Source organism: Nicotiana sylvestris, chromosome 10 (genome assembly GCF_000393655.2).
Source record: "Nicotiana sylvestris chromosome 10, ASM39365v2, whole genome shotgun sequence".
In the NCBI taxonomy this organism is placed as follows: domain Eukaryota; kingdom Viridiplantae; phylum Streptophyta; class Magnoliopsida; order Solanales; family Solanaceae; genus Nicotiana; species Nicotiana sylvestris.
The window spans coordinates 6,073,531-6,145,619 of NC_091066.1; the positions used below are offsets into that span (position 1 = coordinate 6,073,531).

The 72,089-nt window shown below is 37.9% G+C and overlaps 4 protein-coding genes across 6 annotated transcripts; 2 read left to right on the forward strand and 2 right to left on the reverse strand.

Moving 5' to 3' along the window:
* The first annotated feature begins 18,430 nt into the window (after window positions 1–18,430).
* LOC104236368 (ubiquitin-conjugating enzyme E2 32) lies at window positions 18,431–24,562 on the forward strand. The gene is made up of 5 exons (XM_009790280.2): window positions 18,431–18,657; window positions 22,098–22,229; window positions 22,959–23,043; window positions 23,648–23,811; window positions 23,893–24,562. The coding sequence occupies exons 1-5, from the start codon at window positions 18,547–18,549 to the stop codon at window positions 24,304–24,306; spliced, it is 906 nt and encodes a 301-aa protein (XP_009788582.1). The 5' UTR covers window positions 18,431–18,546; the 3' UTR covers window positions 24,307–24,562.
* Window positions 24,563–25,212: 650 nt separating this feature from the next.
* On the reverse strand, window positions 25,213–27,000 carry LOC104236369 (UPF0481 protein At3g47200-like). 2 transcript variants are annotated; one of them, XM_009790281.2, is made up of 2 exons: window positions 26,907–27,000; window positions 25,213–26,581 (listed from the first exon to the last, which is right to left on the reverse strand). In XM_009790281.2, exon 2 carries the CDS (start codon window positions 26,563–26,565, stop codon window positions 25,240–25,242), a length of 1,326 nt encoding a protein of 441 aa, XP_009788583.1. In that variant the 5' UTR covers window positions 26,566–26,581; window positions 26,907–27,000; the 3' UTR covers window positions 25,213–25,239. The 2 variants fall into 2 exon arrangements, with proteins under 2 accessions (XP_009788583.1, XP_009788584.1); XM_009790282.2 differs by having other exon boundaries at window positions 25,213–26,630.
* Window positions 27,001–28,054: 1,054 nt separating this feature from the next.
* Window positions 28,055–35,931, forward strand: LOC104236370 (aldehyde dehydrogenase 22A1). Its single transcript, XM_009790283.2, has 14 exons — window positions 28,055–28,368; window positions 28,508–28,551; window positions 29,904–29,996; window positions 30,696–30,823; window positions 31,948–32,070; window positions 32,197–32,350; window positions 32,589–32,692; window positions 32,769–32,847; window positions 33,006–33,101; window positions 33,510–33,647; window positions 34,016–34,231; window positions 34,328–34,519; window positions 35,196–35,339; window positions 35,410–35,931. Exons 1-14 carry the CDS (start codon window positions 28,257–28,259, stop codon window positions 35,563–35,565), a joined length of 1,779 nt encoding a protein of 592 aa, XP_009788585.1. The 5' UTR covers window positions 28,055–28,256; the 3' UTR covers window positions 35,566–35,931.
* A 330-nt stretch (window positions 35,932–36,261) lies between these two features.
* LOC104236371 (FIP1[III]-like protein) lies at window positions 36,262–46,567 on the reverse strand. Of its 2 annotated transcripts, XR_713409.2 has the most exons (10): window positions 46,164–46,567; window positions 44,631–44,809; window positions 44,078–44,204; window positions 43,820–43,888; window positions 42,931–43,032; window positions 42,677–42,855; window positions 40,374–42,165; window positions 37,657–37,703; window positions 36,874–37,584; window positions 36,262–36,772 (listed from the first exon to the last, which is right to left on the reverse strand). XR_713409.2 is itself a non-coding variant. In XM_009790284.2 (9 exons), exons 1-9 carry the CDS (start codon window positions 46,518–46,520, stop codon window positions 37,164–37,166), a joined length of 3,273 nt encoding a protein of 1,090 aa, XP_009788586.1. In that variant the 5' UTR covers window positions 46,521–46,567; the 3' UTR covers window positions 36,262–37,163. The 2 variants fall into 2 exon arrangements, 1 of the variants encoding a protein (XP_009788586.1); XM_009790284.2 differs by having other exon boundaries at window positions 36,262–37,584.
* Window positions 46,568–72,089: the final 25,522 nt, after the last annotated feature.

Sequence of the window (72,089 nt, forward strand, 5' to 3'; positions counted from 1 at the left end):
CCTAGTAGGAACGTTTATTTGCATCATGTGCATTTGACTTAGGGGACTCAACACAGGGGTTGGGTCCGTCTAGGACTAGCAACCTGATATGAAAAGACCATCCTGCTGCATCCTGCTTGCTTTATGCATTTACTTGTTTCAAGGCTTGCATGCTGACCGGTTTCGGAATAACGGATAAGGAGATAATTATTTTTGAGAGGACTCTGCCAGAATTTTGAAAAAAAACAAATAAAAAAATAAAAAAAAAATAAAAAAACAAATAGTGTGTCTTATTAATTTGTTTTAGCAAGGGTCTTTGATTCATCTCTAAGAGAAAAATAGTGTGTCAATTTGTGTATTTGAGTCCAATGAGTCTGGATCTTTGCTTAATCACCCCAATAAACATGCGGAATGAGCATGAATCCAAGTTTGCCGGTAACAGTTAGAAGCAAAATCCCCCTGGAAGTGCGATTATGGTGGGAGGATTTGGAAAAGTCAGAGCAAGACAAGGTCAAACTGCACCTGGGAGGTTTGGTTGATTTGTTAAAAGTCAGGCCTCGGTGCGACATCATAAAGGCTTTGGTTACATTTTGGGATCCGGCCCACAACGTGTTCCGTTTCTCAGATTTTGAACTCACCCCAACCTTAGAAGAAATGGCGGGTTACATGGACGTCACTGAAGGTTTGAGACACAAATACCTGATCGCTCCAAGGGCTGTGAATCCACACAAATTCATGGATCTATTGAAGATAAGCAAAGGAGTCCTATACGCTGAACTGGATAGAGGTTTTTCTACCCTACAATTCATATACCAGAGGTACGGGAGCAAGGGAGGATTTAATGATCCAGAAAGTGGTATTTGTAGCAGGGGAAATCTGGTAAAATGGAATGAGCATAGGCGGTTCGCTTTTATGGTGGCATTTTTGGGCCTTGTGGTGTTTCCCCGAAAAGATAGAAATATCGATCTAAAGGTGGCTGGAATCGTCAAAATCCTGATTACCAACGATAAAAGCATCCTTGCTCCCATGATAATGTCAGAAATATACCGAGCCCTCACGGCTTGTAAGGCTGGAGCAGACTTCTTCGAAGGGTGCAACTTGTTGTTACAGATGTGGATGATCGAACACTTGTGTCACCACCCTCAGTATATGCGCTACATGTCTACAAATGGGGGCTGCATCGAGGGTTATAGCCTAAGGGTTTCAGGTTTCCGATCACCGGGAGGGTTTGAAGAATGGATATCCTATCTCCGGATCATCACCGCAGACCAAATAAACTGGACTTTGGGTTGGCTTTCTGTGGAAGAAATCATATACATGCCCGCCACTGGTCCTCACTTCCTCTTGATGGGACTCAGGGGTATTCAACCTTATGCCCCTTACAGGGTAATGAGACAGTTGGGAAGATGTCAAGTACTACACCCGGACGAAGATCTCAGCACTTATGCAGTCGAGGTCAGCAGTGACGGCCAATTTCCTGAAAAGACAGTTCGTTGCATATGGAGTGAATGCCAGTACTTGACGGCAAATACCCGGGTAAATGATGTGTCTAGGGGTGAAGTCTCGCCGGCCTATCTCACTTGGCAGAACAAGAAGAGCATCGTGAAGCGGCCAACCAAACGGCCTCACCTCCGAAGTTTTGTTGAGTCATCGCAAGAACAATGGGACTGGCTTGCGAAAGAGGAAGGTTACCTGGTTGAAATTAGGAAATTGAAGCGACAAATTGAAAGGATGGTATTCGAAAACAACGTGCAAGTCACCCAAGAGCAGGCTGAAAAAGACAAGTTAGCCCAAGAGAACCAAACCCTGAGGGCCCGCCTTCGCCAAGCCAGTAAGAATAACATCGACCAACAGAAGCGCTGCTCCGACGAAAGATTGATAGCCAGTTTGAGAAATCAGGTCATCCAGAGCCAAGATGAATTAGACCAATCAGAGGCTTGCATAGCAAGGATGAGGGTCAAATGGGCAGAAGGTACAATGGCCCGGAGGAAACGCCTACAGCAGGTCATGAGGAATTGTGAACTGAGCGTCAAAGCAGCAAAGGAAACAAATTCCGCCCTGCAAGAGCGGATCTTCAAGCAAACACAAGATGCCCAAGCCGACCGAAGACGCTATTACAATGTAATGACAAGGATGGAAAGGCAAATGGATATGTTCCAGGATCAGCTCGCCACCAATGCACAAACGCTAGGATTGAAAAGCCGACAGATAAGGCAATTGTTCGCAGAAAGGGACAACATTCGAGCAAGAATTGACGAAATCGGGCATTACATCTACCTAAAATGTTTGGCATGCGAGCAAACACCTCGGGAAACCCTCATTGCTTCCATCATGGGCTGCGTCCACCGGATTATGAACGAGTTGAAGAGCTTGCAAAGAGGCCTTACACCTAGGGCCGCGAAAGGGCCGAAAGATGCCTCGTGGGTCCCTAAGTTGGAAAATTAGTTGACCGAGTCCTGGTCGTTTTGTTTGTTGTTTCCCCATATGTTGTTTTCTTTTCCTCAAACCAAGTTTAAAACCGAGGAGTCTGTACTGTTGCTATTTTGTTTGAAGTAATGTGTAATAGCAAATTTTGATAATGAAATTAAGTGACTCCGGAAGAATTTCTATGTGTCTTTACTTTGAGGCAGAACTACGCCTGGTCTGATTCACGCGGGGACGTGATACGTAGGCAATCCCCATAAGATTCGACCGCTTTTAATAAATAAAGAAAAGAAAATGTAAATAAAATAAAACGCGGGGTTTCGCAGAATACTCTAAAAAGAGACGAATGAACAAACCGGGATGACGCATGTGGTTTGAAGCAAAGCATGTAGAAACGGTTAACTGCCTAGGTGCATTGCATCCTCTATGTGTTATGATCAAATCTGTTAAGCTCTAACACTAACAAAGTTTGTTGTTGTCTGATACCAGACAGTTAGTTGTTAAAGAATTCTGGCAACACATTCATACCAAACCAGATCCAAAGGACCGGTAGCAACAAGCATGACTACTTCAGAGAATAGTAATGAGGAAGAAAGGCCGATGAGCCAGTTGCTAAAAGAGGCAATGGAAAAGATTGAAAGGATGGGACTAGAGATGCATGCAATGCAGCTAGCCCTGGCCAAAACACAAAAGAGCCCTGAGACACTGGGACACATGCCGGAGTACCCTCACTCTGGCCCTTCCACAAGCCGCCCAAATCCCCTCTATCATCAAGAAAGAAGCCCTCATGATTCCCAAGCTCCACCACCCCATCAACCTCTCCCAACACCCAACATTCCCATTTTTGTGGGACCTACATCAGCCCCTTTGCAGAGAACGACCAGTGAGCCATTGTTTCAGGCTCACGACACCCAATACTATCCCCCGAGCCTACATTCCACGCACCGGAACCACAGGCTTACAATCCCCATTTGGAAGTACCGGCAGAGGTTGAGAAGCCGGTTAAGGCCCCTGAACAGGATGAAGTGTTGAGAAAGTTCAAAAGCCTGGAGCAATCCTTCAGGAACTTGCACGGGCTGGGCAATCAAGTCAGCGTGGCATACAAAGATCTGTGCCCTTTCCCAGATGTCCAACTCCCGGCTGGGTTCAAGATGCCCAAGTTTGATTTATATGAAGGGCACGGTGATCCCATGGCACATTTGCGGGGATTCTGTAGCAAAATGAGAGGGGCAGGAGGCAAGGATGAGCTTTTGATAGCTTATTTCGGCCAAAGTCTGAGCGGATCTGCACTGGAATGGTATACCAGGCAGGATTTCAGCAGGTGGTACACGTGGGATGATCTAGCACAGGCTTTTGCAGGTCATTTCCAATACAATCTGGAGATAGTCCCTGACCGTCTCACGTTATTGAGAACTGGGAAGAAACCCGGGGAAAGTTTTCGCGAGTTCGGGTTCCGCTGGAGAGAACAAGCAGCTAGGGTCGATCCTCCCATGAGAGAGGGAGAGATGGTAGACTATTTTTTGCAGACATTGGATCCAACCTACTTTGGTCACTTGGTGACAACGGTTGGAAAATCTTTCAACGAGGTGGTCAAAATAGGGGTCATGATAGAAGAAGGTTTGAGGTCGGACAAGATCTTAAACTATTCGGCACTTAAGGCCACAACCCAGGCTATTCAAAGCGGCACGGGAGGTGCGCTAAGAAGAAAGAAAGAAGAGGTTGCCACGATCGAGGCAGGCAGTTGGTCCAGGGCTGGCAGGCCGCACTACAACCAACCCAGGCCTCACAGGTCAAACTACCCATACAACCCACCACAAAATTTCTATCCACCTCGAGAACCACATTGTTCCGTACACCAAGCCCAGGTATACACTCAGCCTCCGGTTCGCCCACAATATGCACCGCCACAAAACACCTACCCTCCACCAAGGGCATATAGAAACCCTTCAGGGGCAGGTTTCCGGGGAAATCCAGATGCTAGGAATGACAGGTTGCGGAAGCAAAGAACCTTCACCGAACTGGGAGAAACCTACACCGCTGTGTTCCACAAGCTGCGGCAATTGGGTTTGGTTAGTCCTGTCCATACTCGGGAACCAAATCCCCCGCCTCAGAATTTGGATCGTTCAATCAGTTGTGAATACTGTTCAGGGATGCTCGGGCACGATACCGAGAAGTGCTGGAAGTTAAGGCATGCCATACAGGATCTTATTGACACCAATAAGATCGAGGTCCAGACACCGGAGGCTCCTAACATCAACCAAAACCCACTGCCAGCGCACCACGAAACTCACATGATTGAGTTGGTGTGTGAGGGAGGAGAATTAAGAAAACCCTCACAAACAGTGATGATGATCCAAGCTGCCCCAAAAGAAGTCTTAACCAGTGGAGGAACAAATGTACAGTCGCAGGGAGAAGGCGTCAAGCCGGTAGTAATATGGGGGAAGAGCCCGTCCGTCATAGCAAGCAAACCCGAGCCAAGCAAGTTGGTAATACCAGGGATCCTGCCCACACCGGCAGTCATGTTGAAAGGGGTATGTAGAGAACGGGTGACCATAAAGCCGGTGGTCCAACTGCCGATGATTGACAGCAGGGCTGTGCCCTGGAAATATGAAAAGGCAGTGGTGACGTACCAAGGAAAACAGGTGGAAGAAGTCAGTTGTGAAGCGCAAGGGCTGACTCGATCAGGTCGATGTTTTGCTCCGGTGGAGTTAAGAAAAACCAACCCAGTGGCAACCAAGAAGCCAGTGTCAGAAGAAGAGGCTGAAGAATTCCTGAGGAAGATGAAAGTACAAGACTATTCTGTGGTTGAGCAGCTGAGAAAAACACCTGCCCAGATCTCACTATTGTCATTACTCCTCCATTCCGAGGAACATCGTCGGGCCCTGTTAAAGATATTGAACGAGGCCCATGTACCCAGTGAGATTTCTGTAAACCACCTGGAAACCATTGCCAGCAAGATTTTCGAGGTGAACAGAGTGACATTCTCAGATGATGACCTGCCGGTGGAAGGAACGGAGCACAATAAAGCTCTATACCTAGCTGTCAAATGTGAAGACTCGGTGGTAACCCGAGTATTGGTGGATAACGGCTCAAGCGCCAATATTTGTCCATTATCCACCCTGGACCAGTTAAAGATTGACCGTGGAAGAATCCGGGAGAATAGCATCTGTGTCCGGGGGTTTGACGGAAACGGAACAGCCACTGTGGGGGATGTTGTACTTGAACTGACCATTGGTCCGGTCCTGTTTACCATGGAATTCCAGGTATTGGACGCCACGGTATCTTACAACTTGCTGTTAGGACGACCCTGGATTCATGCAGCTAAAGCGGTGCCTTCCACCCTACATCAGACAGTGAAGTTCGAGTGGGAAAGACAAGAGGTCGTGTTGCACGGCGAGGATACAACATGCACCATGGGCGGAACCATTGTGCCTTTCATAGAGACCACTGATGACAAGGGTCCCTGGGTCTACCAGATTCTCGATACAGGGTCGGCCAACAAAATTTCTGAAGGAGAAATCATCCCGCACCCTAGGGTAGCTGCCGCAACAGTCATGATGGTATCAGAAATGCTGGGTAATGGGTTTGTGCCGGGAAAAGGCCTGGGAGTTGAACTTCAAGGGATAGTCCAACCTGTCTCCCTTCCTAAGAATCTGGAAACTTTCGGGTTGGGGTTCAAACCAACCGCAGCAGACAGGAAGCAAGCGCGAAAAATGAAGAAGAGGGTCTGGTTTCTGCCTAAACCAGTGCCACGCCTCTCAAGGTCTTTTGTTAAAGCAAGTGCCAAGGGGTCAGCGATCCCAAAGATTCGAGGACCTTTGATCGGTATAAATGAAGACCTGAATCAGAGTTTTGAGAGGCTGTTCGCGGATGTCAGTATGGTGGAAGCTGGAGAAGGTTCCAGCAGAGCAGAGATACAATTTGTGGGGCCTGAGGCCAAGACCAACAATTGGACGGTTACTCCTCTTCCTGTCCGAGGGGAGTCTTGGTAGTAGGCTTTGATTAATGTTTTGTTTGTTTGTTTGTTTGATCGGATTATTCAAGGGTGTAATCCAAATTTTACTTTCGTTTTGTAAAAGTGTGAACCCTTTTTATCCCGCAAATTTAATAAAGTTCTTTTCTTTTGTCTCATTTTAATTTTTGTCTTGTTCTTTTTCTTTCTGAACAGTTCTCTTTTTACTGGTTCTAATGACATGGCATGCACAGCGGATCTTCGACCTAGTCTAATAAATCAATCTGAAACCGACTCAATGATGCAAAAGGTCGTTTGTGACGATGAATCTGAATGTGACGAAGGTGAAGCCTTCGAAGAAATAAACAGAGAACTGTGCCAATTTGAAGAGAAACCCAAGCCTAACTTAAATGACACCGAGGCTGTGAATCTAGGAGACGCTGATAACGTCCAAGAGACCAAAATTAGCATCCACATTGAGCCGAATGTCAGAACAGAATTGATCAAAACTCTCAGGGAATTCAAAGATGTTTTTGCCTGGTCCTATGATGATATGCCTGGATTAAGCACCAATTTAGTGGTTCACAAATTGCCCACTGACCCGGCATACCCTCCGGTCAAGCAAAAACTAAGGAAATTTAAAACAGAAATGAGTGTAAAGATCAAAGAAGAAGTGATTAAGCAGTTGCAAGCGAAGGTCATTCGGGTCACTCGGTATCCCGAGTGGTTGGCCTATGTGGTACCAGTCCCAAAGAAGGATGGAAAAATCAGGGTGTGCGTCGACTACCGCAACCTCAACAAAGCAAGTCCCAAGGACAATTTTCCGCTACCTAACATTCATATCCTGATCGACAATTGCGCTGGGCGCGAGATCGGATCCTTTGTGGATTGTTATGCGGGTTATCATCAGATCCTAATGGACGAAGAGGATGCTGAGAAGACAACGTTTATTATGCCATGGGGAACCTACTGCTATCGGGTAATGCCGTTCGGGTTAAAGAACGCCGGGGCAACGTACATGCGAGCAATGACTGCTGTGTTTCATGACATGATACACAAAGAAATAGAGGTGTACGTCGATGACGTGATCATCAAATCTTGGCGTCAGGAGGACCATGTAGCAGACCTAAGGAGATTTTTCCAAAGACTCCGGAGGTATGATATCAAGCTTAACCCGGCCAAATGCGCATTCGGGGTCCCATCAGGAAAGTTGCTAGGATTCATCGTCAGTCGACGGGGGATTGAGTTAGACCCATCCAAAATTGAATCCATCCGAGATTTGCCACCACCAAGGAACAAAACAGAGGTAATGAGTTTGCTGGGTAGACTCAATTATATCAGCAGGTTCATCGCTCAACTCACAGCAACTTGTGAGCCTATATTTCGGCTACTGAGAAAGGATGCTGCAGTAGGTTGGACGGCAGAGTGTCAGGAGGCTTTCGACCAAATCAAAGGGTATCTGTCTAATCCACCCGTATTGGTCCCGCCTAAGCCCGGGAAGCCCCTAATTCTTTACCTGACGGTCTTGGAAAATTCATTTGGTTGTGTATTGGGGCAACATGATGACACAGGAAGGAAGGAGCAGGCCATCTACTATCTTAGCAAGAAATTCACAGTGCATGAGGTCAAGTACACTCAACTCGAGAAAACGTGTTGCGCCCTAACTTGGGTAGCTCAGAAGTTGAAGCACTACCTGTCTTCATATACTACTTATCTCATATCCCGCTTGGACCCATTGAAGTATATCTTTCAGAAACCTATGCCCACGGGAAGGTTGGCAAAGTGGCAAATTCTGCTCACGGAGTTTGATATCATCTACGTAACGAGGACGGCCATGAAAGCCCAGGCACTGGCAGACCATTTGGCAGAGAATCCCGTTGATGAAAAATACGAGCCCTTAAGAACGTATTTTCCTGACGAAGAGGTGATGCATACGAATGAGTTGGAATTACCTGAGGAACCAGGTTGGAAGCTTTTCTTCGATGGAGCTGCAAACGCAAAAGGGGTTGGAATAGGAGCAGTACTCATTTCTGAAACAGGACGGCATTATCCTGTTACGGCTCAACTACGCTTCTATTGCACCAACAATATGGCCGAGTATGAGGCTTGCATTCTGGGTCTGCGCTTGGCTGCTGACATGGATGTCCAAGACGTCTTGGTCTTGGGAGACTCGGACCTCTTGGTACATCAAATTCAGGGTGAATGGGAAACACGAGATCTAAAGCTCATACCATACCGACAATGCTTGCATGATCTGAGCAAGCAATTTCGATCGGTAAAGTTCAAACACATCCCGAGAGTTCACAATGAGGTTGCGGATGCCTTGGCCACCTTGGCATCAATGCTGCACCACCCTGACAAAATGTATGTTGATCCTCTACACATCCAGGTCCGTGATCAGCACGCCTACTGCAATGCCATAGAAGAAGAAGCAGATGGCGAACCCTGGTTTCATGATATCAAGGAATACCTCAGGATGGGGATATATCCAGAACATGCCTCTGGAGACCAAAAAAGAGCCCTTCGGCGTTTGTCGAATGGTTTCTTCCTCAGTGGAGGAGTATTGTACAAAAGAACCCCGGATTTGGGATTGTTGAGATGCATAGATGCCGGGCAGGCAACGACGGTTATGGCGGAAGTACATGCCGGAGTTTGTGGGCCACACATGAGCGGATATATATTGGCAAGAAAAATCCTTCGAACAGGGTGTTATTGGCTCACCATGGAACACGACTGCATCACTTTCGTGAGGAAATGCCATCAGTGCCAGATACATGGAGATTTGATCCATTCTCCGCCAACAGAATTACATACAATGTCAGCACCCTGGCCGTTTGTGGCATGGGGGATGGATGTCATTGGGCCCATCGAGCCAGCAGCATCCAACGGTCATAGGTTCATTCTAGTGACCATTGATTACTTCACCAAATGGGTTGAGGCCAAAACCTTCAAATCAGTAACCAAGAAGGCAGTGGTGGACTTTGTTCACTCCCATATCATCTGCAGATTTGGGATCCCAAAAGTGATCATCACGGATAACGGTGCGAATCTTAATAGCAGCCTGATGAGAGAGGTATGCCAACAATTCAAGATTATACACCGCAACTCCACCCCATATCGTCCCAAGGCGAATGGAGCAGTCGAAGCAGCCAATAAGAATATCAAGAAGATACTGCGAAAAATGGTGGAAGGGTCCAGACAATGGCACGAGAAATTACCCTTTGCTTTGTTGGGTTACCGCACTACCGTCCGGACTTCCATAGGCACAACTCCTTATTTGTTGGTGTATGGAACTGAGGCCGTGATACCAGCGGAGGTCGAAATTCCGTCCCTCCGAATTGTCGCTGAAGCCGGAATTGATGATGATGAATGGATCAAAGCTCGCTTGGAACAGTTGAGCCTGATAGATGAGAAAAGATTGGCAGCAGTGTGCCATGGTCAGCTGTACCAGAAGAGAATGGCAAGAGCGTATAATAAAAAGGTGCGCCCCAGGAAGTTTGAAGTAGGGCAGCAGGTATTGAAGAAGATCCTCCCACATCAGGTCGAGGCAAAAGGCAAATTCGCCCCAAATTGGCAAGGGCCTTATATCGTGACCAGAGTCTTGGCCAATGGTGCTTTGTGTTTGACAGATGTCGAAGGTAGATGTGTCGACATGGCTATCAATTCAGATGCAGTCAAGAGATATTATGCGTAATTTCTTTAAATTATGGCAATTTTGGTTTATTTGTTTGTATTTGGCATTTGTTGAATAATGAGATGACGGAGGCAATTCTTTCTTCTATCCAAACACTTTTAACCCTCGCTTCCTCCTTTGAGCCTTAAGCAAATTCTTTCAATACCCCTCTTTTGGAATCACTAATGGGAAAGATACGAAAAAAGAAAAAGAAAAGAAAGGAAAAGAAAAGAAAAAGAAAAAGAAAAGGAAAAGAAAATGAAAAGAAATAAAAGAAAAATCAAGGAATATAAAACCGTGGGAACTACGTTTGACCTGATTCCTCAAAGAGGATACGTAGGCGCCTCACGGCTCGGTCATAGTAGGCATCATAGTAAATGTAGGATGCATAATAGTGTGCATAATAGGCACAGCGTGCGTAACGCACATAACGCAACATAAGTGTAAAAAATAAATTCCCCAAGCAAGAAAACTGGGGCAGAAGTTATGTTTTAAAATTCCAACAAAGGTTTGATTCCAAAAGTTGTAGCACATCACCCATCAAATTATTTTCATTTTTCATAGCCTTTCTTTAACTCCACACCAAAACCAACATCAACGTCCCAAAGACCTCCCGATCAATGTTCAAGAGATGTCAAGTCAGGCAAATAAGACCGAGAATAATACATCAATCCCCAGCAAAGAAGAGGATCGTAAGACTGGAAATGAATTGATAGTCGAAGGAATCTCCAGAAGAGAGGGTCGTATCTACAACGCCCCGATTCCTCGAAAGAAATAAAATGAGAGAGTCTCATCGGTGAAAACCTTCGCAGGCACCGAGAGGCGATGTAAGATGAGGGATATGAAATGAGAGAGTCTTATTGGTGAAAACCCTCACAGGCACCATAAGGCGCCGGGAGATGAGAGAAAAGAGAGAGTCTCATTAGTGAAAACCCCTCGAAGGGCACTATGAGGCGACGAGACAGATCAGCGAAACTACCACATTCGAAACGAAAGGAACACTCCTTTATCATCCCCAGCAAGTCAAACCATCGGGCAAATCAATTGATACAAATAGACTGGGTCAGAAATCTATGGTGCACGCCATGATCACAGGGGCCAGTTGTGTCCTCCAGATAAGTTCTTTTGATTGTCTCCTCCCACAAAAAATATTGGTTCAGAAAGATTTTCTCCTTTCCATATCTTTTATTTCTTTTCCTAAAATGTGTCTTGAAAGGATTTTTCAAAGCTTACTACCAGGAACCAAAGGGGAATTCATCCAATGCAGGATAATACAAACAGTCTTAAAGTCCGGTCCCGGGCAATGCAGTGATTGTGCCCGGAAATTTTGGAAGAAGTAGGCTCCAAAAGGGAGTGGTTTCGGGAGTTAGAAGCAGACTCCCACATCATGTGTTTAAAAAGAAAGCAGAAAAGGGGATAAATTGAAAACCAATCCCCAGCAGGCTAGAGACCCCCAACAGGCAACTTTGCCCGCCAACCAATTATGGGGACAAAGAGCAAGAAAAGAGGAAGAGAGAAAAATTGCTCGCCAGAAAGGCACCCTCTACCACCACGATTAAAACTGACCAAATCCTTTTGTCTGTTGCAGGGGAACAGAGGATTGATGAGGGCAGCAAGATGCAACGCCATGGAAGTCACCAAAAACCGGGGCAGAAAATTTTCTGCCGATTGTCGAAAATTTTCTCGGAAGAACGGGGAAACAATTTCAATACATTTAAGTTCTAGGTCGCCCACCAGTATAATGCGGGAATACTTTTAAGTTCTAGGTCGCCCACCAGTATAATGCGGGAAATACATTTAAGTTCTAGGTCGCCCACCAGTATAATGCGGGAATACTTTTAAGTTCTAGGTCGCCCACCAGTATAATGCGGGAATACTTTTAAGTTCTAGGTCGCCCACCAGTATAATGCGGGAATACATTTAAGTTCTAGGTCGCCCACCAGTATAATGCGGGAATACTTTTAAGTTCTAGGTCGCCCACCAGTATAATGCGGGAATACTTTTAAGTTCTAGGTCGCCCACCAGTATAATGCGGGAATACATTTAAGTTCTAGGTCGCCCACCAGTATAATGCGGGAATACTTTTAAGTTCTAGGTCGTCCACCAGTATAATGCGGGAATACTTTTAAGTTCTAGGTCGCCCACCAGTATAATGCGGGAATGCATTTAAGTTCTAGGTCGCCCACCAGTATAATGTGGGAATACTTTTAAGTTCTAGGTCGCCCACCAGTATAATGCGGGAATACTTTTAAGTTCTAGGTCGCCCACCAGTATAATGCGGGAATACATTTAAGTTCTAGGTCGCCCACCAGTATAATGCGGGAATACTTTTAAGTTCTAGGTCGCCCACCAGTATAATGCGGGAATACATTTAAGTTCTAGGTCGCCCACCAGTATAATGCGGGAATACATTTAAGTTCTAGGTCGCCCACCAGTATAATGCGGGAATACTTTTAAGTTCTAGGTCGCCCACCAGTATAATGCGGGAATACTTTTAAGTTCTAGGTCACCCACCAGTATAATGCGGGAATACTTTTAAGTTCTAGGTCGCCCACCAGTATAATGCGGGAATACTTTTAAGTTCTAGGTCACCCACCAGTATAATGCGGGAATACTTTTAAGTTCTAGGTCGCCCACCAGTATAATGCGGGAATACTTTTAAGTTCTAGGTCACCCACCAGTATAATGCGGGAATACTTTTAAGTTCTAGGTCGCCCACCAGTATAATGCGGGAATACATTTAAGTTCTAGGTCGCCCACCAGTATAATGCGGGAATACATTTAAGTTCTAGGTCGCCCACCAGTATAATGCGGGAATACATTTAAGTTCTAGGTCGCCCACCAGTATAATGCGGGAATACTTTTAGCTCTAGAGTTTGGAATCAGTAGCCCCACCTGAAGACGGAAGGTTACAACAGAGAGCCCCAAGCAGGAAAAACAATAAAATCCCCAGCGCCAAGAAGCAGAAGTCTGCCAAAGCAAGCGCACATTCAAAAGCAAGAAAGAACGCGTCTCAGAAGAAGCAGTTCGGAAACATTGTAGCATGCCCAGTATGACGATACTGATGAAGAGACATACCACTGAAGAAACCAGTAGAAGATTTAAAGAAGAAAGCCATGTTCCCAGCAAATCAAACAAAGTGATGAAAACCGGCATTCAGAAAGGCGGTGCACCAGCATCATCTCCAAAGGTCACAAAATAAAGGCATCAGAAGAAAGCGTTAGCCGACAAGAAAGCGAGACAACAAGAACAAGTTGGAGATGGATGAGATCTCATACTCTAGCTTAACTTCTTGTTTTTCCTTTTAGAGCAATGTAACAGGGAGATCGGTTGAGCAGTAGCATCCTACAGCAGCATGCGACAGCGCACAACAGCAGCAAGCAATACAGTCACACGGTAGTCCCAGCTACCAAAATTTCCCGAACTACATTGACCTGATTCCTGTTTCAGCCCAGGATATGTAGGAAACCTCTGAAGCAAAGGTTCGGTCAAATCTTTTTCAAAAATGCTTCACACGGAGTATTCGGACGGGCAAAAATAAATCACTCTCTTATCTTTGCGCGAAAACCCTTCGTGTCTTCGTGCAAAGAGGGGCAGCTGTAAGCACGTGATTTTTGCTTTACGAGCAATCGCTCCAAAAGAAAATAAAAATAGTAACAAATGGTTTCGCTGTACAATGTTTGAGTTTTCATGACATGTGTTGTTAGTCATTTGTGGATCTGTCCATTTTTGCATTTAATCATTGGCAAACAAAATACCAAACATGTATGTCAGGATGATTAAACCATAATTCGGTCAGTAAAAGAAAATTCAAAAAATATATATATATGTGTGCATCGTCCGTTCTAAGCTTTTAGCTAACTTACTTAAATATTTTTGTGATAATTGTGTTAAAATGTTGCATTGTTGCTTAGTTTTAATTTCGTTATTTTATTATTTGTTATTTTTATTTTTGTTTTAAAAGAAAAGTGAAATTAGAAAACAAAAAGTGAAAGAAATTGGTTTGGGCCAAAAGAAATTAAACAAAAATAATAGGCCCAACCAGCACTCAGACCCAGTCCAAGTCCGGCTGCCCAGGCCTCTTCTGAAACGACGCCGTTTCAGGCAAATCAATCTGGGCCGTTCAAACTCTCGATCCAACGGCTCAGGACCTCTATCAGTAACCCGCTTCAAAACCCGACCCAGGAACCAATCCGATCCAACCCCTCACTTAAACCAAACGACCCCGTTTAACTACCAAACGACCCCGTCTCATTTCTCAGCATCAGATCCAAGCCGTTGAGATCATCTGATCTAACGGCTCAGATCCAATCAACCTCCCCATATATAAACTCAGTCCTTTACCCCGCACCCCCTATCCGAACCCCCCCTTCAGTCATCTCCTTCTCCGAACCCTGAAACCCCCAAACCCTAACGCCGCCCTAGTTTCCCTTCCACCAAAACCCGGCGGCATGAACGCCGGTGGCCACCTCCCGAACACCCTAAGACCCCCTCACTCTCCTGAACATGGATCTGTTACTCCCTAGCCTCGAATCACTTTCGTTCGTCTCGAATCTTCATTTGAAGATTTGAGTCGAACCCGGATCTATGCCAAACCACCCCATCTTCATACCAGACACCCCCCTGACCTTCCTCGTGACCAAACCAAGCTTGGTTTGGTCCGAATCTACCCACAACTCCCAAAAATCCAGATCTGAAAATCCAGACTTTAGAACACATGCACATGGGGAATCCGGCTAGCCTTAACGGGGGTTTGAGGTCTAATAGACCTTAATCAAGGTGTTCTCATGTGAGAACACCCTGATTAAAGTTTGTTCGGCCTCAAAGGGTCAATGTCGAGTCAGATTTGGTTCAGTTTTGTTTGGACATTTTTGGTAAGTTTTCTTTTCCTTTTTGTTTTATTCAACTGCTAGTTAAGTATGTTAGCATGTTCTGTTGTGTTTGTTCGGTGTTTTCTGATACTCTTCTTAATTTCTTCCGTCTTTGTAAAGACCTTTTATTTGGTCAATTGTTTTCTGTGTATGATTTGAATGTATTCTGTGATATACATGTTCGATTAGATTAGTCGTCAAACGAGTTAATTCATATAGGTTCCCAGTGATTGAACAAAGTTGTCTGAAGTCACTCGGGACTCTGTACGTGTTGTTTATATGAACGATTGATTGTTATGTGTTACGATTAATATAGTCGAGTCGATATATGTCGTCAATTAGTTGCAGTCATTAATGATAACAACTTGATTCATGTTGTTTATTTTTGCTGTGATCGTATTTGAATCCCATTAGGAACTGAATTGTATTGCCTATTGATTTTGTTCAAATTGAATTAAAGAACATCTAGGGGAAAGGTTATAATGGCAGATTCAGACTTTGATTTTAAAACACGATGCCATTTGGTTTGGACCGTGGGCAGCATGTGTATGGTTAGCTTTAAGGAATTAAAATAACTGGACAGCATGTGCTGTCAGATTATATTCCCACTGCCCATACTTTTGTTAAATAAACAAGTGATTAGTACATTTTAACAACAAAAGAGAGAGGGGCTGTCAGGAATTTGATGGGAGTTTTATTTATTTAAAAGAGGTGAGTGGAAAAACAACAGGGAGGGGGGAATTTGGAGTTGTCAAAAAGACTGTAAAGTGTTAAGGTTAGGCTATAAAAGAGGCAGACCTTCCATTAGAAAGGGGGTTCAATTTTTTGGAGTCTGGAGAGATCCTGGGAGTAAGAAAAACTAAAAAGGAAAAACAGAAATAAATTTCAGAACATTGTGAATGAGTATTGTCTAGAAGAAACTGTGCAAGAGTCCAGTTTGATCAGGCTTTCTGTGGGGTTTTGCTTTTCCTGTTGTCTGCCAAGCTTTCTTGTGGTTATTGGATTTCTGTTGCTGTTACATTCAACACTCTGGGCTGTTGTTTCCTGCTCTGTTCTTTTTTTCTGGGATTGTTCATTGGTCGCTCGACTCCTTGCTGAGCTTCACCATTATCGGCTGTTTATTTGTTGCTGTGTTGTTGTTGTGTCTGTTGCCGCTGTTGATTGTGGCACACTACTCGACTGATTATTCCCTTTCTTCCTTTCCTTTCTATACCAGGTACACACCCAATACACTGTCAGATGTAACTGGAAATTTGAGCATGAATGTAAATGAAAGACCTGAAGAATTTTGTTTATATACGTAGTTTGTCCCTTGAAATATCATGTAATGTATGAAATTTTATGCTTGTTTTGGATGCTGGAGATAGCCTTCAGGTCTGACAACTGTCAATGAATGGTAGTTTGAATGTTAGATTGTGCATATAGGATGGTGATAAGAGTATGCCTAAGGCAACAGGTTGTATCTCAGATTTAGTGCAATAGTGTAGTATAAGCATGTAATGTATGCCAAGCATGAAATTCTTACACTAAATAAGTTCTTTCCTTTCCAATAAATTGATATATATAACTCTTAAAACCATGTTTTAAGATCAGGAACACAAACTCAGGGCCTCAACCTCACAAAGGTCGAGTTCAGGCCAAAACAGGCCAAGCCGGCCTGCTTCGAACAAGCAGTGGCCCAGGTCTGGCCAATCACGCTTGGGCTGGATTTGGGCCCGATATTATTTGTTCGGACAGCCTCGTTTCTGATTTAGGCATTTCTGAATGTTGTTACAATCAACTTGTAAGCATGTAATTAATTAGGACTATCTACTGTTTTTCAATTGATAAGGACAAACGCGATAAGAAACGTAGTTGCTATAGGATATCCTTTTAAAATAAGAACGAGATGAGCCTCGATGAAAATAAACAAAACGTGCAAATGCGGGGCCCTTGTTTAAATGTATATTATCGAAGCATTTAGGTTCCAGGACGGGTTGTTTAGCAAATCTCACAACCCTCCTAAAATAACAATACGATAGACTCTTTAGGACGCGCCTTAATAAATCTTACCTTCTTAAACTCGGGTGCGCATTTATGTGACCCAAATCCAATTCTCAACGGAGTCGAAATGTGTTTCTAATCACGGGTACATTGATTGTGACGTGGTTCGAGATGCATGTCCATGACGTTGCAAATTCATAAAAAATAAAGAACGAGATGAGCCTCGCCAAATAAAAATACAAATTGCGGGGCCCTCAGTAAATATTTGCTTTAAAAATTATTTGGATTTCGGGATGGACCGTTTAGTAAAATTCCACGGTCTTACCCAAATAAGTACGCTAGTCGCTTTAGGCGCGTCTTTAATAATTTAATTTCCTTAAACTCGGGTGCGCATTGATGTGACCCAAATCCCAATCTCAACGGAGTCAAAGTGTGTCGACGACCACGGGTACATTGATTGTAACGCGGTTCGAGATACATTTTCACAACGTTGCAATTCCTGATAAAAACAGTAAAATGATAAAAGCGGTTAAAAGTTAAATTTTGCACATAAGTTCACACTTGTATAAAATCAGATAATCAAGCCGAATATGATAGTTAAGCGACCGTGCTAGAACCACGGAACTCGGGAATGCCTAACACCTTCTCCCGGGTTAACAGAATTCCTTATCCGGATTTCTGGTACGCAGACTGTAATATAGAGTCATTATTTTCCTCGATTCGGGATTAAAATTGGTGACTTGGGACACCCTAAATCTCCCAAGTAGCGACTCTGAAATTAATAAACCATCCCCGTTTCGATTGTCCTTTAATTGGAAAAACTCCCCTGCGCCCCTCGCGGGTGCGGAAAAAGGAGGTGTGACAATACCCAAATCAAGCAATGAAAAGTAAACAATTTCCTCCGTCTTGGTATATATTCTTCCTTCCTCTTCCTTTTTAGACTTCTAGTTTTCAAATAAAATAAAAGAAACTTAAACAAGGAGTTTGCTGGAGTTTCTGGTTTCACAAAAAAAAATTCCATGTACATATGAAAGTGCATGCTTTCTTCTGGTATTAATACTAGAAATTTTTGTTAAAGGAATTAAAATTTGCTCTATCCTTTTTAATTCAACTATTCAAAATGTTTAAATTCTTCGTTGGTTTATTAGTATTTAGATCATCTTATCATCTCTCTTATAGTTTAATGCATATAAGAGTTCAAAAAATTGCGGGTGCGGGGTAGGGCGGGTGAACGCGGATGGAATGCGGGGCAGGTGAATGCGGGTTTAAATTCTATGCGAAGCGGGGCGAGTTTAAATTTCGCGGGTCAGACAGAACCCGCTCCGCACCCGCACCGCCTGCCATTCCTAATTCACTCCCTTGAGGATTAGCCTAATAAATTTCCTAAATTCATCCCTTCAAATCATTAATCTTTCATAATCACTCTTTACGAAAACAGCCATTAAGAGTTTGTCATTGTACCCAATAATTTACTGCCACGTCATCCTTAATGACGTGTCCCCCTCCCCAATCTTAAAATCCAACCCACTTCCACTTTTTCCCAAAAACAAAGTCTTCGCTTATTTATTCCCACCAATTTTCATCATCATCGGTGGAACTTTTCGACCGGCGGTAGGTTTAATTTTCCGACGTACGGTGGTCGGCGGCGGCTCAGATCGATAGAAATGGCGGAGGATAAGTATAATCTGAAAAATCCAGCGGTGAAGAGAATACTACAGGAGGTTAAAGAGATGCAATCTAATCCTTCCGATGATTTCATGAGCCTTCCTCTCGAGGTTTCAATTTTAATCCTTGATTTTCCAAATATTTACGAAAATCTACCTTATCCTTTCATGATTCATCTGTTTTTTCTCTTTGGACCTGTGGTGGATCTAGAATTTACATGTGGTACGCTGTTTGCTTTCTGAGATTCAAATCAATTGATGTTTGATTAAAATGTTTAACTTCTTAGGTGAATTGAAATTATAGTGCGAAACTTCCTAATGTCTATTGGTAATTTTAAAGATTGAGAATTTATATAGTCTGATTTAGCTTTAGATATATAGTCGAACTTACTGGCCGTGAGCAAAAACTGTAGATATATTCGAGTGGAGGTGTAAGTAATTTGCTGGATCCATCTGAAAGTTGGTCAAATTTACTGGCCACAAGCAATAACGATCAAATAAATAGGAAAATTTGTCTGTTTGTGCACATGTAGATGTATGTAGGGTGTGTCCGGGGGGGGGGAGTGTATGTGTTTGTATACGGTTTTTTTTACTGTGAAAGTGAGGTTTGATGGTTTTCCGAATTGGCAAGGAAGGGGTTTCATTGATTCAACTTTATTGCATTCTGATTTTATGGATAATGTTCCTTTTCATAGCTGTTTCTGCTTGAATTTCTTGGTTGTTCATGTTGATCTGATTATCTTGATTTCTTTCTAATCCATTAGGCCTAAGGCTGAGTTAATGATGCTTCGTGTTCCATATTTTCTTCTGGATTCATTTTATACAACGTACCAATTTGGTTTTACAGTGCTGTTTTTTTTTATGAAGATAATTTCATTAAATGGCATCAAGAAGATGCATAGCAAAAATATACAACAAAAGTGTGGCTGCTCATATACAAAAACTTACATAACTAAGGAGCAGACACAATCCCAAAAAGATTCAAAGCTAGTTACAGGGGCCTGGTTGAACCAAGTAAATAAATTGATTAGACAAGTTGCTTTAAGAGAGTGATTAGGAGTTGAAATCTCATCAAAACATCTGCGATTTCTCTCATTCCAGATGCACCAAAAAATAGTAGCAGGCACCATTTGCCAAGTTTTTTTGATGGATTTCCCAACTCTCCATGAGCTCCAGCTCTCGTAAGCATCCTTGATACTGCAAGGCATGACCCAAGCAAGTCCAAAAACTGATAAAAACATGTTCCATATGTCAGTTGCTACCGTGCAATGAAGAAACAAATGTCTCACACTCTCAGACTCCTGGCACATAAAACATCTGTTTACTGTCGGAATGCTTCTTCTACTGAGGTTGTCTTGAGTAAGGCATGCTTCATGCAGGCTTGTCCAGATAAAACCAATTACTTTTATAGGGAGTTTGGTTCTCCATATGAGCTTCCACGACCATTTGTCAATCAGCTCTTTATTGGAGCATAGATTGTCATATCCTCTTTTGACAGTATAGGTTTTATCTTTGGAATCTCCCCATTCCAGCTTGTCCTTCACCTGAGGATTGACCTTAAAATCTGATAGTTTTGAAAGCAATCTCAGCAAGTCATTTAGTTCCCAGTCTTGGATATCTCTTCTGAACTGCAAGGCCCATGAGTTATATTGCCAATAGTGCTTTATAGTGGAATCCTTGTTGCTAGCCAAAAGAAATAGACTTGGGTGTTCGTCTTTCAGGATCTCTGACCCTAACCATCTATCTTTCCGGGAAGAAATATGAGTTCCATTCCCAAGCTTGAGTGATGACTTGAGTTGAAAGTCACCCCATAACTTTGAAATGTGTTTCCATGGCCCAGAACCATGAGGCAGTCTACTCTGTCTAGTACACCAGTTGTTTGTCACCCCATATTTTGCTTGTATTACAACTTTCCACAGCCCAGGGTTCTCCATGTTGTACCGCCAGTGCCATTTCATTAACAGACTCTTGTTGTGTAAAGTGAGATATTTTATTCCTAGCCCTCCATGCACTTTGGGGAGAATAACTCTTGGCCATTTAACCAAATGGAATTTGTGAGTTTGACTATTTCCTTCCCATAGAAAATCTCTCCTTAGTTGATCAAGTCTCCTTTGGACCTTAGCTGGGATTGGAAACAGGGACAAGAAGTAGGTAGGAATGCTATCCAACACACTATTGATGAGTGTAATTCTACCACCCAGAGAAAGATACTGCATTTTCCAGGAAGCTAACTTTTTTTCAAATTTTTCAATTACTCCATTCCAGATACCTAGAGCTTTGTATCTAGCTCCCAGAGGAGATATGTTGTAGGGAAAGAGCCCACCTTACAACACATTACTTCCGCAGGCTCTTCCAGGTTTTACAGTGCTGTTTTGCATATGTTATTTGTTATTTTCCTTTAGTTCAGCTGTGTGCAAATTGTCTATCCTCTATCTGGTCAAGTTTATCCTGTTGGATAAATTTTATCACGCTTTTGCATTTACTTCAAGGATTGCGTGAATTACCGACTCAATTCCAGACTAGTTAAGTTTGAATATATGAGGTCTCTATGCCAAGCAGTATTTACAGGATTGGACATAGCTAGATTAATTTAATACTTGTTGTACCTACTACAATTTCTTTTTATTTTTTATGATGGTGGTGTCCTTACCAGTTTGCACAACTATTCCACCGGGTACCTGCTACTTCCCACCAACATAGATACCTAGGTACTAGGTAACTCTGCCAATCAAGGCTTAGGCATTTGGGAAGAAATTATCTGGTGTCCTCCGCTAGGATTTAAACCTGAGGCCTCATAAGTCATAATTCTCCTGCCACTTTATTGGCCACAGGCCTTAACCTTGGGTGCTTGTCACCTATTAACCATCCTTTGTATTCATTTTACTATATTCGGACCCATTTCATTCTTATACTATAATTTGTCAGTTAGGGCAAATTAGATATTCTTTAAAGCTATAGGTTGTCTAAATCTCACCTTTATTCCTACGTGGATGTACAAGTCTTAAAATTTGAAACTGCTTTGACAAATCCTTCTTTGTCGACCGCAGAAATAAACTAAATTACAAATAGGACAAGGCAGCAACACCTGATTTGTACTATTTAAAAGATAATAGTGGTCCTATGCCCATGATATAAAACTCTTAAGCTTCAGTAAAATTTGGCATAGTGGTTTTTGTGTTCTAAGTTCAAATATGTTAAGGATTATGGTTGATCCTGCTTAAGAATCAACCTCACTAACGATGAATGAGCTCCGTGCTCTTCTAGCTCAGTTTGATGCCATTCTGCTGTGATGATATAAATAGGTCAAGATTTGATTTTGGGCATTTTCCTTCCGTTATGAGGTGACTGTGTATTTTGGATTCTTGAATCTATCACTAGTAAATGGATTTCATCATAATAGCTTCTGTAGATATTACTTTCAGAAATATCGTATCTTGCATCACATTTTTATGACAAATGACTAGTTATCTTCTATGAACAAGTTATTTTTTAATTCTGGAAGTTGTACGATGACACAACAACTTAAGCTGACTTTTATATTACATTTTCAGGAGAACATCTTTGAATGGCAATTCGCAATCAGGGGTCCACGAGATTCTGAGTTTGAAGGGGGGATTTATCATGGACGGATCCAGTTGCCTGCCGAATATCCTTTCAAGCCTCCTTCTTTCATGCTTTTGACTGTAAGTTTCTTGCTGTTTTAAAAGCTAGTCTTACTACTTAAGTCATTTTATGGTATAAGTTTTAGTAGAGATCAGAATGGGGCTAGTGATGTTGGTCAAACCTCACCTGCCACAAGCGGGCTTCACAGATTGGGCTGGGCAGGGTGCTAATTAATTTTGATGTGAAAAAAAGGATAAATAGCAGGTATCTTGGGAAAAAGAGGCTGAGGAGATTTGTAATTCAAGTGGAAAGTAAGCAAGTCTTAGGAAAGTCTTACCATAGGATAAGATCTGACTGAAGAGTACTGAAGGAAAGTCGATTTACTTGTACTCTCTTTTGTTTTGCATCTTCTTGATGCCTTTAATGAAAGTCTCTTACTTCATAAAATAAACAAATGAGTACTGAAGGAAGTCTTTGCTTTGCTCCACGTGCAAATCTGGAACATGTTTTTGAAGTGTGACCCAAGTTTCCCTCCCACTACCTAGTTTTTCTCGGGAGGGTAGCGAAAAAGATTGGAAAAAGCCAACCAAAGGGAAAAGCATGAACAAACTGAAAAAGAAGATATGGCATTGTTAGGAGCAGTGGGTGGTCATGTGAGTTGTGCAGGGAAAAGGAAGCCTGTCTTGTGGGTTGGGATAGTCTACCAACAGTAGAAGCAAAACCCTATCCCATTCAATTGCCATCTGGGTTTAGAGTTGATGCATTTCATGTTTAATAATCTGCTAACTCATGGTTGATTCTCTTTTCAGCCCAATGGACGTTTTGAAACCCAAACCAAGATATGTTTGAGCATTTCTAATCATCACCCTGAGCACTGGCAACCGTCATGGAGTGGTAACTTCATCATTCTTCTACCATTTTTGCACTATGTTATATTTTAATGAATAATTCACTTTCATATTGTTGCATCAGTGTTTTTTTTTTGGGGGGTGGGCGAGGGGGGGGTGCAAATTTAGGCAATGTCATGTTAGGACATAAAAAGATATCTTCATCTGAATGAGTTGGCATTTTCCTTTCTTGAAATTATATGGTCCTGTGCTTTTAACCTATGGCTGTATTTAGTTGAGTGTACTTAAAATTGGCTTTAGGCTGTGTTGATGGATTTAAAAGTCAGGAGATATGATTGAATATGTGGTATAAGTTATATGATTACTGTTGGTGTCCTGTACTTGAGCAAAACTAAAATGCGAACACCCACAGTATGCAAAAATCTCAATAAAATAGTAGTGTGAGCAACCCATATGGATTGGCGACTAAATACAATACATTATTGGCCTGCAATTATTATTCTTTAGTTGTATTGACAAGAAAAAAGCAGTTTGCAGTGCGCAAGCTATTGTGTGGTTTAGTCTTTTGTCTTAATGGATGCTGCTTTCCATCTTTTGGTAAGACGGAGCTACGGTAGCTAATTAGTGTTTAAATATCTTATGATTTGCAGTTCGGACTGCGCTGGTAGCTCTGATTGCATTTATGCCCACCAACCCAAATGGTGCCCTTGGATCACTAGACTATACAAAGGAAGAAAGGCGTGCTTTAGCTATTAAATCTCGTGAAACGGCTCCAAGATATGGAACTCCCGAGCGCCAGAAGCTGATTGACGAGGTATAACATTATCTGAATATCATTTTGATATCCAATCCATCGTCTGCAGGCTCAAGCGTTAATAGTTGATTTGTTTTACAGATTCATGAATACATGCTAAGCAAAGCACCCCCAGTTCCTCAAGCTACTTCCTTGCCAGCTCATGAAGAACAGAACATTAATGGAGAGGATGAGGTCCAAGAGAGTCCTGAAAACCCCAGCGCCGAGACTGCTGAGGAAAGGCTTCATAATCCATCTGATGCTAACACAAATATTGAAGAGAGACGCGAATTGGCTTTAGATGCAGAACCTGTACCGGCACCTATAGAGCTCCCTACTGCACGGCCAAGTGAGCCTCGGGTACTGCATACACCTCAACAGAGCGTCTCGAGGCAGGCTGATGACCGTATATTTACATGGGCAGCAGTTGGACTCACAATTGCTATACTTGTACTTCTGTTAAAGAAATTCATGAAAGCTAATGGCCACGGTGCTGTTTTCATGGATGAATCCTAAATCTACCAGCAGTAAATATGGAGTTCAACAGGGAATATGTTTGGCAATTTACTCCACTTGGGCCAGCTTATCCAGGAATATGTAGTATATTTATCCCTTTGCTGTTGTGACATCAACTATATAGATCGTGTAAACATGAATTACCATATGTTATTTTGACAGAGTTCTTGTATAGATAAAAGAGGGTCCTTTTTCTCAGATGTGAAGGATCATGTGAAGAAGTTAAGATGAAGTAAAGAAATTTAGTTTCACATTAGCTTGCTTCTTTCTGTTCGAAACGTGTATAAAGAATATTTATGGCTGTTTTCAAGTAATAATAATAACAGGAATGTACTTGTCTTAAGTTTAAAGGAGATAAAAAGATTGATGGGTATTAAGCTAATTCATTTTTATAATAGAAACAAGGTAATATACAATCTATACTCATTTCTAATCTGCCAACTACTTCAAAAGTTTGATGATTATTCCGAGTCACTAAATGGAATCTTACAATTCTGTATCTTAGGAGCTGTAGGTGTCTGGCTACAATCTGCATCAACTTTTTCATGAATCACTTGGGGGGGGGATAGAATCCTTCCATCCTTAACAAGAAGTCTCGGGTTTGAGGTTGTGGTGGGATGGATAGGATCTCTTCATCCTTAACTAGAAGTCTCGGGTTTGAGGTTGTGGTGGGATGGAATGGATAAGATCCCTGTACCCTTAACCAGAAGTCTCGGGTTCGAGCCTTGTGGAATGAAGAGAATCTAGGTAAAAAACACTCCTTTAATGGGATAATTTGGAATCTGCATATAATGGTGTATACCAAAACGAAAATGATGAAAGGAGATTGAAAACTCAAATTTCTCAGAAGTGGTGCAGTAAAAATGCTGGTAAAGAAAATAAAATTGCAGTAAAAATAGAAACTACTGAGAAAACAGTCAAGCCTGCAATTCCTTAGGAAGTCTTTTCATATACATTGCTGAGTTTCTGGCAACATACTTTCCACATTGTTTTCTTCTTGTATCCATTAACTTTCTCACAAAGTCCACTATAATAGAAATCCTTGACATCAAACTCTACATGAAGCTTATGGAACAGTTGAAAAATCTCTTCATCATTATATAAACTGCTGTCCAAAATCTCCCTCTGTATTAAATGGCTTGCATCTTTTGCAGACCTTACAAGAGATTTCATGAGGTAAACGTAAGACATAACGTGTTTCGAACCAATGTTACTGTGAGCCAGTAAAGTAGTTGTGGATACTGTTGTACGAACATCAGACGCTAGATATCTCACTCGCATACTTGTTGAACCAAAATGCTCCAGTGCCATCAGATTTCGGAATAAAATCTCAGAGTAGTTGTGTATTTTCAAAGTTGGGATTTCCAATACTTTGTCTTTGGTGAATCTCACATTCATAACACTTTCACTTATTGCCTTCTTGAACTTGATCCCTACAGCATGAAGATGTAGTACATTGTGCAAATGCTTTTGTACCCCATTTGGTTGAATTTGAGGAATTGTTGGAAGATAACATTGGTGAACCAAGTCCAATAAATGGTGAACTTTAGGGCCAAATTTCTCTATAGTAATGAGTCCTTCACCTGGAATTAATTTTCTAAAGAAGAGTAAAGCAAGTTGAATAAGGGAATAATTACATTCTTTAGGAATTGGAACTAAGTGAAATATTTGGTGTAGAACAAAAAAGGGGATTTGATTTTCGAGTAGAATTAAGTCACATCTTAAACGAAAAAACATCTCGTAATTGCTAAAGAATATATCATCTCTACGTCGATAACCCTTTAAAGCAAGCTTGATAAAAAGCTCAATGAGAAAGCCACAATCAAGCAACATCATTTGGACAAATTCATTACTTCCAATTTGATCAATTGTGTTTTCTCCATAGCATTTTCTTGCTTTCTCCTCTAAATCTCTAAGTGCTTTCACACAATTCTCTAAAATGGGTTGTGTGTTTATTGGTTTTCGACTAACTAGCGTGTTGAGATAACACCACTTTTGTTCCTCCATGTTTTTAAGTGTGTCAACTCCATGATGAAAAGGACCTATCGAGACTAATTTAGGAGAGTAACTATTTTCACTTCCCTTTTTTATTTCTAGAGGAACTCTGTTGATACAATGAAAACTTGAGATATTTTTCATCTTTTCGCCAATTGATTGTACAAGATCTTCTTCTTCTTGCACGATATCGAGTAACACATGATCTTTGGTTTTGATATTTGTATAGGATATATCTTCTTCTTTCATCTTTTCTTGAGACATTAGTAGAATTGATTCCCTACAAAATTTTTATTTCATTAATCTTTATAACTGAATTAACCAAACTCCTGCAGAAAAAAAAAGAACTTTCAAAAACCTTGAATGTGTACCACCCACCCCTAACAACCATTTTAAGCATCGACGAATTCAAGATTTAGAGTCAGAGTACGTTTTGTTTTTTATATATGTCTCGAACACATATATCTAGTCTGAGCTAGATAAGTGAATTATGTCGATTACGATACATCTAATCTAAATCCTCCACTATCCCTAAGGTGAAAAAGAAAGAAAAAGAGAAGCAAATAGATGAAATTAAAGGTTGAAAAAGATTGAAATAAGTTTACCAGATGAATGCAGCAATGATATTAAAGAGATAATCCAAATATGTTGATGATGACAAACCATAAAATAAAGGAATATGATGATTGGTAGGCGTTATAATCAATGTGTCTAAAAATAAAATTTTATATCTTCTTATGAATTTCACAGATAGGAGAATTCATTTGTTTACTTCATTTAGAGAAAAGCATTTGTTTTGTCAGAAAGCAAAGAATTATTACAAAGAAAAGCTTATTAATTACTTCTCTAAGAATCTTGAATTGGAAACAGTATTGGAGTAACAAAAGAATATAAATATTCTTAGACTTTGTTTTAAGTTGCATATATGTAAAGTTACTCTCTTTTATTGTTTCCAAATACAGGTAATATCCAGCGGCCAAAGCTTAGACAAATGAAAAATACTCATAAAAAGAGAATAACAAAGTATATTATGAGGTCAAACGTATTTAATTTTAGATGTAAATTTGTACCTCAATTTTTTAACTTTTAAAATATAATTTATGTTTATTAAAGCTATATATACAACAACAACAACAACAACATAGTGAAATTTCACTAATGGAGTCTGAGAAGGGTAGTGTGTACGCAGACCTTACCCCTACTCCGAAGGGTTAGAAATACTGTTTTCGAAAGACCCTCGGCTCAATAGAACAAAAGGACAAAAGTAGAGAATATTAGTATCACCACAGAAATAATAAGAAAAAATATGAACATGAAATCCCGAAGAAAAATGCAAAGTAAAGCGATAGCTATTGAATATGTCATGCACTGAAATAGTATGACACAACAATGACACTAGGTATCTTAGATAAAAACCCTATCAGACTAGTCACAAAGGTATAAGTAAGACAAGTCCCAACTACCTCCTAACCTACAACCTTAATACTCGACTTCCACAACTTCCTATAAATCACAATCTTATAATTGAAGTCTATTATATACAGTCTTACCTTATATTTTATTTCCACGGCTCGAACCTCTAGCCTTGTGGTCACGTAGCAACAACTTTACAAGAGAGCCCTTCATATACCCAGTGAAGTACTCATACATTAATTACCTATATTAAGATCTAAAATGTGTACAAGTTGACTAGCCTTTGTTGAAAAAATTTACTTATCACAAATCATTACATATTTAGAAGCGGTAAAACTAGCAGTGACTAAATAATTAGTGAACTAAAAAGTAATGTAAACACTGAAAAGCGACGTCAGCGAGGAACTGAATCTTATTTTTTTCTTTGTGGCTATGGAGATTCATTTCAAATATTCCTTCTAAAGAGTAGCGTAAAACCCTAACGTTCTTCTCGATTTGGCCATTTCCCTCTCCGAAGCTTCTAGAGTTTTCCCGAAACTTCCATGGCGTTCTGGTGGGCGCTGATTGTAATTGTATTCGCATTCGCGATCTGTAAGTTACTGTTGATGCTCATTCCTTCCAATGTCCCTTCCATTGACGTCGACACTTCCGACGGTAAGGCTTCGAACAAAATGTCGTCGTATTTTGCATTTTGCACTACTTTCAAATTGCTTATTATTGATAGCTGTATTGTTGATTTATTTTTTTTACATGTATTAATTCGTTGATTTTAATGATATTTTTGGTGTTATAGTGTTGGACGATGGGAATCACACGAAAGAGAACAGCTTCATTTATGTAAGTAATGAATGAAATGCTTTTTGCTTAGAGTCGAATTTTGGTACATTTACTTTATGTTGATATTATTGATGGTGTTGAACTATTCCATCGGGTACATCCCACCAGGACAAGTACCAGATAACTCTACCCATCAAAGCTCAGGCAGATGGGAAGGCAAAAAGCACTAGGTGATTTCTTCTCATCCGCCTACGCCTTGGTAGGAAGAGTTCTACCCGGTACCTGTTGAAATAGTTGAGGTGCGCAAGCTGGCCGCGCACTACTATCAAATACTAATTATAATAATAATAGTAGTAGTAATAGTAGTAGTAGTAGTAGTAGATAGTGTCGAATTGTGTTTTGCTTAATTTTTTTTTTGTCGTTTTTATGTTTGAAATGTTTTTCATGGCGTGATTTGGTTGAAATGTGGTTAGTTGAGGAGGCACTGTAGTGATAGATATTTTACTGTATTGCAGAAAACAATTTGAATTTGGAAGTGTGTTTGGTAGAATGTAAAGCTGTTTCCTGTGGAAAGTGTTTCACATTGACATTAGAAATCATTTACTAGAACATTTTACAATGTTCAATTGGTATATTATAATCATAATATCATACAAGGTGGTAGATAGAGTATGGGGATTGAATTCCCCAAGGTGGAAGTCTAACGGTCGGGGCAACCTTGGGAAGCAAGATTAAAGTCCCAACATAAGCTATACTAGATGAATTATTCTTATCTGCTTAAGCTTGGTAGCCTGAGTTACATGGTACATGTACTGGTGAGAAATAGAAAGTATCTAATGAATTAACCTAGGTGTGCACAAGTTGGCCAAAACATCACCTTTTAAAAAAAACGAAAAGAATGTGATGATCGTATTTTTGTGGTGTTTTTGTAAAGGTTGTCAAAAAAGCCTGAATGTTGGTTGAAGCAAAAGATATGTAGCAGAATGGGGATATTTTGTGAAAGAAAATGATCTCCGTCAGTAAGTTTCTGAAGTCAATTTTCTTCTTTCGATGGAAATAAGTTTATTCCGCAACCATTTTCAAAAATTCAAGATAACTGAACACTGAAAATTATTGGGAAAATATTTGTCTTAGTGAACACACTGGGAATATGAGTTTTATGTAATTTACAGCTTCACATCTTACTGAGAGTAGCTCTTCGGTCTTAGCGCTTCCAACTCATTTACACTATCAAGAAGGCATTTCTCTTTAGGAGAACTAGTCAGATGACACAGTTTGAGTTTTAATGTGGTGTGCATGTCTGTGTTGTTAGAACTTTGCCCTCTTACCTTTTGTGGAACTTTATATGGTTCATTCCACAAAGAAAAGAATGTGACACTTGTATCTTTTGATGACGAATTTTGCTCATTTAGATTCCCTCGAGAAGGCATACAGACAAAGTTCAGTGCTATGAACCTGCAACAATGAAGTACCTGGGTTTTTTACCAGCGCTGAAACCTGATGAGGTCAGATTTATGTACTAATTGTGTTCCTCTATTCTAAATGTCAATATCTTGTGTCATGCACTAAACTAACTTCCCCTTTTTCCTCCATCCTTTTTACATGGTTCAGTATCTAGAATCTCTGTAATTTCTCAAAAAGTATGTAGTAATTTTGCATGAAATTTTGCATAAAAATACTGAGTCATATTATTGGGATTTGATTAAGCAATCAGCTCACTGGTTCTCTTTTCCCGCCACTTATTATTGTAAGAACCTATATTACTCGGACTCTCCGAAAATATCGCCGGGTGCATGTCGTATTCTCCAAAAGCAGTGTATTTTTGGAGAATCCGACACGGGTGCGGCAGTATTTTGGAGAGTCCCCGCAACATAGGTAAGAACCTTTATGTGATCATAAACTTATACATGAACTTCAAGATTATAGGTTTGTTCTTACAAATAAACCAAACAGGTGTGCTAAGATTAGTGTCAGAATTAATAATCCTTATTTGGCACACTTTTTCACCAGCGTAGGCCTTATCATAGTTAAAGTGGTGGAGGTTCCCCGTGGTTTGTGGTTTGCCTTAGCTTTTTCCACCTCATATCTGGAATCGTATTAATTTCCTTGTTTTTCACCCCTAAAACCAGCATCGGCAGTCTTTTGTAGATAAATACCTCTTTACATGCAAGCCAAATGCAATTAACAAATTAAATTATGCTCAGGTTAAGGAGCGGGTTGCACATGCAAGGAAAGCTCAGAAGATATGGGCAAAGAGTAGCTTCAAGCAAAGACGTCTGTTTCTGCGTATACTTCTAAAGTATATTATTGAACATCAAGACCTTATATGCAAGTAAGGGCCACTTACCATGTAAAACTGCTGTTTGACACTGCCAACAATAATGACACTTTTAAATATGTTCAAGGTGCATGATGAAAGATACTGAAATGCTTAAGGTAGTTGTTGCCTATGTTTCTTCAACATCATCTGTATAGGAGCAGTAAACTCTTAAACTGACAATATTCGAGCAAAAACTTAGGGAATTAGACTGGATTCTTTCTTTTTGGGACATCATTTTACGGATCAAAGAATTTAGAAGAGTTAGTGATGCTGGAAGACTCTATATGCTGAAGTCCATGTTGACGCATATGTCAGTTTTTATGGATGTGAGGTACAATTCGTGACCAAATATTGGTGGACCTCCAAATGAAATATTATCAGTTATTGATTTATACACTAACATGGTGTACACAGTAAAGTGTTTCAGGAGAGACCCATAGTTGAGACAATTCTTGTGGTGGTCCAGATAGAAAGTGCTTGGAGACAGGAGCAGTGTTCCATTGAACATAATTTCGTTTCGCAATCATACACTACGAAATTGAAGAGGAGATAAGTGCAGAAAATCTATTAAACTATTGCCCAATTTATCCAAAAAAAAAAAAAACTATTTCTTAGAGATCATAACTTTATGCCAGTGACATTATTCCAAGTGTTTGGTTGCATTCAAAGTTTTCTATCCAATAATACTAAATATAACTATTGAAATATCAAAGATAGACAAATAAAAGATCTGCAGAAGAATCTCGCCCCCAGGGCTTTGGTCTAATGGTAAGAGCTCAGAAAGTGATGCATAGGTTAGCGCATGTCACATGCTCGAACAATGCTGCAGACAAAAGCATGGTATTTAAGTGGAGAAAGATAGAGGGGAGGGCCCATTATCGATAGAGTTTCAAACCATGCGCCACCGGCCCTCGGGATTTATTGGTCATAAAAAAATAATAACAGATGAATCTCATGATTATGAAAACATATCATTATCCAATTTCTCTTTCTCTCGCATATGACAACCTATAGTTTTAGCTTTTAGTCTAAGAGTTAGTTGCATTTAAATTGCCTCTTCTTTACACTAAACTACTATGTATCTTCCTATTTTTATTTGACCTTGTCGGATTATTTCTTTGAACAACTTTTGCTAGTATCTCTTCACGTGATACTGGAAAAACAATGGTAGATGCCTCCTTGGGAGAAATAATGACTACATGTGAAAAGATACATTGGCTTCTTTCAGAGGGTGAAAAGTGGCTAAAGCCTGAATACCGGTATGTCATGCAAATGGTTTCTCTTACTTGCATTTCTTTAAAATAGTGGATCCATTACTTCCATGGCTTCAGCCCTTGATACCTAGAAGGGCAAAGAAATTTATGATTAAATGTTGTGGTTTGCAGTTCATGTGGGAGATCAATGCTTCACAAGACTGCAAAAGTGGAATTTTATCCTCTTGGTGTTGTTGGTGCTATTGTTTCGTGGAATTACCCATTTCACAATATCTTTAATCCAATGTTGGCTGCAGTCTTCTCAGGGAACAGCATTGTGATAAAGGTCTTCATTTTTCCTTTCCAACTATCTACGGTTCCTGTTTGCTCATGGATAGAACTTTAGCAACATGGTATGCACTTGGAAAATATTTGAGATGAGCATACTTAAACGTAGTTGTCACATCTTGAACTTTAAATATGTACACATACAATTAAAACTGAAAAATATACAACCTCTCAGAAGCAAAATGCTAAAAAGCAGTGGTTTTGATTTTGACGAGATCCCCTCGTTGTTACCTTAGGTCTCAGAACATGCCAGTTGGTCTGGGTGTTTCTATCTGCGAATCATTCAAACTGCTCTTGCTGCAGTCGGAGCTCCTGAGAACTTGGTAGAAGTTATAACTGGGTATGCATTTATAGAGCATTTATCATCTTTGCTCTGGGTTGATTTGGCATACATTTTATCAAATTTTCCTTGCCAGCTTTGCTGAAACTGGAGAGGCACTAGTATCCTCTGTCGACAAAATGATATTTGTTGGATCACCTGGTGTGGGCAAAAAGGTAAGTCACCCTGAATAGGGCTTATCTTTTCATATCTTATGTGGAGCAACTTAAATTCCCTTTTCATCTTCTCGATAGCTTTAATTTGATTAACCTTTCTTTTTATTTTTCTTTTTTCTGCTTTATAAATCCTGATGTTCTGACTTTGTGTTCTGCAGATTATGCGGACTGCTGCAGATACACTGATACCAGTTACCCTTGAGCTTGGTGGAAAAGATGCATTTATTGTCTGTGAAGATGCCGATGTGCCACATGTATAAATTTTTCTAGTCTGCTTTCTTTTTGGGGATAAAGTACATTTGATTACTTTCCACTATGATAAGATCATTCAAATATCTCTACCAGAAGCTAAAGAAAGAAGATCATTCAACTATACCTTTATTTCAACAACAACAACAACAACAACAAACCAGTATAATCCCAGTGGGGTCTGGGGAGGGTAGTGTGTACGCAGACCTTACCCCTACCCTAGGGTAGAGAGACTGTTTCCAAATAGACCCCCGGCATCCTTCCCTCCAAGAACTTCCCACCTTGCTCTTGGGGAGACTCGAACTCACAACCTCTCGGTTGGAAGTGGGGGTTGCTTACCATCAGAGCAACCCCTCTTGTCTTATATACCTTTATTTCATGAGCCTTTAATGAAATAATCAAACTTAATGCAGGTTGCACAAGTTGCTGCCAGAGCAGCTCTCCAATCAAGTGGGCAGAATTGTGCTGGTGCAGAACGTTTTTATGTTCACAAGGACATTTACTCTTCTTTTGTTGCTGAAGTAGTTAAAATTGTGAAATCGGTTACTGCTGTACGTATCTTTTCTCCTTTTTGCCTCATTTTCAACTCGATGCATTATAAGATCTTTATTCTTCATGGGACAGCATTTTGCTTATAATGGTTGTTTGACTTCTTAGTTAGATAGCTTATTGATCTTATCTGAATGTTCAGCTCCCAATATATCATGTTCATCCTTGTTCAGTTTCCAGTATGCTGCTAATTGTGAGCGTTATAAGTATGAGTTTGCCCAGAATTGAGAGATAAATACATAATAATTTCCTGAAGCCTAAGCATAAAACTACTTATTCTCTTGTTAATTACATTAATATTAGTGATTTTGCTGATGTGGTCCAATTTTCTAAAATAATTATATAATCAAAACTGAAAATATTATTGTAGGGCCCTCCTCTATCTGGGAAGTATGACATGGGAGCCATATGCATGCAAGAGCATTCTGAAAAGCTTCAGTACCTGGTAAATGATGCCCTAGACAAAGGCGCTGAAATTGTTGCTCGAGGAAGTGTAGGCAATATTGGCGAAGGTGCTGTTGATCAGTACTTCCCTCCTACTGTGATTGTAAACGTAAATCACACCATGAAGTTGATGCAGGAGGAGGTATCATCAGTTTGATATATTTTCTTTTGTTTTAGTTTACTACAGGGATAAAGGTGGTCTGATTAACTCCATATGGAAATTGCTAATTGCTCGCAGGCTTTTGGACCAATATTGCCAATAATGAAATTCAGCTCTGATGAAGAAGTTGTTCAGCTTGCAAATGATTCAAAATATGGACTTGGTTGTGCTGTATTTTCAGGCAGTCAGCGTCGTGCTAAGCAGATAGCTTCACAATTACATTGTGGAGTGGCTGCTATCAATGACTTCGCATCAAGTTACATGTGTCAGGTACTTGGAGTGTAGGCATCAAACTCTTGAGGCATTTTATCAAGAGTTTGGCATACTTATATGTGACTATTTGCTTCATGATGATTGAGGTATGATTACAAACTAGCGACAATTTTGTGAACCTTAGACAATACCCTGTGACATCTGCATGAGAACTCCATTAGTGATTGCCGTAATTATCTTTTCTCCATTATTACTATTTATGTATCAAGGTTCATTCTGCTTAAGTCTAACTGTCCTACTTGAAAGTTTATGCAGATCCCACATGGTCTTATTATTTCTTAACCTTCACATCAAAAGAGATCAAAAAGATCCTTTCCATCATGACTTACCCTAATTCTTCAACTGCCAAAGTAACCCTTAATTGCATAACCTAATCCAAAGCTACCTTTCCCCTCGTGACTTGATCCCATTCTCAATTAGTGAGGCTCATGACCTTTCTGCTCCCATCATCGGTCCTGAAGCTTCACCATGTCCAACCCTGACATCTCCCTCTTCTAAAGGCCAACTACCTCAAAAGTGCCAAACTTTATCCTTTAAAACTGACTTTGGTTTAAATATTTTGGACCTCCCTGCTTACTTGGTTAACGCCATCCCCCTTCCCGGCATCCCTTTTTTCATGTTTCTTTTCAAATTGCGCCCCTTCTCAACCTTTCTTCTGAATAATGATATGCAGTCCCTGCCATTTGGTGGTGTAAAAGACAGTGGATTTGGAAGATTTGCTGGTATTGAAGGATTGCGAGCTTGCTGTCTTGTAAAATCAGTGGTGGAGGATCGGTGGTGGCCTCTTATTAAAACCAAGATACCAAAGCCTATTCAGGTGAGTTCCACATCTTCTGAAGTCATTCTATCATTCATACACTTCATGTCATTTACCCATATTTTTGCAGTATCCTGTTGCTGAGAATGGATTCGAGTTTCAAGAGTCTCTTGTGGAGGCTCTTTATGGTTTGAACATCTGGGATCGTCTACGGGCATTGGTGAATGTTTTGAAACTCCTTTCAGAGCAAACCACCCCCACGAGCAATAGAAGGCGAAGTGACTAAAACTACTGCTCATCTTTTTTGGCGAGAAGCTTAAAAACAAGCACTCAAACAATTTCCTTTGATCTCTCATCCTGCAATTGCTCTCAGGGCTGAACTCTTGCTCACGTTTACCTTTGGGTTACTAACTGGATAATCAATTTTGGTTTTTGTCGGGATTATTCAGATTAGTTCGAATTACTTTTCTGTCCAGCTTTGACACTCGTGAAATTGTTAATGCAAGGACAGTAGATGTATAGACAATAGTTTTGAGTGTGCTTTAAGCTAAAATAGTTCATCGGCACTATCCCATGGTGCATGACTATGGCCAGGCTATATGTATCCTCCGATGACCTTTCTTATTCTCAAAATTGCACCATTTTAGTAAAAGTTCTGCCTGGTGACATTCCAATCCGAGCCAAAAGAAGCTTGTATACCAAATTGAAATGAGACCATAGTTGTATTACATTTAGCAACATTTCGGAGTTTCATGCTCTGGCCTTAGCTATGATAGTTCACTGTACTCATCAAGGAGTGTTACTTGCAGCAATACTTTAGTAGCGCGCAGGGCAAAGACTTTTGAATCGCATCTAGAAGAGTTACTTTTAAATGGATAATTACATTGACAAACTCAAGATCTCTAGAACCCTCATCGACAAAATAAGTGCATGAGATAATCTGTAAAACTTGGCTGAAATACAATTATTACTGCTACAATTACCACGAAAAAATGTAGATGCTCAAAAATGACAACTCCGTGTTTAGTATCACAATGATTAAGGAAAAGAAACCCATGGGAAACTACAATAGCTACGATAAAATAGTCCCTTAAACATGTTTTTCTACACTCAAAACTTTTGAAAAGCTGAATAAGAAGTAGCAGATAGCACATACGTTATTTCTTTCCCTCTTAATTTCGCCCAGGCCAAGAGGTGAAATGTATTCTGTAAATGGCCTCCAAGGTTCCAACTACCCATAAGTCTCTACGACTTACAACTATAAACTAGACACCAAAATGTTACTTCTGTACTTACTATATTATCCTTAAGTCAATTGTTCTACGTACTAACTTCATAAACAAGGAAAGCAAAATGAAAAATAAGCCTTCCTGTTGTACAGCAGAAGGCAAATATTTCATGCGAGCTGACAATTTGAACCTGTAGCTCCGAACCATTGCATCGAACAAGAACAGCTTTTTCCATGCCACTGCTTCCAAAACCTATTTAAGGAACTACAAGAAAGATGACAAACCTAAGAATTGAGACATTATACAATGGAGCCACCAATGGCTTCCTCCTGTAAAATTGGGAATTCTAAGAACTCAAATCATACCATCACTGGTAGCCTGCTATGAGCAACTTAAATCCTTTTGACATCAAAATAATCGATTATACTTTTAAGAGGAAAAATGGAGTTTAGCAGAGACAACAATATCCTTTATTAGACGTGTTTTCTTTTTCCCTCTTTTCATGGGAAAAGTATTCTTCTTAACCCCAGATATACCATCAGCAGCCATTTCTGTAGGTGGAATGCCACTATACAGATCCAGTTATGAAGGTGAACTAAGAGGCAGATCCTCTAATATGACCACACAGCCAATGGCATTTGATGAAACATTCGCTTTAGTTGGCCTCACTTGCAACCCATCTCCTCTTTCGTGCTGGTCTTGGTTGCATAGCTTCAGTCGTGCCAGTAAACAAATCAACGGAAGGCTTGGAGATATTCTTTGAATCACTTTTTAGAGCAATAGGCTGCTTGAAACGCTCTCCACGCTTTTCCATCTTTGCCATGATCTCCAAAATTTTAGGGTTGTCCTTTCCCTCCACATCTTTATCATTAGCAAAATTCTTCATTTCACTGACTTGCGATTTTCCAAAACAAGTGCTTCTCCTTTTAATGGTTCTCTCATTCATTACTTCAGAAATTATCTCTCCCTCTTCAATATCCAAAGACTCTTCCTGCTGGGCATCTGAGAATATGTCAAGCCTCTCTTTCTCATTTTCTTTAGGATCAGTTGTCAGGTTTCGACTTCTGAGTGTCCTCCTGTAATGGGGTTCGTTAGTTCCATCAATAGGCTTCAGCTCCACATAACTATCTGAATCCAAGTAGCCATACCTGCCAAAGTATGTTACACCCCCTGCTTTGGAGCATCTTCCGGAGGACTGCAGATCCAGAGTCACAAATAAAAAATCAAAATCCTGATAGTTTACACAATTAATGAAGAGAGGCCGCCTTATCGTGCATGAGCTCACATGACACAAAAACTTACCATGCACGAAATTAGAGAACTTCCCGACTGTTAAAAGGCATCACTATCATACTAAGTACTAACAAAGCTGAAACTTTGAAAGGGGATGTAAATTAAATCATTAAATAGAAGAGAGTTATTTAGTCAGTGACTATATTGGTTTGTAAAATCATAATTAGAAGTGAAGAATAAAAGGAATTAGCATACGTGTAAATCTACAGGACCTGCCAAAGTAGAACACCAAGTTTTAGTTTACCAATAACTTCAATTTAAGACGTCGGAATGTGTTGGGAACAAGGATAATCACAAAGCTTTATAATGTTTTCAAAGTATATCAACACAAAATATAAATATAACAGTGCATTTTTAACATGAGGCATCAATGTATGTAAAGTTGATGGTTATATGGTGAAAAAAGAAATGGATCCTGAAGCAGCAGTAAATGCATTATAATCATGAAACAAAGCATGCAGCTAAAGTTTTCTCCACATCTTTTTTCGGTTTTCTATTATTATATTAGTTTTCTCACTTTGAAACCACAGAGGGAGGGGTGGGAACTAAGCCTATCACAGTATCTTACCTACAGAGCTGGAAAAGGCAAAGAGCAAATCCCAAATCCTTTTTATATTTTGGTATATGGTGTTTAGCTTCTTTTTTTTGATGAAGGCAGTGATTTTGTTGAAAAGATGGGGAAAACCATACATACAAGATTTATACCACATAGAGAACCTTAAAAACCATGATGATAGAGAACCATATCTTTTTATAAGAGAACCTTATAAAAAGACATGGTTCTCTACAAAAAGCACCCGATCATCAGCATTAACTGGTAATACAGTCAACCCTCTCTATAACAGCGTCGTTTGTTCCAAATATTTTTGGATGTTATAGCGAAGTGCTGCTATAGAGAACATATATTATAACATAACATAAAAATTGGTTCCGGAAAACTTGGCTTTTATAGTGAAGTATTGTATATAGGGATGTTGTTATAGAGAGGTCTGACTGTATCCGAAAGTGGTCCAAAAACATACAAGGTATGATGTTTAATCGTTATGTCCTCAAACTGAAAACTATCTACTTAAGATCTCAAGAACTATGTATAGAAAAATTGAAGACTACTACACCTAACACCCCCTACCAGTCCCTATCCCCTTAAAATATAAAGAAGATTTCATTTGTAGTCCAAGTTCAAGCAGGCGCAATATCCAATATGGCCTCTCAAATCGAATTTAGAGAATCTAACTATCTGGCTAAAACTATCATTTCCTATCTAAAAGACAAGTTGGCCACAACAAAGACATAAAAGGAGCATACACTGGGAACAGCAACGTCAGTGGTGTGGCAATCTACTTTATCTTATTTCACTACCCATCTCACATTCTTGAACAGGATTCAATGTCATCATTTTCAAATTTGTTGATATTGAGCAATAAATGAAAGCAAAGATAATACTTTACTAAAAACAGAAGGTATCCCACGTACACAAGCTCATGTCAAGAAAGAACATATGATTTGCTAGAATGAGGAGCTACAACAATAAAGTTCCTGCGTAAGCACAATTTTATGATAGTTGATACCCAAAAAGAAAAGCACATTCAGGACACGTAGCTTGACGCTAATAGTAAAGTTCAACAAAGTTTTATGCCAATGCCAGCTACAAAAGGCGACTTTCGTCCTAAACCGTTTCTCTATTAGAGATAAAGAAAACAATCAATGAAGTCATGCAGAAACATTGTGCTAGTGATGTATCAATCTGCCAGAAACAGGATAGAAAGATCCACAACCCCTTTCAACCACAGAAATAGAAACTCTTTTCTTTAATTGAGATCTGGTTAGTCAGAAGAAATAGAAAGTCTCACCATGTATACAATTTAGTGATATCCACCCACTAGCTATACAATTTGGTGAGTTTTCTTTCTAGTTTAGCAGAGATCCTCTATACAGATATTAACATTGCACTATATAAAAATATTTTACTTGCTTATCACTGTTGGAGAAGAGAAAGACTACCTATATAATTCTATAAAGACAACGAACTACTGGAGTCCTCTCACATTTCTTGCAAAAGCTTTACCACATTAGATATTTAATGTACACCAAGTGGCAAAAGACTACTACCAACTGGAGCTACATAATGATAAATGCTCCTTAAACAAACACTCTTTTCTAATCAAAGTATAGACGACTGTCACTAACAATCTATTTTTTGTTGGATCAAGAAAATAAACCGACTAAATGGTCACTGACAAATTTATATGGTACCATAAGTAAATACCGAATATTGATGATCAATTGATCATAGGTAATGTAAGAATTCCTAGCAAAGCAACCTTAATATGATTTTGGAATGGCACGCCCAATCTTTTAAGCGCCAATTCAAGAAATTTAAATTTAAAAGAAAATCAAGGCAATATGAAAACTTCAGAGAAAAAGGAACATACTGAATAAAACGCACAGGGAAATTAGGAAACCTTGGAAGAATCGGATGGCATCGCACAATGGAACAAGACCCAACATATATGGAGTACTCATATTTACATATGGAAGTATACAATCTTGATATTCGTATACACAAAATTACCTCTCTGTTCTCAACAACCAAGGCCGTGGCAAAAGAATCTCTCCCCTTTGGGAATCTCCACCGATTATCTCTATGAAAAAATTTAGACCCTTGACCAAATTGACTGGCTTTATTGCCTTCCCTGATCAATTTGTATTTTTCATGATCCACATGTCTGTCATCTAAAAGCTTTTCTACTAGATCGGGTCCATGTTTATTGTCAAATGACTCAAACCTTTTGTCACTTGAACTTCTTCTGAATGAATATGATGTCTTCTCAGAATCTAATATATTTTGCTGATACCTAATATTTTCATCTTCAACCCTGTGCAACCCTTCAGATTGCCAGTACCTTCTTCCTCTTTTAAAATTACCCTGATTACCAGGATACTTGATTATCTGATCAGCACTAATAGAATTGGTCAAATTAGCAGACTGACCACCATCTTGACATTTCCTAGTCCCACTGAATATTCCATGTCTTCCACGTGGAAGTTCAGGGCTCTGCCACCTTCTGCTAGCTGTACAAGGTTCCCTATACAAACGAAAGGATGGAGGTCGATACGCGTCAAATCTCCCTTCCTCATCCTTTAGATCCATGCAAAATACATTATTTAAACTATCGTGGGAACTGTTATCTCTCCTTTTGCCCCTATTAGGGCTTTTAGTTTCTCTTCTGAAATAAGTCAAATTTACATGATAGCCATCTTCTATAATATTAGTATCCCTGTTGTTGTATGATCTATATCTGTTATCTGTCTCTTCCATGATATCGTAGATGTAATTACATTCAGTTACAAGATCATCAGTCCTCATTCTGCTGTTACTCTGCAACTGATCAATTTTCCACATTTGTTGACTGGGTATCTCATCATCTAGATACGGAATGTGCTTATCAATCCATTGTTCTGATTCATGAAAAGAATTATTGTCCATGTCCTGAACAGTGAGTCTGCTCCCATAATGGGATCGATCTCTTTCCGACAATTCATCATATGTTGATAGTTCAAGAGGATTTAGCTTTCTTTTCGTGCTTCGACTGCTACACCAGTTGTTGTCATATCTGTATTCTAACTGACATTCCCTCTCAGGATCTTTTTTATAGGAATCCCAGCATGGATAATCAGAAAATCTTCCTGCATTACAGTAAAAGGGTTCTGCCCTCTTAAAATGTGAAGTATCTTCTCTTTCATGAGAGTCAAAAGCATACCGTTTATCCCTATGTCTGTGTTGGATCACAGTTGAATTACGCCTTTCATACAGTATCCTAGCATCAGATTTGCGGGAATCTTCAACTTTCAGGTGAGTTTCACTCATTCTACCAGGTCTTCTTCTGTCATGCAGCAGATCTCTTCGCACAGGCTTTCTACCTCGTGTAAAATATTTAGAACCACCAGACTTTGTTTGGATATAACGGGTTCCGGAAACTGGCTGGTAATCAATTGTACCCTTCTCCGGTAACTCAGAGTCTGCATTTGGTAATGACCTTATATGATGATCATGGGATTTCTCAATGTCAAGAAAAGCCCCATCTTCAGATGCATCACTATGACTTAGAGAACAACAAGATGAACCTGGGCTATGCTGTCGGCCTTCACCATGCAGTGGTTCTTGCAACATTACAGATTTTCTTGGATCAGATATGTCTCTCACACTGCTTTTATTCGCATCATGAGAAGATTCAATTGCTCCCGAGGTTTGATAGACATCACATTCAGTTCCCTCTCGGTGGGGATGCTCATCTGCATCGGAGAACTCACAGTTTCCGTTGTTATCTGAATCCATAGACACGTGTTCACGAACAGGTGTGTTCCTGGAATCCAGAGCTAATCTTATGAGAATGAAGTAACTTAACCATTAAATATATTTTTATTCAATACAGATCAGCATAAAACCAGCTGAGAAGCGAGAAGCAAGACCTAAAAGTAAAGGTGAAGATAGCAATTTCTCGTAACACATTTGACTAATAGAAACCCAAAAATGAAACAGATTGCCATGGTCCATGAAAAAAGAAATCTGTGAAAATTTTGACGGAATTTGGCAAATATTTCTGGGACAAAAACTTAAAAAACTTAGAAGCTGACAAAACTTTAAGCCAACTACGAGCATGAAAACCATGCAAGCAAACCTATCACATGTCAAACTCTTATGTCACACCAAAAACAGCGTTCGAAGTTCAACGATTTAAAAAGTAAAATCTGCAAGGGAATTCTACCAACATGTCTTTTCCAAAATAGTTGTGGTCCAAAGAGAAGAATAACCAGAAAGAATAAATCTAATAGAGATACAGACTATCATGACAGTTCAACCAGTAGATCCCAGACCTTCTAGATGTAGAGTTGCCTGATACTCCTCTTCCTTCCAAGCTGGCTAACTCATCTTCACTGGCACTACTAAAACAGAGAAAATCCCTTCCATTTCTCCCAACATCTCCATTCTCAGGTGATTCCCGCTGCTCTTTTGGAGAGTTTATGGGATCTTCCAATGAATCCTGCAAAGCAATCTGGTGCCAGCACAAGACTGTGAGAAGACAGTGCTTAGATGGTCAAGAAGTGGGCAGAATCAAAAAGTTTGTTACCTGTATGACAACATCAGAATCCCGATCCTGCGAACGTTCCACATCTGTCGATGGTTGACGCTCAATGATGCTCTCTTCCACCTCAATTTCTCTACCTTTTGGCTGATCATGGCAAGTTTAGACCATAAGCATCATTAACAGTTCAATTTCAGAAAAATTAAAAACAGCTAGGTTACAAAGACATCTACAATTTTTTTTCCTTTTAAATTCCATACTCAGCATGGTTTGAACAGAAGATGCTAGTTTTCCGACTCAATTCAGATTAAAATGCCCGTCCGTCATAGAGGTAATTTGTTCTTTACAAGTTTTGCCAACTATAACAGGTTCTCATAGTCCAGCACCCTCAAATGGGTGGCAACCAATCCATTGGCATCTCGAGTAAAACATCTTAACAAAAAAGAAATCAAGCAAAGAAGAGCTGCTGAGCATGAGAGAAAGAGTAAAAGAAAGAACCTTTAAAATACAGATGCAGGTAGAGTTAACAGTGCACTCATTATGGTAAGAATTACCTGCATTTTTAGGCAGTCCTTTCCAGAAAAGGGTCAGACCTATGCCTTTACTCAATTACTTATTTTGGCTTTTAATAATGGAAAAGATAAGGTTAAAGATCAAGAGGAATTTCACAACCCATTTGATACATATATAGGTGGGGTGTATGATCCTGATTAATAGGAACTTTGGAAAGACATAACAGTATGAACTGCTGTTGACTAAACAACTTTCGTTGGCTGGAGAAACTGTTCTACTCTGACTAAAGTGACCAGCATTTGCGGACATTACTTCTTGAAAAATATGGTCACCCTCAGCTTTCACAACCCATTTGATACACAAAAGCTGCACATATTGTTTAAGAAGTAGTAAATCATGAGAATCATCCATAGATACCTACCTTACTATTTTTCGAAGTCTTGTAGTCGGAATCCTTGACTACCCTTTTGGCCTTTTCTCGGTGCTTATCCTATTTCAGAAGTCAAGACCAAGGATGAACATGTAAGACATGCAGTAAAACTGGTAGAAGCAACTTTACCACCACTATACATACTCAAAAATTGGGAAAATATACAAAAAGAAAGATGAACAAAAAAATGACAGAAGGAAAAACTATATAATACATATCAGAAAAGACAAACTTGTATACATTCATTACCAGGCAATTGCAATACTGTTTCCAACTATCTTCATCGAAACCAAAATTAAAATAATCTGTCAAGTCAGCACCTGGATACCGCCAAGGTTTCTTCTCAAACATATCAATATTCATGTCCAAGATATTCCTGAAAAATTATAGATCAATTACACATCTATAAAAAAATGAAAAGATTCTATACTGCTAGGATTGTAGATCAGTTATTCTTCCATTTTGTTCTCTTGTAAATATGGTTCAGTACAACCTATGTACTGTTACATACTAATACATACAAATGTTACCATCTCAAAAAACTATGATATTCTGCCTCAAAAGAACATAGAATGGTTTTCTTTGTTAAACCTATTTCACAACAGTTCTTTGAGGAGATGACCAACACTATCTCCAACAAGCAAATATGCACCAGGAAAAGTGGAACCAGTTGTTCCAAATGTAGATTCTTTTCTTTTATCAGTATGTTTGAAATGTAGATATTTTCCAATAAAAATGGAAACACAAGAAAGCACTTAACCAAAGATTAGACTACAGGCTAAGTTTGACCAAATTTACTAACCTCGACCGAGGAAGTGAGAAGCTCTGTCCATTTTGAGCAGCAGAGCCTGAGCCCATCCTTTGCATGTAGCCATTATTATCCCAGGTGCCCTTGACCAATGCTGTAGAGTAAGAATGTAAGCAAGAAGATCCATCGGCTTTGAGATGACTTGAATATGCTGCTTGTGGAGGTCTGGTGTTCTACAGAAAAGGGAAAAATCATAATATGGAGCATGAAGCACTATGAAGTAACATAACTGCATTAATTCATCTTCAATTTGTATACGTTGTATTCTGGCCAACTTGTGCACACAACTAATCCACAAAAGCTAAACGGCACTAATTCATGTAAACACTGAAGAAACATATCACCATGAAAATCGTAACAGTTGAAGAATTCAAAACAGATAATCAAGAAGAAATATCTAAAGATAATTTCAGTAAATTCCCAAGTTGCAGCAATTGATGGTAGGTGTATCGCAAGAAGATCAACCCAAAAAACAAGGGAAGCAGATATTCTCTGCCTTTGCTTTGAAAAAGAGCAAAACCAGGATACATGATATTAAGCATGATTCTGCCCATTTTTCCAATAAACAATATATATATATATATATATATATCATCAATCAACTCGGTTTGGCCGGGTTTAACACTTGAATTAAACCCAAAGCAATATCGAAACAACTCAAATTTATATTTCTCCCACTCCGAAAAATTTGGGACATCTCGCTTCCTTAGATACTTTAAGCAACATTCGCAAATGTATTTTCACCATTTAATATGAGGATAATTGTAACATATAGTAGATTCAGAAAATTTAAATTTTAAATTTTTTAAGAAAATGAATTACTCTCGTCTGATTTTAACTTAACTGGACTCTGATCAGCAAATAATGCCAAACAAATAGGAATAGTGTGTACATTTACCTAATCTTCAGATTCTCAAGCAATCAAACTTCTAATAAAAAAAATTAGTTCAACTTAATTACTGCCAAGTAAGACTTCTGGAAAATAGAAAATGGCATAAATATCAGAATATACAAAATTCGCTTTGTACTAACGTCTGCCTGCTTTTGCATAAAAGCAAACCAAAATAAGCATCCAAATATCTAAGCAACTACTCAATCAGGTTCAATTAATCAATACCAAAACAATAATGAAATAAATTCAAATTTACACGACATTTTTTCTCTAATTTCACAGTCTAAATGATCCGAGGTCGATCCATAATTTGAAGTTTATAGGTTCCGACAACAACCTCAAGTTAGTATACAAGAATAATTGGGTTCTAGATATTTATACATGTTCCAAAATCTAAGAACTTTCTTTTCTTTTCCCTTTTTTCTTACTACAGTGGTGTCCAGGTCAGTTTGCTCGTTCACCAAGTACCCTGCTGCCTAAGGGTAACTCTGCCTAGGAAGAAATCAACTAGTGTTGAAAAATCTAACCAACTTGTCTCGGTCAGGTTCAACAATTAATCAATACCAAAACAATTTAGAAATATAAACTCAAATTTTAAACTACTTTTTCCCTCTAATTTTACAGTCTAATGCTACCTTGTAACTGTTTTTTTCTGCATTGCCGTTTTCGCTGCTGTTTGAATTTTGTCCTGAGCCATTTCCTTCAGCATTTTCCTCAATTTCATCTTCATTGAGAAAATGATTTTCATAATCTTCTTCATCATCATTCAACACTATGTTTAAATCATCCTCACTCTCGCTCTCGCATTCCTCTTCCTCTTCACTTACTGCATTTTCACCGTTGAAATTACCGACGGCATTACAGTCAACATCGTTGACTTCCGTTTGAAGCTGCGTTGAAATATGTACGGTGTTTATTGCTGAGCTTGCTTGGACTTCGACGTCGGCGTAGAGATCGCCGAAATCGTCGTCCTCGTCGACGACGTTCTCCATTTCGAGCGTACGGTGTACACGAAAAGAGTGTGAACTCAGGGTTTTAGATAAACCCTACTTAAAAGTGTAATTAAAAGGAACTAGTATTAGGGGTGTCAATGCATATTGGAAAAGACTAAATCAACCGAACCGTACCGTAACGAACCGATTTTTAGGTTTTCTTTTAAGAGACAGTAGGTTTTTATATAAATTTATAATCACACCGATAATTAGGGTAGGTTTTTTATTTTATAAAAATAAACCGAAAAAATACCGAACCGTACCGAATAAATTTTACATGTAGAAAATATATTTATTTGGTAAGTTTAAAAACAATAATGCACTTAATTTTCTTTCGGCCTTGGAATTATGAAAACTATTACGAGCCAACAAGTAATTAAACTCAAAATACTAATCTCTAAAACCTATTATGCTACTTCTACTTAAACTAAGTTATTTCAAGTATCTTTATTAGCAAGACACAAAGTATTTTATCAATTATGAGTAGCAAACTACAATGTATTGAATATGTTTTCTTTCATATAATTTAGATTTATTTTTTTGAATATTTTATCTCCTATAGACTTTATTCTTGAATCTCATCTTGGTATATCTTTCAACTCGTGTGATTTATATTTTCTTTGTCTTTGTTTGATTTCTTTTACGTTGTTGTAGAATAGTTGATGTATCTATATTCTAGTCATTTTTTTTTAATTCATCACCCTTTAAACAGTAAAAATGTCTAGAGAGTTTTGTTAAATCCTATAAAAACATATGTTATTGCATTCTACTTCTACTAGTGAATTTTACATGTATTTAAAAAAATACCGAAAATTAACCGAACCGTACCGATACCAAAGAGCAACCGACATGATTGGGACGGTTTCGAAAAGTCTAATTTTTGTTATACATAATAGAATAACCGGAAAAAATGGTATGGTACAAATTTTATGAAATAACCGTCCGAACCGAACCATTGACACCCCTAAGTATTAGTACCCGCGCGATGCGCGGACAAAAATCATATCTAATTGTGATGTAGGTTGTTTGAATCATGTGCAAATAACCTTAAAATATAAACTTCTGAGATAAAAATTATATAACATTAGATATTAATTATGAAGAAGGATATGAAATTATTGTTCAAATCTCGTAGTGGACAGCCTATTTTTTATATATATATTTGTATTAGCATAATCCTTAATTGTAGTACTTGCATTTCACTTTGTTGTCAATATTAAAGAATATTAAACATGTCATGTGTCACGACCCAAACTGAAGGGCCATGAATAGCACCCGACCACACTTGTCGAGCACCAACGTACATTTCATCTAACCTTCATTATTATCTTTTAAGGCTGACGAGATCAATATAAATGGTAGACCTAGATCATGGACAACCAGCAATAAAATATGACGGCATGAACATACATAGCAGGGGATGACCAGACAATCAAGAAACTACATATAAGGTATGAGCTACCACGCTACTATGAAAGACTATACAACAAAAACTAGCCGACAAGGCATACCAAACTATACATGAGCCGACACCTGTCTATGAGCCTCTAAAAGAACATAAGTGTTGCAACATAGCCGGAACAGGGCCCCGACATACCCATAATGTCTATAACAAAAATTGCATACCAAGACCAAGGCAAGTCCGGAGAAGGGATCTCGCCAATCACCGCTGAACTGGACAGTCTACTGTGGTGGGGGAGCTGCACCTACCTGTCTATCAGGACCTGCAGCACGACATGCAGCGTCCACAAATAAAAGGACGTCAGTACGAATAAAGTACTGAGTATGTAAGGCAAGGAACCATAAATACGATCAGTAATGTAAGCAAGGATAGAGAATATACAACCTGTAACATCTTAGTACCTCTGAGGGCTACTTACATGAAATGCATGATACATATGTATAAATACATAAACCTTTAAAGCATTCGCCTCTATGGGCATCATCATCATCATATCGTACCCGGCCATAATAGGCTCGGTAGAATCGTACCCGGCCACGTGGAGCTCGGTAAAACCCAACTGATCAGTGGTTGCACAATAGGTGCCGTACCCGGCCAACTATAGCGTGGCTCGGTAGAGTAAAATAGATACATATATATAATGCATGCTCGACTCATGGAATCACATTCTAAACCTTTCGGAGTGACGTAAGGTCGGTATCCTCTATACACGTTATTAGGACTAACTCTTCACTATGAACCTTATAAGAATCAGGAAGTACCAACAACATTGATAACATAAGACTAAGAGAAGCAACATTAACATCAATCGTTCCATAAGAGGGAAAACAATGTAAGTACTGCTAGCTTCTAAGAGTAGAGTATCTTGGAAGATCGTTCATTACATTATGTACAATCGGAGTCGTGCAAAAGAAGGAAAGGGATAGCCTCACATACCTTGTATATACTGCCCCAATCTCAAGCTATGCAATTGTCAAAACTCCTTAGTCTACAATAAGAGAAACGATACTATCGTTATCATTTAAGCGTCATAACTATTATGTATCGACCACAACCTATTTTACGATGAAACGGACAGCACCTCCCCTATATATATGACCTCACACCATTCAAAACAATCACCAAACAGCCCAAACAACATCAATAATAAACATATTGAGCCTCCCAAAATAGTCCACACACAGCCTAATCACTCCATACATACGACGACCACCGTAGTCGTGTCAAACAACCTGGAAATGTTACGAATAACTATCAGCCCATAACCCTACATATATATGGTGTTTCTCCACACCCTTCCTCCTCCAAAACTCCACAAGATAGTAGTAAAATACGCAGCCCAACAACAACGCAAAACAGTCCACAAAACAATAACATTACTTCCAAGCCTTTCGATATATATTTCACAAGTTCTAGCTTCAATGGCTTAGCTGCAACTTGGATAATCTTAAATACATATAGAGTAAGAGGTTCCTTACCTTTATACAGAAAGAACAACTCCAATTTGACCTTAAATTTCCATGAAATATCCCTCCAATGCTGCCACAACAACAAAAAAGCGAAACTAGCGATCAATTAGTGTTTTTCGGCACTAGAATCACTTTAGAAGGCTTGAAATCACCTAGGATTGATATTAAGAACATGAGGGAGTATTTACAGAACATAAACCCTTTAAAACAACCTCCCACACGAGCTGGAACGACACAAAAATGAGCAACAACAAGAAGAACAAGAGACTTACTAGCGCCACGGAATTCCCGACACTTGATTTGTGTTGTTTGCCCTTTTTTGGGTCTTGAATCTTGAGAGAACCTTGAGAGGATGTTACTAGGGTTCTAAGGTCTGAAAATAGTGAAAAGAAATGACTTAAAACGGGTTGGAGTCATCCTATATAGGTACAAATATCTTAAACCGACTTAGTGGGCCCCATAGAGAGGTGCTTGGCGCAGTCTCGCGAAAACGCGAATATCTCTCTACTCCGAGATCGTATCGATGAACGGTTTAATGAGTTGAAAACTAGACTCCTAGATCTTTAATTTTGTTGGTAGATCACCCCGTAATTCCTTGTAAATTATGAGAAAAGATTAGAAACATTTGACCCAATGTTTAAGTAAAATTATGAACCTAAGTTGCGACAACTTTTGTCGACTTTTGTTTCATAACTCGTTTGACTTCAAGACTTATGATACGGATATTATATGATTAAAATACCTTAATAAATGACCTCTTGAGTGTATTAAGCACCGCTAGATTACCTGAAAATACGAGTTACAACATCCTTGATTCGTTTAACTTCTAATACTGGTTAATCACCCTTATACACTCTTGTATCACTTAAGACCAATAGGATTGACTTCTTATCATCTAAAAGATAATTCCTTCTTGGATTTATGTTAACTAATATATGGCATGAACTAACACATGTGGATATGGGTTGTAACACCCTCCCCCTAGGAACATTCGTCCTCGAATGTAAGGGTTTATGGGGAGTTTAAATCATCGTGGATTCCAATGGAAATTTCCGATCAATTTTCCCCTATAAAATGGTCACTAGCAAAACTTGCAAGTAATTAAGCCCAACATATGGCTTCACAAGGCTACACAAAGTATTATGCGTATTTACATTATCTACATATCACCATTTTGTATTAAGGAGGAGTATTCTCAAATTATTGCTTACCTCATAGAGCCGTTTCACCTTCCAATGTATCATGTCTTCCACCAGCATCCTTGTTATCTTCATTCTGGAATAAGTAAGGGTATTTAGACTTCATCTCCTCTTCTGCTTCGCATGTCATTTCTTCCATATTTTTGTTCCTCCACAATACTTTGACGGAAGCTACATCTTTTGTTCTCAGCTTGCGGACTTGCCGATCTAATATCGCCACTGGCACTTCTTCATATGATAGGTCCTCTGTAACTTGTACATCTTTGATAGGGACGACTCGAGAAGGGTCTCCAATACATTTTCTCAACATAGATACATGGAATACCGGGTGGACAAATTCCAATTCGGATGGCAATTCTAACTCATAAGCAACCTGTCCAATCCGTCGAAGAATTTTATACGGCCCGATATACCTTGGACTCAGCTTACCTTTCTTCCCAAAACGCATAATACCCTTCATTGGTGAGATCCTCAGGAAAACCCAATCACCAACCTCAAACTCTAGATCACGACGTCGGACATCAGAATAAGATTTTTGCCTGCTTTGTGCCGTCCTCAATCGCTCCTGTATCACTTTCACCTTCTCAATAGCTTGGTGAATCAAATCTGGCCCATATAATTCTGTTTCACCGACTTCGAACCATCCAACTGGTGATCTACATCTCCTCCCGTATAGTGCCTCGTATGGGGCCATTTTAATACTGGAATGGTAGCTATTGTTATAGGCGAATTCTATGAGTGGAAGATGATCATCCCAATTCCCCTTAAAATCTAGAACACATGCTCGTAGCATATCTTCCAGTGTCTGAATGGTACGTTCAGCCTGTCCGTCAGTCTGCGGATGAAATGCAGTGCTGAGATTTACTTGTGTGCCTAAACCCTTCTGGAAAGACCTCCAAAAGTTAGCCGTAAATTGAGCTCCTCGGTCTGATATAATAGATATGGGCACACCATGAAGCCTAACAATCTCCTTGATATACAACTTTGCATAATCTTCAGCCGTGTAAGTTGTCTTCACTGGCAGAAAATGGGCACATTTTGTAAGTCGATCAATTATCACCCAGATGGAGTCAAACTTATGATAAGAGCGAGGTAATCCAATAATGAAGTCCATATTAATCACCTCCCACTTCCAGGTCGGAATCTCTATATTTTGAAGCAATCCACCGGGTTTCTGATGTTCTATCTTTACTTGTTGACAATTGGGACACTGGGCTACAAATTCTGCAATAGACTTCTTCATATTATCCCACCAATATTGCTCCTTGACATCATGATACATCTTTGTCGAGCCGGGATGGATGGAATATCGGGATTGATGAATCTCATTCATAATCTTCTCTCGCAACCCTGCCACATTAGGCACACACAATCGGCTCTGGTATCTCAGTGCCCCGTCTTTTCCGATCCCAAAAGCCATACTTTTACACTGTTGAATGCTTTCTCTTAATCGTACTAAGATAGGATCTTCATATTGTCGTGCTTTTACCTCGGCTACCAAAGATGATTCTGATGTATTCTGTACAGTAACACCTCCATCATCAGAGTCTAACAATCTGATTCTCATATTGGCTAGCTGATGAAGCTCTTTAATCAACCCCCATCTACCTGCCTCAATATGTACTAAGCTTCCCATTGATTTACGGCTGAGAGCATCTGCCACAACATTGGCTTTACCGGGATGATACAATATCTCGACGTCGTAGTCTTTCAATAATTCAAGCCACCTACGCTGCCTCAAATTCAACTCTTTCTGCTTGAAGATGTATTGTAAACTCTTGTGATCTGTGTAGATGTCAACATGGACGCCGTATAAGTAGTGCCGCCATATCTTCAAAGCATATATTACTGCAGCCAATTCCAAATCATGGGTTGGATAATTCTTTTCATGCTTCTTCAATTGTCTTGATGCATAAGCAATCACATTCCCACGCTGCATCAATACGCACCCCAAACCTATACCTGAGGCATCACAATATACCACATAACCTTCTGTTCCTTCAGGAAGAGTGAGCACTGGTGCAGATGTCAATCGATTCTTCAGCTCCTGAAAACTATGTTCACAAGTGTCAGACCACTGGAATTTGGTAGCTTTTTGTGTTAACTTAGTCAATGGTGATGATATAGAGGAAAATCCTTCTACAAACCGCCTATAATATCCTGCTAGCCCTAGGAAGTTGCGGACTTCTGATGGTGTTGTAGGTCTCGGCCAATTCTTTACTGCATCGATCTTCTGAGTGTCGACACTAATACCCTCATCAGATATCACATGGCCAAGGAATGCTACTGAGTTCAGCCAGAATTCACATTTGGAGAGCTTAGCATATAACTTACGATCCTGAAGCGTCTGTAATACTATCCGCAAGTGGCCCGCATGTTCCGCCTCCGAACGAGAATACACTAGAATGTCATCAATGAATACAATCACGAACACATCAAGATAGGGCCTGAATATAGTATTCATGAGATCCATAAAAGCTGCTGGGGCATTTGTTAGCCCGAACGACATCACCAAGAACTCAAAGTGCCCATATCTTGTCCGGAAGGCCGTCTTTGGAATATCCTTCTCCCTAACCCTCACCTGATGATACCCTGAACGTAAATCAATCTTAGAGAAATACTTGGCACCCTGGAGTTGGTCAAACAGGTCATCAATTCTTGGAAGTGGATACTTGTTCTTTATAGTAGACTTATTCAACTGTCGATAGTCGATACACATCCGTAACGACCCATCTTTCTTCCGCACGAATAGGACTGGTGCACCCCAAGGTGAAGTGCTAGGCCTAATAAAGCCCTTATCCAGCAAGTCCTTCAACTGCACCTTCAACTCTCGCAACTCTGCCGGGGCCATTCTGTATGGAGGAATAGAGATCGGTTGAGTGTCAGGCAACACATCAATGCTAAACTCAATCTCCCTTTCAGGAGGAAGGCCCGGGAGTTCATCTGGGAAAACATCTGGGAATTCGTTAACCACAGGGATTGATTGTAAAGTAGGCGGTTTCGCCTCCGCATCCCTAACACGAACGAGATGATAAATGTAACCTTTTGAGATCATTTTCCTTGCCTTAAGATAGGAAATAAACCTACCTTTCGGTGTAGCAATGTTCCCTTTCCATTCAATGACGGGTTCACCCAGAAATTGGAACCTAACCATCTTCGTACGACAGTCAACATTTGCATAGCATGAGGCCAACCAGTCCATTCCCATTATCACATCAAAATCAACCATTTCTAACTCAAATAAATTTGCCGAGGTTTGACGACTACAAATCATCACAGTGCAACCTCTATATACCCTTCTAGCAATCACAGAATCTCCTATCGGAGTAGATACCGCGAGGGGTTTACTTATCAATTCAGGTTCAATGCCAAACTTATTAGCCACAAAGGGTGTAACATATGATAATGTAGATCCCGGATCAATCAGCGCATATACATCATAAGAAAACACAGATATAATACCTGTAACAACATCTGGAGACGACTCGAGATCCTGTCGACCTACTAGAGCATAGGTTCGATTTTGAGCACCACTCGAACTCGGCACTGCACCTCTACCCCTACCACGACCTGTCGACTGCTGAAAACCCCGTGCTGGAGGTCGAACTGATGAGGAAGAACCAGACACAGATCCAGTCGGCTGAGCCATACCATCACCTCCTCTATTAGGACAATCCCGCATCATATGGCCAGGCTGCCCGCACGAATAGCATGCATCAGAACCTCGACGACACAGTCCAAAGTGGGCCTTGCCGCACTGATCACAATGTGGTGTTGGGGGTCTCATCTGACTAGTATCCCTGTGATGTTGCGAGCCAGATGCCCGCGAACTCTGACCTGGACCAGAATAGGATCGATCATATCGAGGCCTCTGAAACTGTGGAGGAGCACTAGCTACAGGTGGCGCCGAACTCCTCGAAAACTGTGGCCTGATGCGGCCTCTGAAGTCATCAGAATACCCTGCAAATCTCGCCCTCTTATGCTGGCCTCTATCCTGCTCCCTAACTGCCCTCTGCTGGCGCTTACGATCCTCTAGGGTCTGGGCATAAGCTTGAATACGGGAAATATCCATGCCCTCCACCAAGGAGGCTGTCGTACACTCATTTATTAGATGTGGTCCCAACCCATTCACGAACATATGCACCCTATCACTCATCTCGGCCACCATATGGGGAGCATACCTTGCCAAAGAATCAAACTGCATACTGTACTCTCGCACACTCATATTACCTTGTCTAAGGTTCAAGAACTTATCAGCTCTAGCTCGTCGTATCTCAACTGGCAAGTAGTGACGAAGAAAGGCCTCAGAAAATTCCTTCCACACAGCTGGAGGAGGGTTCGGACCCCTGGATCTCTCCCAACTATCATACCAGAGAACCGCTAAATCCCGTAGCCGATAAGAAGCCAACTCTACTGCCTCTGTATCACTAACATGCATAACCCGAAGTGTACGATGAACCTGGTCAATAAAAGTCTGTGGGTCCTCCTTGGGGTCTGATCCGGTAAACACTGGAGGGTCTAAATTAATAAAATCACGAACTCTTGTACTAACTGGTTTCTCAACAGCACCTGTATTCTGCCTCTGAACCTAAGCAGCTACCAAGCTAGTCAATAACTGCAAAGCACTCTGCATATCCTGGCCTGGAGTGCCAGACGGAGGAACTGGAGGTGCTGGGTGCCTTCTAATATCCTCTGGAGGAGATGAAGTAGATGAGGTATGAGAGGGCATCTCACTTTGAGCCTCACTTTGTCCTGCTCTAACTTGGGGCACCTGACTGGTACCCTCTCCCACTGCTGTATCAAGCCGTCTACTAATCGTTTGCTTCCTAGTCGAAGGCATCACTGAAAAAAACAAGGTGAATATTAGAGACGAACACTTACGACTCAACTCTACGCACGATCTAGATTCAGGAAGAAGGTAACAACCCTAGATGTCATGTAGCCTCCTGATTATAAATGTGGCGCGCTACACATCCATAATCAAGACTCTACTAGACACGGCTCATAGACAACCCCTAGGACAGACTTGCTCTGATACCAAGTTTGTCACGACCCAAACTGAAGGGCCATGACTAGCACCCGACCACACTTGCCGAGCACCAACGTACATTTCATCTAACCTTCATTATTATCTTTTAAGGCTGACGAGATCAATATAAATGGTAGACCTAGATCATGGACAACCAACAATAAAATATGACGACATGAACATACATAGCAGGGGATGACCAGACAATCAAGAAACTACATATAAGGTATGAGCTACCACGCTACTATGAAAGACTATACAACAAAAACTAGCCGACAAGGCATACCAAACTATACATGAACCGACACCTGTCTATGAGCCTCTAAAAGAACATAAGTGTTGCAACATAGCCGGAACAGGGCCCCGACATACCCATAATATCTATAACAAAAATTGCATACCAAGACCAAGGCAAGTCCGGAGAAGGGATCTCGCCAATCACCGCTGAACTGGACAGTCTACTGTGGTGGGGGAGCTGCACCTACCTGTCTATCAGGACCTGCAGCACGACATGCAGCGTCCACAAATAAAAGGACGTCAGTACGAATAAAGTACTGAGTATGTAAGGCAAGGAACCATAAATACGATCAGTAATGTAAGCAAGGATAGAGAATATACAACCTGTAACATCTTAGTACCTCTGAGGGCTACTTACATGAAATGCATGATACATATGTATAAATACATAAACCTTTAAAGCATTCGCCTCTATGGGCATCATCATCATCATATCGTACCCGGCCATAATAGGCTCGGTAGAATCGTACCCGGCCACGTGGAGCTCGGTAAAACCCAACTGATCAGTGGTTGCACAATAGGTGTCGTACCCGGCCAACTATAGCGTGGCTCGGTAGAGTAAAATAGATACATATATATAATGCATGCTCGACTCATGGAATCACATTCTAAACCTTTCGGAGTGACGTAAGGTCGGTATCCTCTATACACGTTATTAGGACTAACTCTTCACTATGAACCTTATAAGAATCAGGAAGTACCAACAACATTGATAACATAAGACTAAGAGAAGCAACATTAACATCAATCGTTCCATAAGAGGGAAAACAATGTAAGTACTGCTAGCTTCTAAGAGTAGAGTATCTTGGAAGATCGTTCATTACATTATGTACAATCGGAGTCGTGCAAAAGAAGGAAAGGGATAGCCTCACATACCTTGTATATACTGCCCCAATCTCAAGCTATGCAATTGTCAAAACTCCTTAGTCTACAATAAGAGAAACGATACTATCGTTATCATTTAAGCGTCATAACTATTATGTATCGACCACAACCTATTTTACGATGAAACGGACAGCACCTCCCCTATATATATGACCTCACACCATTCAAAACAATCACCAAACAGCCCAAACAACATCAATAATAAACATATTGAGCCTCCCAAAATAGTCCACACACAGCCTAATCACTCCATACATACGACGACCACCGTAGTCGTGTCAAACAACCTGGAAATGTTACGAATAACTATCAGCCCATAACCCTACATATATATGGTGTTTCTCCACACCCTTACTCCTCCAAAACTCCACAAGATAGTAGTAAAATACGCAGCCCAACAACAACGCAAAACAATCCACAAAACAATAACATTACTTCCAAGCCTTTCGATATATATTTCACAAGTTCTAGCTTCAATGGCTTAGCTGCAACTTGGATAATCTTAAATACATATAGAGTAAGAGGTTCCTTACCTTTATACAGAAAGAACAACTCCAATTTGACCTTAAATTTCCATGAAATATCCCTCCAATGCTGCCACAACAACAAAAAAGCGAAACTAGCGATCAATTAGTGTTTTTCGGCACTAGAATCACTTTAGAAGGCTTGAAATCACCTAGGATTGATATTAAGAACATGAGGGAGTATTTACAGAACATAAACCCTTTAAAACAACCTCCCACACGAGCTGGAACGACACAAAAATGAGCAACAACAAGAAGAACAAGAGACTTACTAGCGCCACGGAATTCCCGACACTTGATTTGTGTTGTTTGCCCTTTTTTGGGTCTTGAATCTTGAGAGAACCTTGAGAGGATGTTACTAGGGTTCTAAGGTCTGAAAATAGTGAAAATAAATGACTTAAAACGGGTTGGAGTCATCCTATATAGGTCCAAATATCTTAAACCGACTTAGTGGGCCCCATAGAGAGGTGCTTGGCGCAGTCTCGCGAAAATGCGAATATCTCTCTACTCCGAGATCGTATCGATGAACGGTTTAATGAGTTGGAAACTAGACTCCTAGATCTTTAATTTGGTTGGTAGATCACCCCGTAATTCCTTGTAAATTATGAGAAAAGATTAGAAACATTTGACCCAATGTTTAAGTAAAATTATGAACCTAAGTTGCGACAACTTTTGTCGACTTTTGTTTCATAACTCATTTGACTTCAAGACTTATGATACGGATATTATATGATTAAAATACCTTAATAAATGACCTCTTGAGTGTATTAAGCACCGCTAGATTACCTGAAAATACGAGTTACAACATCCTTGATTCGTTTAACTTCTAATACTGGTTAATCACCTTTATACACTCTTGTATCACTTAAGACCAATAGGATTGACTTCTTATCATCTAAAAGATAATTCCTTCTTGGATTTATGTTAACTAATATATGGCATGAACTAACACATGTGGATATGGGTTGTAACATCATGTTGTGATTTGTCTTGTTTGAGCACATTAGATAATATTATTTTAACAAAATTCTTACTATCACTTTGTTTTTATCTGAAAGACTGAAAGTCAAATATGTCTTATTTATCACATCATTTTTATGCAAATTCTTTTTTTTGTTCTTTTCTTATAGTTATTGTATTATTTCTTAATTAATATTATTATACTATCATATAAGTTTTTATTAGCTTAATAATTAAATTAATGACTTGCTTATTATCCTTTAATAGTCCTTAATAAATATAAATATTTTATTCTTGAAATTTGGTATACTTTTATGCTTGTAACCTCTTATTCGAAATTTTTTTAATCATTTAAATTTATAAGTAATATTTTAAAATATATTTTAATTATTTAATTTATTTATTTATATTTAATTTAATGTATAAGTATCCTCACAATACCTCTATTTTTTATATTACTATTTCACCTATAACCAAAATAATATCATATTTTATTTTAAATTGTAACTTTGAATTAATTTATTTGATTATTATGTTACAAATGTATTGAGTTCTCTTATAATTATTTTTGTATTAGCTGCAGTTAAATTTTCTTTCTTTTTAGCTTTAAGATGCAAATTTAATTTTTAATTTTTATTAGTAAAATTACTTATATTAAAATTTTATTTTAATCATAAAAAAATATTTTATAATTATTTTGAACACATTATATTTGAATGTTGTAGCAATATTTTCACTATCGTATTATTTACTTATGTAAATTTTCTTTCTCTTTTAGTTTTAAGATACAAATTTAATTTTTAATTTTTATTAGTAAAATTGTCTATATAGAAATTTATTTTTTATTTTTAAATTTTTATTTTATATTTTATATTTCATAAATAAGACTTCAATTTTGTGGTATTATCCATAGTTTGAGCATTCTCATCATAGTTTTAAGAACTCTAATCTCACATTCAAATAGTTTTTCCCTTTCATTTCGAATAGTAATTTTTTAGTAATTTAACATAATTTTGCTATTTTTTAATCTGATATATAGTCTTACTATACTTTATGTGGCTTTTTATTACCTTGTAACTTTATTTAATATCATTATCAACTACTATTCTTTAATATAATATAGATAAATATATAATTTTTTAATCATAAAATAAATATTTGTTTTGATTTAAAAATATTACTTGAAAATTTTAAATTTATTTAAATTTTAATAATATTTTTAAGTATTATATATTTACTTTATTTTATTTTCTAAACTCATGATTTATAAATATCCTCACATTATTTCTAATTTATTTTTATTATTCAATATTTTTAGTTTTTGATTTTGTATATTAGACTTGAGTTACGTGGACTTACCCATATTATGACTTTTCTTATCACAATATAAAAGACTTTCTTATCTCAAATTTAAATTAGTTTTACCCCTTCTCTATGATAAAAATCTGAATTTTTATTTTTTCTCTATTTAGTCTTTATTTTTAATATTATATTATTCAATTCCTAATATTATTACATTGTCATATGGATTTTTATTAGCTTGTTCAAATTTAATATATATTTCTATCACACTCATTCTAATATAATATAGATAAAAGTTGAATAACTTTCTCATCTCAAATTCAAATATTTTTTTATCATTCTATTTTCTAAATTGGACCGCATTTTCAAAAATTTATGTTATGCTTTCAAACTTAAACTAACTGTACTTAATTCAAATATTAATCATACAAAAGTATTTTCTTAATTGTTTGAACACATTATATCTAAATATTGTATTAATATTTATGTATAAGATAATTGTTTGCTCGATTTATCAATATTAATATGACTTCATTATTATTGTTATTACAATATTTTTTTACTGATTCTTTAGTTTTTATCTTACCTTATAAATAATTTGTATACTTTAATAAGATCTTATTTTGCTGTTTGAATTTATTAAATTTTTAAACTCAATAAATCTTTAATATCTTAAGTAAATTTTAGTTTTATTTATATTTTAACTTACTCCAAGATATAAATAGTCATAAGTTATCTCAATTTACGTATCTCTATATTTTTATTTTTTCCTATTATAGTTTTTTAATTAATTTTTTACCTCCATATTTCTAGCTAATATAGAAGAAAATCTATGAGTTGATCAATATATATTAGATTTGTCTAAGATATATTTAGATTATGTATAAAATTCATTAAACTACTTCCATTGATTATGTTTCTATTTATAATTTCTAATTATTAATGTTGTCCTAAAATTGCCAAGTGGCTTCATTTTAACTTGCCACTTGGCTTAACCACAATGCATACTACTCTCCTTTTTATATAACTAGTATTAGTACCCGCGCGATGCGCGGATAATTAAAAAGAACGATCTACACCATAAAGTTTAATATGTTAGTGTTAATACCATCTTTACAACCAAACATTAAAAATATTTTAAGACTCCAGTAAAACTTTCATTCCATCTCCTAATAAATGTTCCATAAAAAATAATGATACTATACAATTTGTTTGATATGAATGTTCCACAAAAAATAATGATGCTATACAATTTGCTTGATATGTAGCACGTGCCTAAGGGAACATTTTTGTAGCAAATGCTCATTACATATTGCAGTGCATTTTTCAGAAGTTGTCCTCAGTATTGAGGTTTATCACTACAAAAAAATATGAGTAAAAACTCAAGAATTTCTGGTAAACCCCTGTCACTAACATTTTAGAAAATTGAAAACCTAATTATGCGTAAGACACCTTACATTTCCTAATGCTTGTATTGAAAGTACGAAAATCCCAATAGTTGCATGAATTCGATCTCTCTAAAATAAAAAATTTGAAAAGAAATTTAAGTTAGTAAGGCGCATAAGTTGAAGAAAATACATCACAACACGAAAAAAATAACATGTAAAAGAGTATGTACCTTTTCATCTTGAATAATTAATTCAATTAAATTAGAATTTTCTAGTTTCTCGCGATCTGGAATGTGTCATAATCTAACAACACGACCCTTTAAATTCCAACTCATTTTGGACATTAATATTTCGCTGATATAGTTATAGTTTGGAGCTATACTTTGCAGAAGTTTGTGTGGAAGCTAAACCCTAAGTAATGTAGAGAAGCCAAACATAAGCAAAAGTTGTTTAAATAAAGATTCCTAAGGAAAGACAATCTAGTAAATTAATTTTTAAGTATATGAAATCCTAATTTTTAAAAAGGTATGTGTAAATCAATTTGTATGAGCGAGTGCGCAAAAAATGATATGGATCTTCATTTTTTAGCTTTTGGCTTATTTTAATTTTCAACATTTTTTTTGTGGTTAATTAAAATTTGTTAACCACCAAGCCTTAAATTTTTCTTGTCTTTTTCCTTTGTCCTCTTGTTCATTTTTCAATATTATTTCCTTTAATATAATATAGATGTAAGATACAAAATGTTTATTTAATTATTTCTCCTTAAAAAAGAATACCTACAATAACTGAATTATATAAAAAAATTAATTAAAAATATCTATAATAATGTATATTGTTCGTAAATAAGGTCAGATACAAAGCTTGTACTAAATATAGAATTATTATTTCAACTTAAAATTAATGTGTAAGATACAAAACGAAATTTTAATTGATTCTTTCTAAAAAAAAAGGATACCTACCATTACTGAATTATACACAAAATTTAATTAAAGATACCTATAATTATAGTATATTGGTATGCTTAATGAAAATTGTGTCTTTTTTTTGTGTGTACGACCAAAAGATTCTACTTTGGTCATTAAAAAGAGAACATTTTAATTTAATTAATTCTTTCTTAAATTTTTCAGTCTATTTTTAGCATAGTATAGACGTAAGACAAAATATTTATTTAATTAATTCTTTCTTGAAAAAGAATACGCACCATATTTGAATTATACACAAAATTTAATTAAAGATACTTATAGTAATGTATATGATACCTTTATTAATATATATTGTTCGCAAATAAGGTCAGATACAAAGCTTGTACTAAATATAGATTTATTATTTCAACTTAAAATTAATGTGTAAGATCCAAAATAAAATTATAATTGATTCTTTCTCGAAAAAGGATGCCTACCATAAAAGAAATCCTTAATAGTATTAGAAATCGATGATCCTGTAATTTTGTATGGCAAGTGTGAGTAATCATATATTGTCATGTCACAATGATCTTTTTCTTTTACTTATTTTTGGACTTTGGTCCATAACACGTTTTTGGAAAGAATTTTTTCTTTCCATTTTTACGTCAGCAGAATATTTCATACCTTTTTCTCTTACCCATATTAACTCAAAGTATTAATTTCATATTTCAACAGAATATTTGTCATATGTAATATTACTCCAAATATGGTTATATATATTCACGGACAACTCTATTTCATATTTCATTCCCACCAAAAAAATTAATTATTAATTAGATACAAAAGAACATCAAATAATAATTTTTTGACGGAAACTATGAACTTATATATAATATAATCTAGATATGGTAATATATGTTCATGGATAGCTCGATTTCATCTTTCTTTCCCAACAGATTTTTTATCCAATTAATAATTAGATACAAAAGAATATCGAATAATATTTTTTTCAATGTTATACAAATAGAATCCAACAAATAGATTTCATAAAAGTGCCAAGTGACTTTTTTCTCAATACGCCACTTGGCTTAACTTCATGCTTCATTACTCTCCTTTTAATATAATATAGATAGATTGAATAAGATCGTATTTTGCTGCTTGACTTTATTTATTTTTTATACTCAATAAATTTTTAATATCATAAATAAATTTTAATTTTATTTTATATTTTAACATACTCCAAAATATAAATAGTCATAGATTATCTCAATTTATGTATTTTTGTATTTTATTTTTTTCTATTATAGTTTTTAATGTTTAATTAATTTTTTACTTCCATATTTCTAGCTAATATAGAAAAAAAGCTATGAGTGGATCAATATATAGATATAAATATAGATATACATATAGATACAAATATACATGTATAGATTAGATTTGTCTAAGACCTATTTAGATTATGTATAAGATTCATTAAACTACTTCCATTAAGTATGCTTCCATTTATAATTTCTAATTATTAATGTTGTCCTAAAATTGTCAAATGGCTTCATTTTAGCTTGTCACTTGGCTTAACCACAATGCATACTACTCTCTTTTTAATATAATATAAATATAAATTATCATCTCGGTGTATTTTTAGTGTGATGGAAAATGTTTTCGGAAATATATTCTCTAATCAAATGTTTTTCGTAAAATATTTTCTAAAAAATAAATTATTTTATGGTATTCAAATGCTAGAAAATATTTTTTAAACAGAAAAGGGCCATAAATGCTTATTGAAAATGGCTCAAAAATGCCCTTTATTAACCTTTGGAACCAGAAATACACTCAACGTTTTTTTTGGGCTCAAGTATGCCCATGAGATTTAACATATCGGTCATGGTTAAATTTACCCTTTAAATATCCATGTAGCACATTATAAGTGTGCTGCGTGTATTAAATAATAAACAAAATTAAAATCCATCTTTAAAAAGATACCCGACCCTATCCTTTGACCCATAATACATATAACCCATTTAACTAAAACATAAAACAAAAACACATGTTTTAGTTAAATGGGTTATATGTATTATGGGTCAGAGGGTCGGGTCGGGTATCTTTTTAAAAATGGGTTTTAATTTTGTTTATTATTTAATACACGTGGCACACTTATAATGTGCCATGTGGATATTTAAAGGGTAAATTTAACCATGACTGGTATGTTAATCTCATGGGCATACTTGAGCCCCAAAAAAAACGTTGAGGGTATCTCTGGTTCCAAAAGTTAATAAAGGGCATTTTTGAGTCATTTTCAATACGCTAGTGTTATGAATAGTTTGTACATTTGATGCTACATTGGATGCCCATGTTGTGAATAACTTAAAGATTAAATTTTCTATTTTATGTCAATCATCTTTACTTTTTATGCCTATAAAAGGCCATATAATTGCAATGAAAAATTACACCAAAGTGAAAGAATAAAACACTTCTCCATTATCTCTATCTCTTCTTGTTTACATTTTACTGCATTGCTTTTATTTTATAACACGTTATCAGCACGAAGCTCTAATTTTATTCTTAACTCCCGCTAAGTTGAGCCATATTTTATTAAGGTATGTATCATTATAATCATTTTATTTATGGCAGTACATATCATATGCTCATTGTTTGCAGATTACTTGTGCGCTTGGGCATCTTAAATAGTTTAAGTACATTGCAGTGATAAAATAACTATTTCCTTCCGTGCTCAACTCTTAGAGGACCTCAAAGTCATCAAACTAGCTATGCACTAATGTCATACTTATAATATTCATGGACTCCCTAGATCAAAACATATCTTTAAGGCATTTTGAAGAACTGTGAGAAATAAATTGACAAGCAATAATTTTATAGTTTAATTACTTTATATTTATTGGAACATATAAATAATGTTAGTCACGTTCAGTTCTATTAACACATATATATCAATAATATAAAGTGAAATGAAACAAGTATGTAATTTCTACTTTATGGCAAGAATAAAATGAAATAGTAGATTGTTAACATGATATAGCTCTATTTTCATTTCTTTTACCTTAATCGTTTTGTTTTCATTAATTGTTTATTATTATAATTATTTCTCTAACTTATTCATCTTTTATGATAGTTTTCACTATGTCAAATTTATCAAAACTTGAATTTGTGGCACTTGACATCACCGGGAGGAACTATTTATCATGGGTTCTTGATGCTGAAATTCACCTTGACGCTAAAGGTCTTGGAAATACTATTATACAAGGAAATGAAGCATCAAATCAGGATAAAGCGAAGGCCATGATTTTCCTTCGTCATCATCTACATGAAGGGTTAAAAACTGAATATTTAACCGTAAAAGATCCACTTGAATTATGGATTAATTTGAAGGATCGATATGACCACCTAAAACTTACGGTATTACCGAAAGCTCGGTATGAGTGGATACATTTAAGGTTGCAAGACTTTAAAACCGTAAGTGAGTATAATTCTGCTATCTTTAAAGTAAGTTCTCTATTAAAATTATGTGGAGACACTATCACAGATGAGGACTTATTGGAAAAAACATTTTCTACTTTTCACGCTTCAAATGTGGTGCTACAACAACAATACCGTGAAAAAGGTTTTAAGAAATATTCTGAGTTAATCACATGCCTACTTGTGGCTGAGCAGAATAATACTCTATTAATGAAAAATCATGAAGCCCGTCCCACTGGGTCAGCTCCATTTCCGGAAGTGAATGTTGTAGCAACATATGATAAGTTTGAAAGAAAACAAAATAATTACAGTGGTCGTGGACATGGTCGTAAACGTGGACGTGGCAGGGGGCGAAACAATTATCGTCATTATGGTGGAAATAAATTGGAGAACAATAAGGGTTCTCAAATTAATCATTCAAAAGGTAAAGCTAGTATGTGTCACCGATGTGGTATGAGAGGTCATTGGGCACGCATTTGTCGTACGCCAGAACATTTTGTCAAACTTTATCAAGCCTCCCTCAAGAAAAAGAAAATAATGTGGAGGCACACTTGACCTTTCAAAATAATGATGATGAAGCAAGTCCCTCAAATAAATATGATTCTAAGGCACATCTTGCATATAAAGATGATGATTTTGAAGGCCTAACAAATATTACTCATTTAGAAGTTGGGGACTTCTTTGAGGATATTGACTGAAGAACTAATCATCTTACTGGGGAATGAAGCTATAAAAGTTGTTATGTTTATGTTTGCAACTAGTTTATTTTTCTTGAGTGTATTTTCCTAATGCATCATGTGTTGCTAGTTTCTACATTTCTAATGTATTTCTTAATGTTTTTTTCCTGCTTGTCTTTCATATTTCTTATGATGTATTATTTGTCTTTTTTATGAAGAATATGAAAATTCCCCAGTCTTCAGTTGGACTCAAGATTAATAAAGATGATATATGTCTTCTGGATAGTGCTACAACACACACTATTTTAAAAGATAAGAGATATTTCTCTTATTTGGTAATGAAAGAAGCGAATGTTAATACAATATCCGGTAGTACAAGATTAATTGAAGGTTCTGGAAGAGCCAATTTATTACTACCAGGAGGAACAAATTTGGCTATTGATGAAGCACTATATTGTAGTAAATCTCAAAGAAACTTATTAAGTTTCAAAGATATTCGCCAAAATGGCTATCATATTGAGACTACAAATGATGAAAAGATTGAATATCTTTATATTACTACAATAATGTCCGGTAAGAAATATGTGCTTGAAATGTTACCTGCTCTTTCCTCCGGCTTATACTACACAAGTATTAGCAGGATTGAAACACATGCCGTAGTAAACGAGAAGTTTACTAATCAAGATAATTTTATTATTTGGCATGACCGGTTGGGCCATCCTGGTTCTAATATGATGCGTAAAATAATTGAGAATTCACATGGACATGCAATGAAGAATCAGAAGATTCTTCAATTTAAGGAATTCTCTTGTGCTGCGTGTTCTCAAGGAAAATTAATTATTAGACCATCAACTATTAAAGTTAGGATGGAATCCCCTGCATTTCTGGAACGTATACAGGGTGATATATGTGGGCCCATTCACCCTCCATGTGGACCATTCAAATATTATATGGTTTTGGTAGATGCATCTACAAGATGGTCACATGTGTGCTTACTATCAACTCGCAATATGGCATTTGCGAGATTGTTGGCTCAAATAATAAAGCTAAGAGCACAATTTCCAGATTATGCAATTAAGACAATTCGTCTTGATAATTCCGATGAGTTTACATCCCAAGCCTTTAATGATTATTGTATTTTAACTGGGATAACAATTGAGCATTCGGTTGCTCATGTTCATACACAAAATGGTCTAGCAGAATCATTGATCAAACGCCTCCAATTAATTGCTAAACCAATGCTTATGAGAACAAAACTTCCCATTTCAGTATGGGATCATGTTATTTTGCACGCAGCATCACTTGTGCGGATAAGGCCCACAAGTTATCATAAAGTCTCCCCATTGCAATTGGCTTTTGGTCAGGAGCCAAATATTTCCCATCTTAGGATCTTTGGTTGTGCGATATATGTTCCAATTGCTCCACCACAACGCACAAAGATGGGTCCTCAAATAAGGTTGGGGATATATGTTGGATATGAATCTCCTTCTATTATAAAATATCTAGAGCCGATGACTGGAGATTTATTTACGACAAGATTTTCTGATTGCCATTTTAATGAATCAGTATATCCAACATTAGGTGGAGAAAATAAGCAGCTGAAAAAGAAGATAGATTGGAATGCATTATCACTGTCTCATTTAGATCCTCGAACAAATCAATGTAAACAAGAGGTTCAAAAGATTATTCATTTACAAAATATTGCAAATCAATTGCCAGATGCATTCACTAACCTACTAAAGGTGACTAAGTCACATATTCCAGCTGCTAATGTTCCAATTCGAGTTGATATCCCGACAGAACAATTAATTAAAGCAAATGAGTCTAAGCCATGCTTGAAACGTGGTAGACCAATCGGTTCTAAAGATAAAAATCCTCGAAGAAGAAAAAGAGCAAGTGATCGAAGTGAACATAACACAGAGGTAGTGCCTCAAGAAGAGCCCCAAGACGTAACAAATGATAAGACCTTAGGGGAAGTCCAAGTACCTAACAATAATGAAAATGAAGATATATCAATAAGTTACGTCTCAACCGGGAAAAGATGGAACCGAAATAATATTGTTATCGATAACATTTTTGCTTATAATATTGCTGTTGAAATAATGCAACAAGATGAGGATCTTGAACCAAAATCTGTCAATGAATGTAGACAGAGAAATGATTGGCCAAAATGGAAAGACACTATCCAGACAGAGTTAACTTCACTTGGAAAACGTGAAGTCTTCAAACCCATAGTTCGAACACCTGAAGGCATAAAGCCAGTAGGGTATAAATAGGTTTTTGTGCGAAAACGAAATGATAAAAATGAAGTCGTTAGATATAAAGCACGACTTGTGGCACAAGGGTTTTCCCAAAGGCCTGGAATTGATTATATGGAGACATATTCTCCTGTAGTGGATGCTATCACCTTCAGGTATCTCATAAATATGGCAGTACAAGAAAAACTTGATATGCATCTAATGGATGTTGTTACAGCCTATTTGTATGGATCATTAGACAACGAAATTTTTATGAAAGTACCTGAGGGATTTAAAGTGCCAGAAGCATATAAAATTTTTCGAGAAACTTGTTCAATAAAGCTTCAGAAATCTTTATACGGATTGAAACAATCAGGACGTATGTGGTACAATCACCTGAGTGAATACCTGTTGAAAGAAGGGTACAAGAATGATCCAATTTGTCCCAGTGTCTTTATAAAAAGGTCTGGATTTGAATTTGTTATAATCGCCGTGTATGTTGATGATTTAAATATCATTGGAACTCCTGGGGAGCTTCCAAAAACAGTAGACTGTTTGAAGAAAGAATTTGAAATGAAAGATCTTGGAAAGACAAAATTTTGTCTTGGTCTACAAATTGAGTATATGAAAGATGGAATATTTGTCCATCAATCGACATACACCGAAAAGATTTTAAAGCGATTCTATATGGATAAAGCACATCCATTGAGTACCCCGATGGTTGTGAGATCACTTGATATAAAGAAAGATCCATTCCGACCTCATGAAAATGATGAAGAGCTTCTTGGTGCCGAAGTACCATATCTTAGTGCAATTGGGGCATTAATGTATCTTGCCAATAATTCCCGACCAGATATAGCTTTCTCAGTAAGCTTATTGGCAAGATTTAGTACTTCGCCAACACAAAGACACTGGAATGGTATTAAACATATATTCAGATACCTCCAAGGGACCATTGATATGGGTTTATTTTATTCAAATGAATCCAAGCCATCATTGATTGGTTATGCAGATGCAGGATATTTGTCTGATCCACACAAAGGTCGATCTCAGACAGGCTATTTATTTACAAGTGGAGGTACAACCATATCATGGCGTTCGACAAAACAAACTATGGTTGTTACTTCTTCAAATCATGCAGAGATAATAGCCATTCACGAAGCAAGTCGAGAATGCGTTTGGTTAAGATCTTTAACTCAACACATTCAGCAAACATGTGGTCTTTCTTCGAAAGAGAATATTCTAACAATATTGTATGAAGATAGTGCTGCATGCATAGCTCAATTGAAAGGAGTATATATTAAAGGAGATAGAACAAAACACATTTCACCGAAATTCTTTTTCACTCATGATCTTCAGAAGAATGGTGAAATAGATGTATAACAAGTTCGTTCAAGTGATAATTTGGCTGATTTGTTCACTAAGGCATTACCAACCTCAATATTTGAAAAGCTGATATATAAGATTGGAATGCGTCGTCTTCGAGACATTAAGTGATTTTTCATTAGGGGGAGTAACTACACGATGCACTCTTTTCCTTAACCAAGGTTTTGTCCCACTGGGTTTTCCTGGTAAGGTTTTAAATGAGGCAGCAAGCAATGTATATTATAAATAACTATGTACATCCCAATATTTTTTTTGTAAGTTTTTAATGAGGCACATTGTCTTACATGGACATCCAAGGGGGAGTGTTATGAATAGTTTGTACATTGGATACTACTTTGGATACTACATTGGATAATACATTGGATAATACATTGGATGCCCATGTTGTGAATAACTTAAAGATTAAATTTCCTATTTTATGTCAATCATCTTTACTTTTTATGCCTATAAAAGGCCATGTAATTGCAATGAAAAATTACACCAAAGTGAAAGAAGAAAACACTTCTCTATTCTCTTTATCTCTTCTTGTTTACATTTTATTGCATTGCTTTTATTTTATAACACTAGGGGCATTTTATGGCCCCTTTTCCGTTTTTTAAAAGTAGTAAACATGCAAAAGAGATAAAATGGCTTATCTCACTTATGTTTTTTTCTTAATAGCCTGGTTATAGTAGAGTTGCTAAAATTTAGAATGTGTTTGATTTATAGTGACTAAAATATCTCTAAGAAAATATTTTTGGAAAAAACTAAATGAAAGATTAGTATAAAAATATTCTAATATAATGAACTTTTTTCATGTTAAAAACTTATACTTATACTACATATATCACTAAGAAATTTTCTTTTTCTGATCAAGAGTAAAAGGATTTCAATCATCTGACACGTTGGCTCGAGTTTTCTTGAGATTGGGAAAGTTTATTGCATTAATCCTTATGTCACATAGCAAATTTTGTAATAGTAATCTATAACTTCAGTTTCTTTTAAATAGTGGATCACTTTATATTACATTTTAAATTGGGAAAATACATAAGTACCCCTTGATTAATATTCGGATTTTCAAATACATGCTTAAAATTTACGGAGGTCCTATTACCCCCCTAAACTATTTTAAAACGAAATAAATTCACCCTTAAAATGTCACAACCACATCTATATTATGTGGTGGAGTACACACGCCTCAATTATTTTAACACTAAAATTAATTAATTTTTTTTCCAATTTTTTTTCAATCTTCTCCTTTCTTTCTCTGTTCCTTCTCTCGCCTCCATTATCACCAACCTCAAAAATCACAATTGTCATACCAGCTTCGTCATATACAATATCTTTACCACCTCCAAAAGAAAATTTTGACTTCCACCACTTTTATTTTCACCTATAATCGCATTCGCAACCTTCTTTTTCCCTATAACCAAAGAACTTACATTAATAAGAACATAACTTCAACTAATTAATGACCAATCAATTAGAGTCCAACGTAAAAGAAAGGTAGATCTATTAATCCTCGAGAACTTCTTAGAGGATAGTACAAAAAAAAGATTAGAATCATTATCATCATCGTAGACAAAACCATCGCTGGTGGTTTTGATACTCTCAAGTTTTAGAGTTGTTAATCCATCATTATCTTCATATTTTAATTCAATAGTTAGTTGGTTTTACTGGGTCTTTATTGTTGCTGCAAAATGGGAATGTACGGGTAAAAATAAAAGTGAAGGAAGACGAAAATGGTGAGCTGGACTCCATTTTTACTGGCGAGGAGTTCGCCAAAGTTCTTGTGGGAATCCCTTACAGTGGCAAGAAATAATTAAATGTGTTAGAGATTATTTTATTAATAAAATATACATAATTATAAAGTTTCCATTAGTAAAAAAATATATGTAGACATTTAATAAAATTTTAAGGTAGTTTTATGCTCTCACACACCTCCAAGAAAATAAACACACTTTTTGTGCCATGCCATATCTCAAGGGAATATTTATTCTACTTTAAAATTGTTCAGGGGGTAATAGGATCCCCGCAAAACTTAAGCGTGTAATTAGAAATCTGGCTATAGGTCAAGGGAATACTTATGCATTTTGTCTTTTAAATTTGGATAAGTTACATATCTGGTAGATTGGCCAAAAATAATTGCATGCTAGCCGGATGCAGAAATATGAATGTTGTACATAAATATATAAAAAAATATACATTTCGCGCGCCGGCTAATATTTTCAGAACCGATTATACTGTATAGTTTTTCCTTTAATTTTCACTAGAAAAAATGATTGTTATTGCTTCTACCTTGGTATTAAGTAAAAATAGCACGGGCTAGCCAGTTTTCGGACTGGTCATTCAAAAATAGCCAGCATTTGTAAAGTCATTGAAAAATAGCCACTATTTTACCG

Bases quoted from the DNA above. Each gene is read 5' to 3' on its own strand.
- LOC104236368 (XM_009790280.2), top strand. From the start codon at position 18,547: ATGGCGGAGGATAAGTATAATCTGAAAAATCCAGCGGTGAAGAGAATA. The intron at 18,658-22,097 runs GTTTCAATTTTA...TTACATTTTCAG, and splicing joins TCATGAGCCTTCCTCTCGAG to GAGAACATCTTTGAATGGCA. The intron at 23,812-23,892 runs GTATAACATTAT...TTTGTTTTACAG, and splicing joins GCCAGAAGCTGATTGACGAG to ATTCATGAATACATGCTAAG.
- LOC104236369 (XM_009790281.2), bottom strand. From the start codon at position 26,565: ATGTCTCAAGAAAAGATGAAAGAAGAAGATATATCCTATACAAATATC.
- LOC104236370 (XM_009790283.2), top strand. From the start codon at position 28,257: ATGGCGTTCTGGTGGGCGCTGATTGTAATTGTATTCGCATTCGCGATC. The intron at 28,552-29,903 runs GTAAGTAATGAA...TTGCTCATTTAG, and splicing joins AAGAGAACAGCTTCATTTAT to ATTCCCTCGAGAAGGCATAC. The intron at 32,848-33,005 runs GTAAGTCACCCT...TGTGTTCTGCAG, and splicing joins CACCTGGTGTGGGCAAAAAG to ATTATGCGGACTGCTGCAGA.
- LOC104236371 (XM_009790284.2), bottom strand. From the start codon at position 46,520: ATGGAGAACGTCGTCGACGAGGACGACGATTTCGGCGATCTCTACGCC. The intron at 44,205-44,630 runs GTTAGTAAATTT...ATAATTTTTCAG, and splicing joins TTCTCACTTCCTCGGTCGAG to GAATATCTTGGACATGAATA. The intron at 42,166-42,676 runs GTCTGGGATCTA...TCTGGATTCCAG, and splicing joins GGCAACTCTACATCTAGAAG to GAACACACCTGTTCGTGAAC.